Genomic DNA, 61,857 nt, shown 5'->3' with positions numbered 1-61,857 from the left:
TGATGGGATTGAAGCCATGAGACAGGTTCTCATTCAATCTGATTTATACACGGGACCTCCCATCGAGTTTCTTCTTGAATGCCTTGAGTTTACTTTAAGTAACAATTATTTTCGGTTCGAGAAATTTTTTTATGTGCAACAAACAGGAACGGCGATGGGATCGGCTATAGCCCCTAATTACGCCAACAGTTATATGTATTCTTATGAACAGAAACATATCCTTTCAAGATATCAGTCCAATCTCATTTTGTATCTCCGGTATGTGGATGATATCCTCATGCTATGGTCAGGTCCCCCCTCGTCCTTTGAGAGCATGATCCAAGAGCTTAATACTATTACCTCACCAGTACGCTTTAGCCACTGTTGCGACATCAAGACGATACAATTCTTGGACGTAGAAATTTTCTGCTTCCAGCAGTCCATTGGATACACTTTATTTAAAAAAAGTTCGGACCGCAACACGGTATTGCACGCAACAAGCTTCCACCCCAGGGCACTCAAGAGATCACTCCCGACGTCACAATTTCTCAGAGTTCTGAGGAACAACTCAGACATAGATAACACTAAGACACAGATTTCGTCGATGCAACAGGCGTTCTTGAAAAGAGGATACTCTCACTTCATATTAAAACAATCACTGGAGAGAGCCTGGGAGATCTATGACAAGCCCTGCATACAGCCCACGACGCTGTCCAACAAACCTAAGATTGTCACCCTTCCCTTGTTATACCACACGGCTAGTGACCAAATCGCCAAGGCTATCCGTAGACGTTGGGATATACTATCCTCGGATCCTACACTCCACTCAGCTTTTGCACAACCTCCTTGTATAGCTTTTAAACGGAACCGCAACCTTAGGGACATTCTGGTTCACAACGACTGCCCTGATCAATATGGGATACAAAAAACCCACAGCAAAACTGGTTGCTTTAAATGCACCAATTGTGTCACCTGTGGACATATGCTCACAGGTTCCTCGTTTGCTCATCCACACTCAGGGAAGCGCTATCCCATTAAACACCACATTACCTGTCTCACCACCCACGTAGTCTATCTAATATCCTGCCCTTGTGGACTATACTACGTGGGAAAAAACGATCTTACGCTTAGAGACAGAATGCGGGGACACCGGTCAGCCATTATGACTGCATTCAGGGACAATAAAACAGAGAAACCGGTGGCCAAACACTTCCTAGAGATGAACCACCGTCTACCCACTCTCAAATTTATAGCCATTGACCACATCCCCCCTCTGTCCAGGGGGGGTGACCGATCTAGGATCCTGCTCCAACGGGAGGCATACTGGACCAAGACGCTTGACACCGTACATCCGAGGGGACTTAATGAATACATCTCCCTCCATGCTTTCTTGGACACTCGTTGAGCCTCCTTACGTTTTTGAACTTTTTCAAGTTTTTGAATGAATTTTTTTTGCACATCTGGATATGTGTCTAAAAACTTGGACACTATCATGTCAGCTTGGCATTGATAAGTCTCCATCATGGCCGTTCATGGTATTTTTGTACACATTTGTACATTGATGTCTATCCTTATTTTATTTTATTCTATTCTTATTTTTATTTATTTTTTATTTGTCCATTTACTCATATATTGTCTGTATATTGATCACTTCCCTTTTTTTGTGATATTGATTACCCGTAATCCCAGCATCCCTTTATAACCAGATGCTAGATATCTCTCATTTTATATTTTTCATTTTCTTTATTTCGATGTCTATTGTTTACTCTCTATGTCCTGTTCATACATTTGCCTCTCTTCTACACAATATTGTCTATTAGTAGGTTGGGCATTGTCACACGCTCGTTCTGTAGCGCAGGATCCTGCTTGTTCCATCTATATACATCCCCATATATTCACTTGGATATTGCATTTAATTCAGCTCACTAGACGCCATATGGGATTTCCTGTCTTGTCACTTTTTCTCCTATTTAGCTCACTACTACTCCTTTAACTCCACACCCAGCACTTGGCTCCCAGCTCGCCACTACTAGCTGCATTACATCTCTCCACACGTCACTTCACCACCCTTCCAGTTCTTTACACACTCTTATTTACATCGCTAAACACTTTAGGACCTCTCTGTATAGATCCGTTCATGTATACATTGATTTGCTCACGTTTTGTGTCTATGTTTTTATGTTTTCATGTTTCACCACTTCTTGCCACATATCCCCTGCCCTTCCCATCCTTTGACACTCCCTGCATCCTGGGTCCTCTGTCTTCTTGCACTTGCCCCTTTTGACTAATACTCTCATCGATTCTCGTCTTGTACGTAACACACACACTCATTGCGCTGTTCAACACTGTATGAACCAATCTGCAGGATTAGTATGTCTATTTGTACATTACATGCCCAATCTAATATTTGTCTTTATTAATGAACATTCTCTTCCCATATATCTTTAACTGGCATAATTTTCGCACTTCACACACATCACGGAAGCTTTTGCCCACACTTGACTCCTTGGGCTACCTAGACGCACGCTCACGTCCCTTTTCCGCGCCGTCGCACTATTGGTGACGTCACTACACACCGACGGGATCGCCAATGCGGGTTTGGCAATCACAGCTCATCGAGCACACATGGCTTTCGGGTGCACAACACATTCAGGGTAAGTAATCACTCCTTAATCTTTTAGGGTATATAAAGACACGGTTGTACTTGATTTTGTATCTTGATAAAGACCTGCGGGTCGAAACGTTGATTTTCTTCACGATTTTCTTCACGGAATAAATTGCTTTAAACAAGTCCTCTGGAGTGCTCTCCTCTCTTTTTGGGATATATATATATATATATATATATATGGGTGGGCAGTGTATATATATATATATATATATATATATATGGGTGGGCAGTGTATATGTATATGGGTGGGCAGTGTATGTATATGGGTGGGCAGTATATATATATATATATATATATATATATATATATATATATATATGGGTGGGCAGTGTGTGTATATGGGTGGGCAGTGTATGTGTATGGGGGGCAGTGTATGTGTATGGGGGCAGTGTATGTGTATGGGGGGGCAGTGTATGTGTATGGGGGGCAGTGTATGTGTATGGGGGACAGTGTATGTGTATGGGGGGGCAGTGTGTGTATGGGGGGGCAGTGTGTGTATGGGGGGGCAGTGTGTGTATGGGGGGGCAGTGTGTGTATATGGGGGCAGTGTGAGTATGTGGGGGCAGTGTGAGTATGTGGGGGCAGTGTGTGTATGTGGGGGCAGTGTGTGTATGGGGGGAAGTGTGTGTATATATGGTTGGGCAGTATATGTATATGGGTGGGCAGTGTGTGTATGGGGGGGCAGTGTGTGTATGGGGGGCAGTGTGTGTATGGGGGGGCGTGTGTATGGGGGGCAGTGTGTGTATGGGGGGGCAGTGTGTGTATGGGGGGGCAGTGTGTGTATGGGGGGCAGTGTGTGTATGGGGGGGCAGTGTGTGTATGGGGGCAGTGTGTGTATGGGGGGGCAGTGTGTGTATGGGTGGCAGTGTGTGTATGGGGGGTGTGTGTGTATGGGGGGGCAGTGTGTGTGTGGGGGGGGGCAGTGTGTGTATGGGGGGCAGTGTGTGTATGGGGGGGCAGTGTGTGTATGGGTGGTCAGTGTGTGTATGGGGGGGCAGTGTGTGCATGGGGGGCAGTGTGTGTATGGGGGGGCAGTGTGTGTATGGGGGGCAGTGTGTGTATGGGGGGCAGTGTGTGTATGGGGGGCAGTGTGTGTATGGGGGGGCAGTGTGTGTATGGGTGGGGTCAGTGTGTGTATGGGGGGGTCATTGTGTGTATGGGGGGGCAGTGTGTGTATGGGGGGGCAGTGTGTGTATGGGGGGCAGTGTGTGTATGGGGGGGACAGTGTGGGCCAGCTTACATGTAAAATCTGATGTTTTCTCCCTCCATCTCCTGAAGCAGCACTTGTCAGGCCAGGCTCCTCTTCTCACCCTCTATCCATGCTGTGAGTGCTCCGTGTGAGAGGGAAGCAGCGGGTGATGTCACTTCCTGCCCCCCTCCCATCCTCACACGGAGCACTGAGCAGGGAGAGAGAGAGAGAGAGAGAGAGGAGACCTGGCAGAGTGGCAGTGAGAGGTATGCTGCCAGGTCTCTCACTGAATGATGGGGGGGAGGTATTAGCAGATTGATGGGTTGCAGGGGCCCTTCGACTCATTATGGGCCCCTGCAACCTTCTTACAGCACTTTCTTTAACTTCCTTCTGCTGTGGAGATCTTTGATCTGATCTCTGATCTCCACAGCAGAAGCATGGCTGTGCTGCCGGGCCCCTGACTGACTCGAGCCCTCGGTCAGTGACCGATCTGCCCGACCTGTCAGTCCGCCCCTGCAAGTGGCATGAATGAACAAAACAAAATACCAGAAAAATATTTCAATTAATTAATTAATACTACCATCAGTAGAATTATCGATCTTGACGTAGTCATCTTCTCTCTTGCACGCAATAGAATAAAAAGCAGATATCTAATAAAGGTCCTGGGAGACAGCTGACATCACCCGGATCATCCCTCTCATGTGCATTTAATCACCTGCATATGCAAACTATATTTATATGCTCTTCAATTGCGTATTACAAGAGAAAATGTTAGTATCAGTCATTGATGGCTGTCGTATTTGGGAGGCCTTATGAACTGGAAAGATTTGCAAAGTCTTAAGACAAAATGGTTACTAGATGAAACAAATAGTCCCTTAATTTGCATTTAGAACAACTACCAAATAAAAAAAAGAAATTACTACTAGATATTAGACACCTTAGAATTTAGAGTTGGAACAAAACTACTGTCCCGGTAACTACCAGTGTTAACAATATATAGTTACCTTTTCTTTAAGACTCACAATACAAATACAGAGCCTGAAAGAGATTTGCATCCATCAAGTTATGCCTCACATTTGTTTTTGGGATTAAAAAAAAGAAGACAAAAAAGATAGTTTGAAGTTGTAACGGATCACCTGGCACCCAGACTGGGTACCTCCGTTGAAGGATGCTCCTAGCGCTTCCTGAAGGCTCCAAGCACTCCAGCCGACACCATAACCACCGTGGACTCCTTCAGAGAGCAGGACAGGAACATACTCTTACAAGAGCTTGGTAGTGATTTAGCAAGGGAATATGCAGAGCATAGCAATCCCTTGTAGAAGATTCCCCCAATAAGAGACGGCACTCCAAATTGAAGGTGAAGTAGAACTGCCTGTACTGGCACATACAGCCTCTTTTATTCACATTCTACAAACATAGTACTGCCCACAGAGTTTTGAAATACAACCAATCACACAGACAATACACACAGACACTCCCACACAAAATCCTCCCCTCTGCCTGTGATATGATTACTGAACACAATGGTTAATATAATTATCACAGGCAGAGAAATACAGTATTATAAAACATATCACAGGGACCCCAAAACATGCAATAACCCGCCATCCATTGTTCTCACCATGTGCTTCATCCCTTGTTCTCACCATGTGCTCTGATACATGAAATGGTGGCCACCCAGTAACTCCACAGTATGTCCCCAGATGGTTCTTAAAGGGCCAGCAGCAGCATAATAAAATACAATATGCCCAAATCAGTTCCTAGAAGGGCAATACATCCCAGGGCCATAGTCGCAGGGCAGGAGGCTGGCAAACAGGCCCCTCCAAAAACCAGTGGCGAGGTCACTTTCGCCACAGAAGTGCTTTCCAATTTTGCAACAAAAATCCTTCTCGACTCCAGAAGGGCAGTCATTCTTGGATTAAGAAGCAATGAGCCAATACCTTAATGGCAATTGAACATCTTTTGGATGACCAGTTACATTACATGTCAAGCAGCTTCAGGCCAAGTCCAATTTGGTACTTGTTCTGATCACATTAAAGGCAATGGCTCAAGAAGACATGTATACAATCCCCAACATCAGTCAAATCAGTCAAATCAGGTGCATTTATTGTTGGATCTATTTACAAAGGTCCAAAAGAGGCAACACCATGCTTTGGCATATGGGTTCACTCTGACAGCAAAATCCAAACATTGTTCACACTATTTAACAGATGTCTGGGTTGTACACTAGTAGCTCCAATGAGCCATAGTTGTGTGATTAAAGGAACAGTCCTCACATAAAGAACCTCAATTAACTGAAAGGCTTATGCGTCATAAATTGGCACGCTTATAAATTGCAGTTAAAATGAGCATATCCTATTTGCAATCGGCACTTTTTTAAAAATAAATTGCAGCAATGATTGCCTGGCTGTCAAGACAACCTGGGAGAATATTTTTGCTTCGGTAAACTCCACAGAACAACATTGGTCTGCTAATATTTGGATTCCCTGACTTGCCCAGCAATCTCAATGAGAAGCTTTAATATTTGAGACCAGGGCCGGTGCAAGGAATTTTGCCGCCCTAGGCAAAATTAAAGTTTGCCCCCCCCCATGTGACATCACAATGCCCCACCCATATGATCTGCCATGTTAACTAACGCCAGTGCTCCAGTGCCGCCGTGTTTACATTAAAAGGCCTGCAGGGACAGGCTATAGACACCAGAACCACTACATTAAGCTGCAGTGGTTCTGGGGACTATAGTGTTTCTTTAATGTGAGGTAAATTAGAGATAAGTGCCACGAATAATATGCTAGATTGCCTACTTACAATCAGATGAGGATGGTGATGGGCTCTGGCTGCAGTCTGGCTCCACTGGTCTGGTGTAGAACAGGCTCTCTGGAGACTGTTTGTAACTGTGGTCACAAAAATCAATGTTCTGGGAGAACGGGAAGCAGCTCCATTTTTTGGGGGTCCTTTACACCGCTCAAGGTCTGTGTCCCAGGGTCCACCTTCATGTTCCACCAATGAGTTTGTTCACAGGGGGTGGAGTGTGTAGGGGATGTCCTGATATGTGTAAGGAATGCATTGTGTGAATCTGTGTTTGTATGTGTAAGGGCTGCAAGGTGTGTTTCTGTGTATGTACGGGATGCAGTGTGTGTGTCTGTAAGGGGTGCATTGAGTCTGTGTAAGGGGTGCATTGAGTGTGTGTAAGGAATGCATTGTGTGTTTCTGTGTGTGTAAGGGATGCATTGCTTGTGTGTTTGTGTGTCTGTGTGTGTAATGCATTGTGTGTTTTTCTGTGTGTAAGGGGTGCATTGTGTGTGTGTGTGATGGGTGTCAATCTCTCCCCCCTCCCTTGTCACTCTCTTCTCCCCCCTCTCCCTCTCTTGTCACTCTCTTCTCCCCCCTCCTTTGTCACTCTCTTCTCCCCCCTCCCTTGTCCCTCTCTTCTCCCCCCTCCCTTGTCACTCTCTTCTCCCCCGTTGTCACTCTCGTCTCCCCTCCCCACTCTTATTCTCCCTTCCTCCCCCCATCAATTCCCCTCCCTGTCAATTTATCCTCCCCCCTTTTAATTTCATCCCCCCTCTCTTTCAATTTATCCCCCCATCCCTTTCAATTTATCCCCCACCCTCACTGTCAATTTATTCCCCCCTCCCTTTCAATCCCCTCCCCCTTTCAATGTATCCCCCCTTCCTTTAAATTTATCCCCCCACCATCCCTGTCAATTTATTCCCCCCTCCCTTTCAATTCCCCCCCTCCCTTTCAATTCCCCCCTCCCTTTCAATGTATCCCCCTCCCTTTCAATTTATCCCCCCACCCTTTCAATTTATCCCCCCACCCTCCCTGTCACTTTATTTCCCCCCCTTTCAATTCCCCCCTCCCTGTCAATTAACCCCCCCCCCCTTCACAATACAGGGAGGGTACAGGGAGCTTTTGTTTCCTGTATCCGGACAGACTAAAAGGAAGTGAACACTGAGTGTTCACTTCCTTTTAGTCTGGCCGGGTACAGGAGACAGATGCTCCCTGTACCCGCGGACCATACAGGGCTCGGCCACGCTACAGTGAGAGAGTGACAGGAGGGAGCGCTGAGCGCTTCCCTCCTGTCAGTCCCTCTCCTCATGCTGCTCCCAGGCGCTGCACCGTCATGGACGCACCAGCCCTGGCAAGGCTGCAGCCGCCTGAGGCTCTCTGCAGAGCGCTCGGGTGGCTGCAGCATCAGGGGGGCCGGCGCTCCTGGCGGCGCCCCTTCCCAAGGGGCACCCTAGGCAGCTGCCTAGTCCGTCTAACAGGTAGCGCCGGCCCTGTTTGAGACCCATGCATGCTTAAAAATCAGAGGCTTCTCAATGAGAAGCCTCTAACTGGAAATGTTCCTGGTACAGACTGAATGCTTGTGCTGGTTAAAGGGGGAGGACTTGCAAAGGTTGCATACTAGTAATCCACAGCCCCTGCAAGCCATCTCCAGCTAAACCGCCAATGGTGGGATGCATGCTGTTCTCTGGGGATGGAGACCAAATATTTGTATTTATTTTTTTCTGTTGAAAGGATCATTTTCTATGTTCATATATATTTTTTTCTGATAGTTCAGATTTCAAAATTTCAACAGGGCTGACAACTGCTCTCCAGGCTAACCTGATCACAAATAGAAAATAGGTCCATGCCAATGGATACAAGTCACATATGAACCTCTTATAGAGGCACTAGGTGAGGATCTCCACCAATCCAGGTTCTGTAAATAGATGTTTCGTGCATATGATGGAACCATTAAAGTTACATCAGATCACATGGTTTATCCCCATGCTGATATCACATACATAAAGTGTGCACATGCATGCTGCAGTCTAGTCAATGGCAAGGTAAAGTATGATTACTGGTTACTGAGGGAGGGGAGCAGAAAATGTAACTGTGAATGAAAGCAGAGCAAAAGACATAGGAAGCGTGAAGGAAGTCAAGTGCAAGGGGCATGAATGTAGAAGGCAAGTGATTTTGAGATGTAGAGGGGTGTGTAAGTTACCTGTGGTTGGAAAGGAGTTTGCAAGTTACATATGAATTGGGAATAGTGTGCAAATAACATGGAGGAAGAAAGAAGTTTGCAAAATACATGGGGAATGAGTTGATTAAGTGCATCAGCAACCTGGAGAGGAGCGTTAAATTTCCATGGGGTTGGAGGAAAGTGGTGGTAGGATGGGTTAGACTGAGTGGGCAAGTGACACAAGAAGAAAAAGAAGGTGATAGGGGGATTGGAGAAGATAAGCAAGCAACATATAGAGGGAATATGGTTCAAATAATATTAAGAGGATTGAAGCAATTCATCTGAATTTGGGTCAATTGGACAATGGTCCAAATTCCATATTTCCCCGGCACCAAGAAATGACTTGCAATAGACAACATATTAATTTGATTCAGAGCTCTGCCCATGTCACTAAAAAAAAGATGGTTGATGGGAGAAAGCTGATTGAGTCACTAAATGTTGATTTTGTTAACAAATCAAGTGAGAAGTGACCAATAGAGAGAAAAAAGAAGCAGTAAAATAGATTTATAATTGTAGACTGAACAAAATTATAAACACAATACTTTTGTTTTTGCCCCCATTTTACATGAGCTGAACTCAAAGATCTAAGACTTTTTCTATGTACACAAAAGGCCTATTTCTCTCAAATATTGTTCACAAATCCTGTCTAAAGCTGTGTTAGTGAGCACTTCTCCTTTGCCGAGATAATCCATCCATCTCACAGGTGTTGCAAATCAAGATACTGATTAGACAGCATGATTATTGCACAGGTGTGCCCTAGGCTGGCCACAATAAAAGGCCACTCTAAAATGTACAGTTTTACTGTATTGGGGGAGTCCAGGGGGGGGTTGGGGGGGGGGGTCCGAAAACAAGTCAGTATCCATTTGCCTCACGCAGTGCAACACATCTCCTTCGCATAGAGTTGATTAGGTTGTTGATTGTGGCCTGTGGAGTGTTGGTCCACTCCTCTTCAATGGCTGTGCGAACTTGTTGGATATTGGCAGGACATTGAACACACTGTCATATACGCAGATCCAGAGCATTCCAAACATGCTCAATGGGTGACATGTCCAGTGAGTATGTGTATAGATCCTTGCAACATGGGCCATGCATTATCATGCTGCAACATGAGGTGATGGTCGTGGATAAACAACAAGATCTCGTCACAGTATCTCTGTGCATTCAAAATGCCATCAATAAAATTTACCTGTGTTCGTTGTCCATAACATATGCCTGCCCATACCATAACACCACCGCCACCATGAGCCACTCGATGCACACGTTGACATCAGCAAACCGTTCACCGACAAACACACTGTCTGCCATCTGCCCTGTACAGTGAAAACAGGATTCATCCATGTAGAGAACACATCTCTAAACACCATCGAATGTGAGCATTTGCCCACTCAAGTCGGTTACGATGACGAACTGCAGTCAGGTCGAGACCCTGATGAGGATGACAAGCATGCAGATGAGCTTCCCTGAGACGTTTTTTGATAGTTTGTGCAGACATTTTTTGGTTATGCAAACCGATTGTTGCAGCAGTTGTCCCGGTGGCTGGTCTCAGGTGATCTTGGAAGTGAAAATGCTGGATGTGGAGGTACTTGGCTGGACTCTTCACTTCCTCCCAGCCTACAGAGCAGCGCATGGGGGAGAGAGAGGAGGAGGCATGATTTGATCTTACAATAAATCCTCTAAGCAAACCTTTATAAATTTGGGGGGATCATCTCTGTTTCCACAGTTTATTGGTGTTTACTCTGATGTCTGTATTAATATTGAGGGATGTCTAAGTAGTAACATCAGTGTGTGTCAGCAGGGCCAGCCGTTGGGGTGGGCAAGCTGTGCGGTCACGCAGGGTGCCATGACAACAGAGGCACCCGGCGGCCAACACATCTCACAAGTTGGGTACACCAGCATATTTAATTTAAACGATTCGCTGGTGGTCCACTGATGCGCACCAGCAGTAGGTGCAGTCAGATCATATCCTCTCCCTCGTGGTTCCGGCGCTCAGTTAGTGAGTCAGAGCACAGGCTCAGAGATTCTCAGCCTGTGCTCTGAGAACATTGAAAGTCAGAGCCGTGAAGGAGCGGGTATGGCAAAGAGCTACTGATTAGCATAACATCAATATCCGTTATAAAACCAGGAAAAGGTGGGCATGGATGGTGAACTGATTTGGTGGTGCAATGGGCCACTTGACTGGTTTTGCCCCCCAGGCCTAAGGCTGCCAGCCCTCCCCTGGGTCTGCGGTTGTGAGGCCGGTTGAATGTACTGCCAAATTCTCTGAAACGCCTTTGGAGACGGCTTATGTTAGAGAAATGAACAGTCAATTCACAGGCAACGGCTTTGGTGGACATTTCTGAAGTCAGCTTGCCAATTGCACGCTCCCTCAAAACTTGTGACATCTGTGGCATTGTGCTGTGTGATAAAACTGCACATTTTAGAGTGGCCTTTTATTGTGGCCAGCCTAAGGCACACCTTTGCAATAATCATGCTGTCTAATCAGCATCTTGATATGCCACACCTGTGAGGTGGATGGATTATCTCGGCAAAGGAGAAGTGCTCACTAACCTAACCAAAGGAGAGATGCTATGAATGTGTAAAAAAGAATCTTTGCAAGTGGTCAAGTCTGCTAAAATATACTGTTATATATAAACAATCTATGTAATATATATATATATCATTGTATATAACATTGATCTAAAACAGCCTTTATGGTGTGTAATAACTCTTTAAATGACGATTGCAAATCTGCATTGGAAAAAAAAAATATCTATTCAAAAATAAGAGTCAAAGTCAGTTTTAAGAGGCAACTAGATGACCACAGCTATTAAAGCATTGCATGTGGTAAGCATTGCAAATTTGCCTTACTGTTTATTTTATTGTTGTATAAATGTGTGTGTGCAATGTGGATAATGTATTTCATTTTTTTCACCACCCTCCCTGAATGGATGCCACCCAATCACTGTACATGGCATTTAACCCCTCCTCTGTGTGTTTTACAGGCAATGCACTTCTAGTGAGACAGCCCGTTCTCCAGAATCCAAGCTGTACTATATAAAAGCTGTTATCACTTAGCAAACCCTGCAGCCAGAAGTTCTAAGCTCTCATAGTATTGCTTTCACTGAATATATGACTGGATATAACTTCCCCTTTACAAGGCTACACACGGCATAATATTGCTGTCTATTTTAACTATTTCAAGCATTATCACAACCCAGGTAAGGAAAATAAGGAAAATAATTAATGTATATTTTGTAAAGCAGTAATTTATAAAAAAATATATATTATTGAATTAAAGTGAAATTATATAAAACAGCAATTTAAAAATTAAAGCAATTGATGCATTAGTATGTATCAGCTAAACAGTATTTTATTTTTAAATTATGGCGTTTACATTTTTTTTTTTAAATAAATGATCATTGTTTTAAAAGTGGTATAACATATATAGCTGTGTTATATTCTTATCTGTATCATACTAGATTTGTAATAAGTTCTTTCATTCTGGAATTTAAACAAATAATTGAGAAACTTTTATGACAGTTTGAGACAGTATGTCTTGTTTAGCAATTCCTGGAAATGAAAATTACAGTTTACCATTTACTTGTGTTTTTCTTTTCTTTTTCTTTTTTTTTTTCTTTCCTTTTTTCTTTCCCCCAGATTCCAGGAAACCATTTGTTTTAAAGCAATCATTGTAAAAGTCTGTATACTGTTTCTCCAAACATGCTAGAAAACCTTTCTATCACCATTGCAGTTCTGTTTTCCCTTCTTTGTGAAACATGTGGTCTAGTATTACCGAATCCTACAGACTTAGCATCATCAGCCAGAAATTACACCACATCCAAGCCAGATGTAAGTGCTCAGTTGGACTCTGCAAATATCACGAAGTCCAGAAGGAAGCGCTTTATTTCTCAAAATGACATGATTGCTATCCTTGAGTACCACAACCAAGTCAGGAGTAAAGTCTTCCCACCTGCATCAAACATGGAGTACATGGTGAGTTATTGGACATAGGTAGAATGCTGCCCAGTAGGTTTTATTTAAATCAATCTTTAAAAAAAAATATATTGTTAGGAAAGATGTATCTGTAAATGTGTGTTTCTGTTTTATTTAAGTATAATAGGTTACATGGGGAACATGGGACAAAATGAATAGTATCATAATGCTCGAAAGCAAATACTGAGGTTATATTAGTGTTAATAATCTGTGTATATGTGGCACATTCACATAACTTGGAATGCTCATATTTCCACTCCCCAAGTCTCAGGGTAGAACCAATACATACTTTGTTTATGCCTGATGTAAACAGAAGATCAACTGTTTCAAACATCATGGAGTATAACATGTACCTTTATTTTGAAGCCTCTATCTCTTACCTCAATTTCCTAGCCTGAATGCCTCACAAACCCCGAACTTTAATCTCTTTTCTATTTGGTGATTAAAGTATAGCTTGACATAAAACTACCCTCACAGTTATATCAAAATGCCACCAATAAAAAAAGCTGCCAAATTGCCCATTTCTTCTTGATGTATGTTCTTTTTATGAAGTCCCCATTTAAAGGAACACTATAGGGTCAGGAACACAAACCTGTATTCTTGACCCTATAGTGTTTGAAACATTATCTAGCCACCCTGCCTCCCCCCTCTTCCCCCCATAAATATAGTAAAATCTTACCTTTACTTAAGTCTGATGGTGCTGGCTCTGCCCCTGATCTGCCTCCTTGGCTGACATCATCAGGAGTGATTGGCTGAGATGGTCAATTATGATGATCTCAGTCAAAGAGGTGGACATGGGGTGGATCCAGACACCACCTGGCCAATCAGCATTTCCTTTATAGAAATGCATTGAATCAATGCATCTCTATGATGAAAGTTCAGTGTCTGCATGCAGAGGATGGAGACACTGAACGTCAATGCTGCACACAATGCAGCACTGCCCCAGGAAGCATCTTTAGTAACCATCTGAAGAGTGGACACTGGAGGTGGACAATGTTTACAACAAAAAGCCTGCAGGGCATCATTATACTCACCAGAACAACTACATTAAGCTGTAGTTGTTCTGGTGACTATAGTGTCCATTTAACTGTTTTAGTGTTTTACTATGCACCTTAGCACAAATGTACCAAATGTATTCTTGAATTAAACAAGTTCAGGAATGTCATAATTAACACATGAACAAGTAAAGAGATGCATGCATTTCAAAGCGATGTGCTATGGGCCTACCTAACAAATAATGTGTGCGACCAGGAAGACTGAAATTCATCAGTAATTATTCTAAATATGTAACTGTCACCCTGTGGGTCGGGGCATATTAAGTTTGCACATGCATCCTGCCAAATTGCCTGCCACCTCCAATGCCCCAATCTCACCAGAATTCTAGGCTTAGTGAATGAACCTGCAAAAAAATGATTAGCCCTGCCTCTCTAGCTGTGTAGTTCTTATAAATTAGTAACAGCCATTCAGGCATCCAGGATGGAGGGACTGGGAAGTTAGGGGCTGTAGTAGTGGGGGGGGGGGGGGAGTTTAGGGGATCAAAGGATGCACTAATGTGAGATTACGAAACCTCCAAACTGAAGATTATTTTTTTTACTCAAAAAGAACATTGTCACTTAATTATCATTTTTCGATTATTGTCGGTCATATATATTTGAAGACAAGGCTATTGTGCTTTATACAGAAAATAGTTAACGGTGCAAACCATGGGTTAATATTTCGAATGTAGTTCAGGGTCAGCTAAGGTAGTCACTCCTCTTTACATACTACTAATAAAATGTAGGCTGAAGAGTTGCATTGGCTCAGATTCTACAATATTTCCTTTTTTTTTTTTTTATCAGCCTCTTGGATTCAAAACAAAGTCTAGCCAACCTAGCATATTCTAGGCCACATTGTAAGTAATAATACATGGGGAATGCAATCAATTTATACTATGAATCATAATATTGAATGTGCTTAGCCACAATTCTTAGAAAACCAAGCGGTTTTCCAAGACACATATATAAACAGTTTCCTAAGATGATTGTATGTGTGTGTGTGTATGTATATATGTAACTTTGCAAACATTGCATTAGTGCATTAATATATAATACAAAATTGAGAGAGCTTGATGTTGTGAGATACTTGCAGTTGCCCATCATACTTCAATTTGTATGGAAGATTTTTATTCTGCCTACCACAAAACCAATCCCAACATATCACAGCAAACAAGCCAAATGACTCGGAGCTCTTGTAACATTCATCTAATGTTGGATTTTCTTCTATAGTGCTTGTTTTAGCCCCTGAATTGAACTTGAAAATTTCAAGGAGAGTTAAATAATAAAGTGTAAACATAATAGTAAATATAATAGTCATGATAGTGACGTACTCTCTTTCCCTTCACAGCAATTGATTTCTATATTTAAAGGTCTATCCATTCAAGTCCAGGTTGGCCTTATTACACTTGTGATTTAATCTCTTATTATGGTCACTATGGCAATGCTCCGGATCTCGCAAGTGCGAACTCTAGCTGAGCTGCAGGCTAGAGTTAATTCTCATGACTGGTACCACCAGGGCTTCTCTACTGGACCACACACACAGTGCCCCTTCACACACAACTCAACCCTCATACACACAAACACTGCCACTCTCAAACACACACACTGCAACCCTCACACACACACTGCACCCCACACACACACTGTCCACTCACACACATGTCTCCCTCACACACACTGCAACCCTCACTCACACACTACATCTACACAAACACACTGCACCCCTAACACATACACACACTCACAAAGCATGCTTCACACACACACACTGCCCACTCACACTGCAATCGTCACACAGACACTGAACCACTCACACATACACATACTGCCCCAATACAAACACACACTGCCTCCACGCATACCCTTACACACACAAAGTGCCTCCCCAAACACACACACTGCACCCATATACACACACTGCACCCCTCACACAGACACTACACCCCACACACAGACACTGCAACGCTCACACACAGTACACTCCTCACACACACTTCACTGCTCACACACATTGCATCTCTCACACACACTTCACCCCTCACACCCATTGCACTCCTCACACACACACATTACTGCCCCAATCCCCTACTACAGGCCCTTTCCCACACTACAGCCCCTATACCGGCAGAATGCAGGTTGTCAAACTGTTCTTGAACGGTTTGACTACTTACTCTGGGAAGGCGCTATGGCACTTCTGGAATCATAACCACTACAGATAGCTGTAGTGGTTATTGTACCTGCATTGCCTCTGGTTCAGAGAGGGCATGTGTTTTGTTATGACCAATGGTATGCCATCGAAATAGGCATGTTAGTTCAGTACTCCTCATGGGCTGACCATGTGGAGAGTCCTACTGAAGTGTTCTCGCATAAAGAAAATACTTATATTTAATGACATGCTTGCTCTGTGTTCCTGGTGTCTCCATAAATGTGACAGTAGAGGACACAAGTGGGACAGGGTTAGAACAGGGTTTTGCTTGTGTGTGGCCTGCTTGTGTTTTATTATGTGTAATAATGATGCATGTGGGTGTTGCATGTGTGTGTAAGCCAGGGCCGCCATCAGAAATTGTGGGGCCCCTAACACAGCTCAAGGTCTGGGACCTCGGGTGCCTGCCTCCAAGCCCCGCCTCCAAATCCTGCCCACAGGGATACACACACACAGACACAAAATGACACAGACACAGAAAGATACACACATACTAACAGACACAAATACTGAAACAGACATACACACATATAGACACATACACATGCATAAGGAGATACAGATACACACACATACTGACATACAGACACACACACTGACATACATACATGCTCACATACTGACACACACACATACATACATAAAGACAGACATACAAACTGACATACAGACATACAAACAGACATACATATATACATACATACACATAAATTCATACTGACATACATACGTACACACACATACATACTGATATACATACATACAGGCATACACACACACAGATAAATATATACATACACATATACATACAGACATACTGACATACATACACACAGACATACATGCATACTGACATACATACTGATAAATAGATATATACTTATATACACACACACACATACTGACATACACACACACACATACATACAGACATATATACATACTGACATACACACACACACACACATACAGATAGACACATTCACGCATACATACAGACATACTGACATACATACATACACACATACATACTGATAGATATATACATACATACACACATACATACTGACACACACACACAGACATACACACATACATATATACATACTGACATACACACATACATACTGACATACATGCATACTGACATGCATACACACACACAGGCATACATACATGCAGACACAGACATACATATACACACACACACACCTCATTTATCAGCCACCCTCCTCTTACCTTTAAGTTGCAGGAGGGTGGCTGGGGATGATGGGAGCGATGCCTCTCCTGTTCTGTCCTGTCCTCTCCTGTGCCCTGCTCTGCGCTCCCTCTCCCCCCGCGCAGAGTAAGCTGGGAGGAAGTGACCAGCCGCCACTTCCTCCCAGCAGCACTTGTGGTGTAGCCGCAATTTTTTTTTAAAGGGGCCCGGTCGCGCAATTACACGGCCGCAGCGCTGACCGGGCCCCTGAAGACATAGGGCTCATCGGGTGGACCTAAATGCTTGGGCCACCTGATGGGCCCTGGTGCAGATGCACCTGCGGCAGTTTCGCCACTCCACGTGGGGCCCGGGCAACCAGGCCCCCCAGGGCCGCCAGGCACGTGACAACCTTCATGGTTGTCACCCCCTGATGGCGGCCCTGGTGCACCCTAGGTACATTATAGTATTTCAGTTTTATGTGCAAACTTAGACATAGTTAATACATTACTAAACTTTGATGCATACAAAAACCAAACTCAGATTAGGCCCTCTCCTTGTTTATGATAATAGCAAATAATATAATGACCGGAAATTCACTCTATAACTTTCATTAAGAAAATGGAGAATAGCATTACAATATTTCGTCCGCACCTCTCCCAACATTTTGTTAATGGAGAAGCACTGAATTAAAAAGATTGTCTAGTGCAAATAGCAGCTATTGACTCAGATCTGAATTGTCAGCACTTCCAGATATATATGTTCTTGCGTTACCCTGAGATTAAAATCCTCTGTGAAATCATACATTATTAAGAATAATGAATCAGTTTCCACTATGGCAAAATGTGAATACTGGGAAGATCAAGTTATAGAAAAGACATATTAGTATAGTGTATATTAGAGGAACACTCGAAGCACTATAACCACTACAGTGTGCTGTAGTGCCCTGGTACCTCACATTTCAATGTATAAAGGCAAATCATTTTAGAAAAGCTTTAACCCCTTAAGGACCAAATCTCTGGAATAAAAGGGAATCATGACATGTCACACATGTCATGTGTCCTTAAGGGGTTAAATACCGCTGTTTTCTGACAGAAAAACGGATTTCTCTAAATTAAGCTTGTCAATGCAGGGCTTAGCTCATTGGCTCAGAGTCAATAGCTGACACTCTCAGGCAGTGAGCTAGCCCCTGCAGGTCTTAGCTCAGGAAAGCTAACTGAAGTACCTAAAATGGAGATTCCGGCCATGTAGAGGAGAGGAGCAGAATCCTGTGGAACCCAGGTAAGAAGTCACACCATTCTATAACATTTGGAGTCGGTGGTAGGCTGTCTCTCCATATTTTTTTTAAACATATTTTTAACAGCAGTTTTTCTCTCCAGGAAGAAAAAACACACAACTCTATTGTGTAACTCCAAAAACTAAATGTGGCATCACATGCTCCTTTTTAAAATGTCTGATGCATGTCATTCTCAGACATATCTCTTATTAAATAAAATCAACATTAAGGGACTCTCCACTAGCCATCAATAATCTTTTTTTCCCATCGATAATCTTTTTTTTTGTGTGCCATGGGCAAAATTCTGAATCACGAATCACAAATCAAACCTAACATGCTAGGCAATTGTGTGTTTTGATTGTTCAGTGTTTCAGCTACATTTCAAATTAGAGTTCATGAATTCAAATAACTCTCTAAACAGCCCAAATCCAGATGAATTGCAATTCCAAACAAATCAAATCTCCAGGTGTATTGGGTATGGTATATTTTTCTAATACTTGCAATCCATAATATTATTTGTTCAGTAAGGGTGACTACATAAACCCGTAGAGGCCATGTTTTTTTTTTTTTTTTTTTTTAAATATATACTTTCTGACTTGTTACCTAGAGAAAATAAATTATCTTGAGAAAACAACTTGTTTTCTCAAAATAACAACTTGTCAGACAAAATATTAAAGACACATGACCTCTCTGAGCTACTGTATGTGACAGCATTGATTAAACCTACTAAGAATTTTAGTCTATTTTATTTTGTTATGGTTACAATACTTATTTGAACATCACTTTATCTAAAAGAGTCATACATCTAGAAATCAACTATATTAGGTAATATGTACAGCAATGTATATCAATTGAAAGTTTAGTCAATAAATCTCTAAATTATTCTGAATAAATTGATAATCTATTACTAAAAGTAAATTACAAAAACGGCACTGCTAGCTCTCAGGACCTAATCAGTTTAACTGTATTTTAGTTTTCCATTCTTGATTTAGTTTTGCATAATATCACACCAAACAACTGTATTTCAATATATATTATAATAATATCACTTAACATAATCTCTTTTGCTTACATCTATTGACCTTCCAACAATGTAAATAACACGGATAACAAAAAACAATGTATTTTTTTTACCCGTGAAATAATCTGTATAATTTACTTAAACAAGCTATAACATAGAATAAAAAATAAAAAACAAGATAAAATATAGCTTGAGTTTATACTGGGCATCCAAAGTTGTTTATGAACAATTTGGGACTGGCTGTTTTGTCACACTTTAAATTTAGATCCTTACATAAACCTATTAGTATTTGGCTTCTTCCACCCAACTCACTTTATCAATTTGTCGAAAGTCTAATTCACGATGTAAGAGGACATTTGTACACCAATTACTCGGCCAGTCTTGCCCTCTGTTGTTTGCTATGATACACTGTTTTTCTTGGCAACCAAAATTCATGTTTTCCAAACTGGTTTCTGTTTCATGGACTTGTACGACGGTTTGTGTTCAGTTGTATAAAAAAAAATCCCAGTTTAAAATACAGCTTGAGATGAGTCGCCACATTCTTACCTGTCTAGAATGTTTTAAAGCTTCCTTTTGACATCTTTACAATGCATTAAATAACAGTGTCAACTCCAGTGACAACAGCTGGTGAGCAGGTTATAGAAATACCAGACCCCCAACAGATCAAGTACAATACAGATGGCTAGTGCCTCTAATTGATGATTAACCTTGTAGATATTCCATCTTCATTCTCTCTACATTAGTCTGCTGTACAGTTGAAAATGTTTGTGTTACAGAGGTCAGACACTCATTCATATTCATGTTTTTGTTTCATTCTTTAAACTGAACTATATCCTTGTTATTTGGATACTAATGACTATATAATGTCTAAGTGTACAAAAGCTGTATCAACATCTGTGCAACTGGTGCTTCTGAATCTATGTTGATTGACAGTCAGATATTTTCAAGAGGTGGTTAAATAGTTAGTATTTGGAAACAAGATGGATTGCGTTAATGAAGTTGATTTTCAAAAATATGTTAGTGGGAAGACTTGTATATCTGATATACATATAGATACATTTTGTTTTAATATCAGATCTTGTAATAAAAATGTGTCAAAATATGACAACTAAATAAATGTATTTTTTTCTATTTTGACACCATTTATTTAAAAAAATACCTAATGATCTGTCTCACAGCTCTGTGAGAAAAATTGTTAGGATGAGACCAAACTATGTTATCCCATAGGGTAGGAAACGTTTAGAGTAACAGATGTACTAAAAACGAACATATTTACAGTTGAAAAAAAAAAATTCTCTGTCCAGTTCTAGGGCTGACTGTAGAGTGGCCACAACAATGTTAAGTAGACATCTGTGTCTCACCTGGCATTCTATATCATCTGTCCTAAGAACCAGAACCTCCCTGTGGCTACACCATAATCCTAAAACGGAACACGAGAATTTTTTATTTTTTTTTACAGTATACACTTTATGGCCAAAAGTATGTGAACAACTCTGCATTATATCTATATTAACGTGTTGGACTTCTCATTTCAAAGTAATGAAAATTGCTATGGAGTTTACCTCATTTGCAGGTCTAACAGCTACCACTCTTTTGGGAAGGCTTTTCACATGATCTTGGATTGTGTCTTTGGGAATTTGTGTCCACACAGCCAAAAGAGCATTTGTAAGGTCAGGCACTGATGTTGTGTGAGAAGAGGTTTGGGTCACAATTTGCATTCCAAATGTGTTTTGTGTGGCTGACGTCAGACCTCTGTGGAGACTACTGGAGTTCCTTCATAGCAGACTTGTTAAACCATATCTTCTTGGACCTAGCTTTGTGCACAGGGTCATTGTAATGCTGGAACAGAAAAGGTCCTACCTCAAATTGGACTTGGAAACACCCAGATGTCTCAAATGTCTTTGTAACCTGTAGCATTAATATGGCAATTTGCTGGAAGTAAGGAATCTTGCCCAAACCATGAAAAACAGCCCCAGATCATTATCTATCCTGTTCCAGACTTTACTGTTATCAGGAATAATAGGGATCCTATACATAGTGTGTAGTAGAATACTAATGTGTACCGGACCTTAGAATGGCCGGGCTTACGTCATAAGAACAGAGAGTAATCAGGAACAAACTGAGGTCAGGGGAGCCAGAAATCAAGAACAGCGAGTGTACAAAAGTCAAAGGGTTACAGAAGGTAGAGCAGTCAATCAAGATAAAGTCAGAACCAAGAGAATAATACAATATATAACATGCTATTGGGACTGTAAGAACCACAACAGGGCAATGAGACATGTCCTGAACTCCACTTGTACACTGTGTTCCTTTAATTTGTAGCTACGCCCCCAAAATGGTCAAATTCAAAAGTTTTAGCGGGCCGTGAAGTCATTAGCGTTATGATGTCGGCTCATACGCGCTGCATCATAAAAATGGGTGGGCTACCGCAAGCTGCGCGAGAACCGCTGGAAAGAAGAGAGGGACTTCTGGAAAGGTTCCCTTCTACCTGCATGATGTATCCAGAGTGTGGCACAGCCTGAGCCAACACATAAGGTACCTTGACAACTGTATGCTTTCTGGCAGGTGGCATTCTCCTGGCAACCAATGCGCCCAGATTTTTCCATCAGACTGCCGGATTGTGAAGAACGATTCATTACTTTAGAGAACATATTTCCACTGCCCCAGTGTCCAGTCCAGTGGCAATGTGCTTTACACCACTCTTTGAGATGCCTGACATGGTGCATGTTGATGGGTGGCTTGTGTACAGCTGCTAAACCCATTTCATGAAGCTCTTGATGCACAGTATTTGGCTGATGCATCCAGATGTAGTTTGACACTCTGTAGTGGGTGATGCAACAAACAATAAGTATGTTTTTTAACTCTTGGCACTTCTTAGCACTTCCTCTTCTGGCATACAGCTGACTGTGTGTAACTCCAGTCGATTGTTTAGAGGCAGCCCATTTATTACAGAATTTCCATCTTTAATTACAGTTAGGCCAATTATCCCCACTCTATTTCTCCTGTTTTTTGGATTAATCATCCTAATTTTTGTTTAACAATATTAGCGCTTACGCTTACAGTTTCCTGGGCCAGATCTAGTGGAGAAAAAATGTCACGAATTGGCATGTGGGAAAGGTGGGATCCTATGACAGTGCCAGTGAGCTTTTCAGTTAGAGATTTCATGGATTTGTGCTGGGTGAGGCTGAAACACCTGAACGCAACACTTATTTAGGGGTGTCCACATAATTATGGAGTATGGGGAATTCTACTCCATAGATTTTCTAATATTTCAGCTAGCACAATGTATAGGTAGAATTTTTTTCAGCCTAAAACACGTCTCATGCCATGCATGACAGAGTCTTTTTAAATGATGGATAAATTATGGTAGCCTAAACTGTGTTCCACATAGCCATTCTTACATACATGCATACATTGGGCTGTAATACTGACACATTTTTTGCTCAGTAACAAATCCAACAAGTTAAAGTTCACTAGATCACACCTGACCTATTTAAAATGAGCAGGTTTACCTAATGCTTAATTGTCTGTCTGTCTAACCACCTGTTTGTCTCTCGCTCTGTCTGAGTATTTGTATTGTGCATAAACATGGCAAGTCATTACCCCAAGATTTTCTAATATTTCAGCTAGCACAATGTATAGGTAGAATTTTTTTCAGCCTAAAACACGTCTCATGCCATGCATGACAGAGTCTTTTTAAATGATGGATAAATTATGGTAGCCTAAACTGTGTTCCACATAGCCATTCTTACATACATGCATACATTGGGCTGTAATACTGACACATTTTTTTGCTCAGTAACAAATCCAACAAGTTAAAGTTCACTAGATCACACCTGACCTATTTAAAATGAGCAGGTTTACCTAATGCTTAATTGTCTGTCTGTCTAACCACCTGTTTGTCTCTCGCTCTGTCTGAGTATTTGTATTGTGCATAAACATGGCAAGTCATTACCCCAAGAAAGAATTTTAACTTATTTTTAGAAAATTAAACTATGTAGAAGAATAACAGTTAATATATTATTAATCATAATAGTATGTTGATGTTGGTCAAAATCCAAATGCAATTTGGATGCAGGATGGATTGTTTTGCCATTTTAGAACAAAATGAAATCAGTGCAATGTTTTCTTTTTTGTTTTTTTTGTAATAACAAAAGCAAACGTGACTCCTGAAATGTGGTACTTTATGGTGTATTTTCAACATTAATTATGTTTTTTATATGTTGTGCTAATTAGCTCTTTTATACCTTTACAGTTTATTGCAGTGGTTATAATGCTATAATGCTAGCAACTTGCCCCTACAATTTTAACTTTTAAAAATCCCTTGCATTTTCTGTATTTTCTTTGAAATATCTGGCATCTAGACTCCAACCACCCTTTCTAATGACTTAATTTGAGGCAGACAAGAAACACTGCACCATGTGATTGTGTACGTAGCTCAACTCCTACAGGTGCAGAAGGCTGACGTCATATCCCACCCCACATCACGGTAACACAGTACTGTTACATAAGAGCCCAAAACAATGATGCCAGGATACACTGATTAGTACAGACACATGAGAGGGAAAAAGGAAAATCTATGGAATTAGAATGGCATGGGTCCAGACTCAATATTTACAAAGTTATTGGAAAAGAGTTGTAGTAAATCATGTACAAACATACAAAGAGATGAGCATGGGGGGATCCACAGGACTAGGATGGCAATGGAAGAGACACAAGGCATAGGGGATAGCGTGGGGGAAGGGTATGAAAAGAGAGACAGTGGTAGATGGTATGTAGAGGGAGGCAGTGGTAGAGTTACGAAGTGAGAGACACAGTGGTTATGGGGTCATGGGGAAAATTACATTGGTAGGGAATCATGGGGCAGAGTAAAAAAAAGCCTTTGGGAACATGGCTTGGGGGGAGATGATTTTAGGGAGACAGGACTGAGACGAAAAGGAACTGGAGTTGAACTGGGGGAATTCTATTGCGAAATACATTGAGAAAATATGTCTTTTTTGATGCATTGCTAGCATGTGCAATGGGAGGAACATTGTGTGATCTGTACTGGAGACAGGAGGGATTGTATTTTACATATTAAATGGGGCTATGAAAAGAGTGATAACAATGAGAAGGAGCATGGGATGTATATTACGGGACACATAGGATTTCGGAATGAAAAGAGGTCAGTGAAAGGAAATGTAAACTCCATGGGGTAGCTGACGAATCACAATATTAATAGAACAGCAGTAATGGATATGTTAAGTAACTGTGAGGGAATATCTGCAAAACTGTCTTTTACTGGTCATAGTGAGGGCAATATGTTGCCCTTTGACCCAGATACCACATTGTCATAGGGCACCTATGAACACAATGATTTCAAAATTGTTCAAATGGTTATGGCCTTTGGAGATTCTCCCAGGAAACCCGTGTTCAAGCAAGGTAAAGACTCCAATTGGTAGATACATGTTCAGTATAAAACAAGAATCATATAAATTACATTGTGGACAGCTGGACTTTTCATGGTGTGCTTTCTTCTTTTGCTTAGAGAAAAAATCCTGGCAGGAGCACAGGTACTCCCAGAGTTTAAGCAAAACTGTTGCAACGTAGAGTCATAACTTGGGAGTTCCCAAGTGCATACAGTATTCTTTGATTTAGGCCGAGTACCAATTTGTTTGGAAAACCAGATAAAATGAATATGATGTTGAGCAGACCGTAGCAAAACATAACTGTTTACAGCCTTGTAATGTAAATACTGTGCCTAATGAATAGTCACTATTGTGTGTAGAAGATGAAAGTATATTTATTTTTAGGGTCCAGCATCTTAGCTATGTTTATTTTTATATACTGTAAAACATAGAGCCCTAGGACGGAAAAATAAAATGTGAACTTTATAATGTCCCTGAATTTTTAACATAAGTGACATATTGTTTACTGCAAAGTTCTGTTTATAGCAGCACCTACCATAATTCATCACCAACGGTTTTAGTATATTTTGCAACTTAGAATGCAGATCAGCCTCATCTTTTGTACATTGTAGTGGCTCGTGTGTCATACAACTATGTACCTATTCAAACACAATGAATCATCAAGCCTCAATTATATATATTATCAGATTTTTGAAATAGTGGAAGTTAGAGAGGTAAATTATAGACTATGTCAGGGGCAGGTAACCTTTGGCACACCAGATGCTGTGGACTACATCTCCCATAATGCCCTGACAGTCATAATGTTGGCAAAGTATCCGGGTAGATGCAGCCCACAACAGCTGGAGTGTTTTCTATTTATACTTTTTTTTTTTTTTTTTTTTAGGATTTTTTTTTTGCACCTGACAAATGCAAGCCAGTCTTTTGCAACTTTCAAAAAGATAGAAGCCCTAGAAGATTGGGCTAGGGTCAAGCACTCTTAAGTTAAAATGCTTAATATACCTATGTTAAATGCACAATTGAATCCAAAACAGAAATCCACAATAAGTGCAGGTAAGCAGTTTCTTATACTTACTTTGGCACAATATATGTCTGGGATACAGTCACAGGCTATTTGGAACTGTAACTATTTGGAATAATGTTAAATACATTGTTTCAATTATGCTAATGTATAACAAGTTCAGCTCCCCCCTGTGAGTTTTGGCTAAAACAATGCCAAGAGTGCTTTGAGGTTACAATATTTTACATTTCAGTTGAAGTTTGGAATGCCAAGTTTATTTTAGAAAGTACACTTGTCTTCATTTTACGGAAAGGCTATGAATTTAACCCACTCATGTATTCCTTATAAATCGAACTGATATATCGTTTAGAGAACTACATATTATACTGAACGATTGTGCAAATTCTTTATGATGTTTCTGTTAATTGCATATCCTGGGTTTTCTTTTCATAAGGGACGCTGTGGATGTGTTCAAAATCTGTGCGGAGAATCCAACAAGAGGTCACAAAACATGAAACATGGTAGAAATCTGTATGTGTGTTTCTGCTTGAAACGCTGCATATCCAGAGATATTTGCACTTGTGGGCTGGGGGGCTAGTTACACTCCTGGCACACGTGACGTAGGCAGTCCTAATATGAATTCTGAGCTATGTAATACATCTGTCATCAGCAAGTTGGTGACAGACATACAGAGCTTCTACCCTTTCAGGCAGTGGCTACCAAGGCAAGTATTCATCTCCTCTCCCTAATTGAATGCGTCCCTAACTCCCTATCCCTTTTTTTTTTTACCCCTATCCCCTTATATGCTTCTCTGTGAGAAGCATTTGGTTGGATCACACAAGGAAGCTGTCATGTCAGAAGAGGTGTGGAAACCAGTGCGGGAGCTTTGCCCAGTGCTGGATTCCAGAAAGGTGTAAAGCTTTTTATGAGTTTTAGTTTTAATCCTGAAGGAACAGGTGCAAGTCAGCATTGCCGAATAGGGCATTACTGATTAAAATATATGCTCACTAAAAATAAGGTTGGGTTAACCCTTCAAGAAGCAATTTATTTACGAAGAGCAATATTTCTAAAACATTACTTCCAAAACACTTCTAGATCCACTGTCTGAATTGGCAGCCTCTGACTTATCTACAAAGCCAGTGAATTAAATAAAGAACTATATCTGTAGCCCCAAACAAGTATTTCTCCATTTATTGTGCTATGCCTCAGAATATAAATAGTTTGTTCCTGGGTTCTTGGACATAAGACATTGATTCTTTGAAAACAGCATATGTGAGAAAATGGTCAAACTAACTTTTTATGTATTCTCCTTTCAGGTCCTATCAAGGTTATAGCTCACTAGTGCTATAACAGAGAATCTACACCATTTGTACACCAATTAATTATATATACAGGCTCTGGCACTTAACCCAAAAAATATATAGAAGTAAAACTATACCCGGTTGCTTCCCAGCAGAGCATACAAACAAAGACAGGAGCACTCTCTCGGTTTTCCAAGTGTATTCAAAAATAGAATACACTTATATTTGTATAGATTGTGATGATTTTTGAATACACAAGGAAAACCGAAGAGTGCTCTACTTTGTATGGTTGGATGGATGGATGGATGGAGTTAATACAATGTTAAACAAAAAAAAATTGCACACCAGTCAAGGCATAAGACTTGCTTTTCCCACAGAAATCACAAATTTGCAGTGATGTTACTACCGCAAAGGAATCTGGGTGGGCATATGCAAATTAGTTCAACAAAGAATCACATTTTTGCCTCATTCCATTTAAAACATGGATTCCTTTTAGTCTGTGTTTGCTGTATACAACAGCTTTGAAACACAACTTAGCAAACGATGCAAAGCCAGTGAACCACTCATGGAATCTGTTTCATTGTTAATGAAAATCATCAGCATGAAGTTGGTAACTGGCTAGCTTTGAGGCTTGGAGGTACTTGCGAAGCAATAACCAAAACCTCAAAGCTTCAAAGCTAGCCAGTAACCAACCTCATGCTGATGATTTGCATTAACAATGAAACAGCAGTCCATGAGTGGTTTACTGGCTTTGCATCTTTTCCTAAGTTGTGTTTCAAAGCTGATGTATACAGCAAACACAGAATCAAAGGAATGCATGTTTAAAATGGAATGAGGAAAAAATGCACATACTGTCAAATACAGCCACATGCACACAGTCTCACACACATAGTTGCTCACACACAGACACACACAGTTACAGACAGACGGTCACACACACAGCTACAGGCAATCACATGCACAATTACAGGCAGACTGTAACAGTTAAAAACAGAATCACACAGTCACAGGCAGATAGTCACACACACTCAGTGACATACAGACAGTCACACACAGTCACAGGCAGACAGTCACAGGCAGTCACACCCACAGTTCAGGCAGACAGTCACACACAATGTCACAGGCAGACAGTCACAAGTAGGCAGTCACACACACACACACAGTCACAGGCAGACAGTCCCACACACACACACAGTCACAGGCAGACAGTCTTACACACACACACAGTTACAGGCAGACAGTTGTACACGCAGTCACAGACAGACAGCTACAGACAGACAGTCACACACACACAGTCACAGACAGTCACTCAAAGTCACAGGCAGACAGACACAATCACAGTTACACACACAGCACACACTCTCTCTCACTTACTGACCGTATGGGCTGGAGGAGGAGTTCTCCTATGCATTTATATGTGTCCAGGAAACATGGTAAATCTGGAAGCCCTACAATTCCAATATATTACATTATTTTACTCATGGTCAGAATCTGGCATGGTGGTTTGGGTCATTAGCTTCAATTGATGTATGGCTCAAAACACATGTAAACTGAGATCATCCCGGACACAAGAGAAATACAGTCTATTAAAAAGACCTAATCCCTTTCTTTTATCATAATGTCTACAATATAAATGTATTTAGAATTCTAGCTGTGCATGAAAGAAGCATGGAACGTTGCTACATAAACAATGGGTATCCTGGCAGACTGGCAGTTTCTTTTGGACCCTTCTTAAAATATTTTTGAAAACCACTATATCTAGCTTCAAAAACAGGAAAATAAAGAGTTGGGTATAAGCCTGCATCTTCCGAATTCTTGATAAACGGGATACCTTTCAAATCACTCTATGGGTGTTTGTGCTTTATTTTGAGGCTATTTATTTATCCAGTCTCATTTTGTTATACTAACCACTGTTTAACTTCAAATTCACAGTAGTAGCAATTTTTGTAAAAGAATAGGAATGTTCGCTGGAAAAAACAGTGGTTTTAAATTTATAGATTCATTATTTATTCATTACTACATCCTCCATTTCTACAGCACTTGTGATGCTTGGTTTCAATACATTAATGTTATTTCATATCCATGATATAACACAACGGACCTCCTGAGACAACTGTTCGGTGAGCGTGTAATTTTAAAAAATTCCCAGATTAATTGACCACCACATTCACCCAACCTTTCAGCTCTCGATTACTTCCTGTGGGGATATCCGAAAGAATGGGTGTACGTGAATAACCCGCATACACTTGAGCAGTTCGAGGAGAATATCCGTGCAGAAATCCAAGCGCTAGAGCCTCAAACATTAACTAATGTTATGAACAATGCAATCGAAAGAGCCCAACTTTGCGAGGCGCAAGTGGAGCTTATTTAAAAGATGACATCTTCCGTACCCAGTCAAACAAATCTCCATACGTTAAGCATTCATTGTACGTAATTGAAAATGGTTAATTAATAAAAAATAAAAAAAAGCCTACTAAATTTTGGCCAACCATGTATTAAGGATGTTTTTACTTTTTCTGACTGTCAGCAGCCAGGTTGTGAATTTAAAACCGTTTATTCAGTGCTGTTGAGGCTGAGCTGTGTGCATACATTTGCATACAGGAAGTCTTTCTGGCATGAGGAGGCGTGGCTAAGGAGGCACATTTATGGTGCAGCATTCTACAAAACGTTATTTTTGTGTGCAAAAACTATAATGCATTTGAAGTTTTAGCTTCATTAATGTTTTGTGTTTTTTGTATGCTCAAATCTAAAAAGTTGCTTTGGTGCCCAGAGTGTCCCTTTAAGTTTACTTTTGCCATTTTTCGGCAAGACACATACAAATTACAAGTTTATGGAGAATGAAGAAATGACCTTAACCAATATACATATTCCATCCATGCAATGGTGGTATACATATTTCCACTGTTCTTTTGACCCTTGCCTAGAAATGTTCATAGTTTGCATCCTACATAGGTGAGAGGTTTTTCAAGATAACGGGTGCTTCACTACATGAGAAAAGCTGATGGTATTGACCAAAAAAGAGGCCCCACCTATAAATAGACAACATTTGAAAATGTAAAATTTAAAAAATGTTACCAAAAACAAAAATGTGCTTTATGTTAAAACCAAAATACATATAAAATCAGGTAGTTATGGTTTATCTTTGAAATATTTATTTTATTTATTTATTTTTTTAAATCTAATTTGTGCACGGTAATGGGTATAAATGTGTAATAATCAAATAATAAAAACACCTAACAGTAATTGATTTAGTTTCGGAATTTTCGTTTTTTTAATTCAAAGTGCATTTTTTGCTCACTATTATGGAATGTAAAAATAAGAGACAAGTATAATGTTTGACTAAAAATATAATATTTTGCAAACAACTTTCATAAAGAAAGCAAAAAAACCTTATTTAATTGAATATGACTGTATTATGAAAAATATTATTATGTACTTTAAATGTATTTAATGTGTTGATATAAATATTATAAGTTTTATTCGGATTGCTTCAAGAACACTGAAATTGAGAAGCCATACCTTGGCCTATAGAGTATTACAGACTTTCATTGTATAGGAATGGAGACCACATCTGGTTCACTTTAAGAGTGATGTTGAAGGGCTTGTTTATAGTAACCTTTGACCTAGCCTTGAAAGCCTGAATTCCTTTGAAGACTCACATTTCTACAGGCAATTATTCATTACATCATGTATATAGAAGTTCTTTGTCCCACATATCTTGCCGCCAAATATAACGTATGAATTTAATCATAGATTTCAAATGATGCTAAGTAACTCCCCTTTTTCTAAGATAGCCACTTATTTTAAAGTAAGGCAATCTTATGTATACTCCCCTCTGTAACTGAATTTTAAACCCATAAAACTAATTGTAGTTTAGAATTCGTGGCCAATACCTTTAACATCAAAAATGGATAACATCTAGAAAATTGCTCTCTGTATTGGACAAAGAATGTTAAAGACATTTGTTATTACCAGATGGATTGTTATGTTTGAATAAACATAAGTTAACTGCAAGATATTTGATTCGATTGTTATGAAAACTGATATGTGACAAACAAAGATTTCACGGAATGCCAATTTCCTACATTTAATGGTGGAGAATGCGGGCACCAACAACAGCAAACTTTTGAATTAAGCCTGAATTATGACTGCTACAAGCTACAAGAAGATTACAATAAGAAGACAAGAAACTCACTGAAGAAAAGTTGAAATTGTTCCCTGAAGAAAAAAGCTTTAGTACCCGGCTTGAAACAGGAGAAACACAATTGACTGATACAGCAGGATGGCATCCCAAAAATCCTTTATTTAAACATTCAGTTTTACTATGCGAAAATAGAGTTGCGCAGGGGAAATCGTTCGAACGTGGAAATGCTCAGTACTGACGGAAGAATATGACGATAATATATTGATAATATATTATAATTTTGACGATAATAATTGAGATGACAATCTGGATCCTTTTATCCATACTTTATTTATGAAGAAATAAATGTTATGACGAATTGCAGATCGAAGATGGCATTTCGGAGGATTCTCAAGAAATAACTACATATTCCAAAAAGTATTCTTCCATCAGATGATGCGCACACCTGTGGAAATCAAATACTTCAAGGGTATGTGTCTTTAACATGTCTGTAGAAGTTGCTCATATGTATATTGAAACAAATTGTATTAACTGTTTAGTTAATTATGGATTGGCAGCAAAAGACTGCTGTCAAATGTAACAGGATCTGTCTGTAAAAGAGTTAATCCTGAAAACGCTATTGTGTATTGAAATGGTTAGACAGATTAACTGGTAATGAGCAAAGCAATGTGGTTAAAAGGGAAAGAAAAAGTGGCATTACTGGCAAAAGGCTTTCTGGAAACTAATGATTCTATAAAGGAATGGTGTCAACTTAAAAAGACCAGTAATTGTTATGTTTGTAATACATCGAAACAAAAAAAAAGAAATGTGTTGTTAAAAACAATTGAAAAATATATGTGTTGTTGCAAGGTCTAGTAATTTACCTAGCCCCTAGTTAAACTGTAAATCTCTTTAAAAGTGTTAAACGAAGGAAATCGCCCCCCATGGCTCTCTTTTGAGAGTGCATTGGATGCAACATTAGTTGAAACAAAAACTCAGACTCTCGGCAGTTGTTGAAAGGATTAAGTAATGTCAAGGAAATTAAGATTTTAATATAATGAAAGAAATGCTTAAGAATCAGACTGATCTGTTAGACAGAACCCTTAAACAATTTCTTACATGTCCAAGATTAGACTTTGTTACTAATTTTGACAATTTGCAAAAATTGTTAGTCTGGGGAATGTTACAGATATTTTGTGGAAAAATCTGAAAGATTTGGATTAAAGTAGAAGTTGTGTGAAAAGGGCAGAAGAGAAGAAAAGATATAGAAAAATTGGGAAATTGTGCAAGGAAAAGGGTCAGATGGATACTCTCAGATTAGCCAGATTGATTAAAAATGTGTCTAAATATGATGAGCAGAGAGGACCTTTTTACAATATGAGGGTTTTTGAAGGTGAAATGAATAAACAAAAATTTAGTGATGTGGTAGCCACCAGATGTCGTTTGATCTGGCTGCCAGCCTCATTAAGTGAATGGGTTAAAAATTAACTCATTGATGTGTTGGAGGATAAAGAATGTGAAAAGCCCAGAGTTTAGTTGCAGGAATTGTTTCCAAATATATTGCTAATGGTTGTACAGTGTGCAACTGGTTTGAATAGTTTAGTATTTTCTATTTTTGATTAATTTAAATGGAGAAAATTATGATATACATGTTTGTGCTAATTTAAGGAATAAGGCATGGAATTGATTAATGATAAAAAAGAAAAAATAGTTTACTATGTCTAAAGAGTAACACAGGCAGAGTGTTAGTGAATATGTCTCTAGAATATCAGGGTAACCAAATGAGCTAGATTAAGAGATTTTGCTGCTATGGAAATTATGAAATCCTTGCAATTGTTAAAAAGGAAAAACACAGGAATAACTACAATGTTGCACAGACACACTTTTGTCTAGGGATACTTCAGCAGGACTGGCCCCTATTAAAAATGTGTCTAGTGAAGAAGGTAGAAGGAGAAATGAGGTTATTAATTGAATATGGTAATTTTAGAGTGAGGTTTAAGGAAAGACCACAAAATTAACAAAATTACCAGGGTACTAAAAACTATTCGGCCACACCCCAAGATAGATATTATAGGGTTTTATTAGAGTAATTCTATGGTATGCTATAATTGCAACCAATAAGGTCATGTTAGGAGATATTGTCCTAAATATGAAGAAAAAAAAACTTACCCAGTGAAAGGGAAAGAAAATTGAATTTCCCAGACCATAAGAATCTACAGAGAGTGGCAGCTGCAAAAACAGAGCATACATCTTCAACCAACCCCCCCTCACATATCAAATTCATGTGAAGAGTGTATACTGATGTTAAGTGCCATTGAAAGAAAGGTGTCACAAATCGACAAGTAAAATCTGCCTAAACTCACCAATAAATAGGGATGTGAAACCCCTAGCTATTATCAGATCTATCTTGCTGATAACGAAGTGAAGATGGGCGACCATATATTTATGGAAGACTAGAGGGAAAAATAACAGAGTTTTATTAGAAACAGGAGCAGGAATGACTCTAATAAAACACGCTTGCCTTTAAAAATTTAAGCATATCAACAAATCCCTTCTAAGTTTAATGGAACACATGCAATTCTATCCAATGATAATGAAGTGGAGATTGAAGGAGGAAAAATCTTTTGGTGATTTATAGTTGCACCTCTCCTCCCACTGTACTATTATTATGGGAATGGATGTTATCAATGAAAAAAAAGTTGTATGTGGATTTATTAAATTTGGTTTTATGGCAAGCTTTAGGTGAGAGCAAAACAGGTTGAGTGGTTAAACCTAATAATTTAAGATAGTTTAGTCATGATATAACTGTAAAACAGAGTGAAGTGTCACCTTCTATACAACAAGATGATGAGGTTATACCATATCTTAAAACTAAATACCCCACAGTGTGCTCTAAGTCTAAACAAGAGTGTGGGATAGTGAATTTGCAAGTTGTAATTGTAGTTCTAGACCCCCTGCAGTTAAACAATATAAGATCCCAAAGAATAAGAAGAAGGTGTGAATCAGGTGATAAAAGCATTGGTATCTCAAGGAGTGTTGAGAGTGGGTAATTCCAAATGTAAGTCACCATTTGGCTAATAATCAAGCCAATGGCACTTATGGTTTAATTGTAGACACGTATGTGGTGAATAAGTAAATCTCATCAGATATCATGGCGCAAATAGATGCTAATGTTAAGTACTTTCTGTATTGGATATAGTCAATGTGTTCTTTTCTATACCATTCAATCCAGATAGCTAGTATTGCTATGCTTTTACCTTTAAAAATCATCAATATCTGTTCCAGGTGTTGCTACAGGGCTTCCACGCCTCACCAGCTTACTTTCATAAAGCAATGGCTCAAGTATTGGAACCCCTGGGGTATGGGAATAAGATTTTGCAATATATTGATGATCTGTTAAGTTCAAACAGTAACAAGGGAAGAGCGTGAGCAGATACTGTGTGATAATTGTCAAACACTGGCACATAATGGGTTAAAACTGAACACATTCAAAGTGCAGATCTTGAAGGAAAGATTTACTTTCCTAGGAGTTAATATAGATCCAGAATGTAAAACGCCATGTACAGCAAGGGTTAAAGCATTGCAGCAATTGCCAAGGCCAATGACAGTGTATCATCTACAGAAATGTTTAAGCTTGATAAATGTTAGCAGAGAATTTATATATGATATGACAGGGATAGCAAAACCCTTATGCAATATGCTAAAATATAAAAGATAAGATCATCTGGACAGGGGAATTTGAAAAGAGTTAAATCTGTTAAAAGATGCTCTCACACAAGCGCCTGTGCTAGCTGCTCCCATTGAAACAGTACCATATATTGTTCAATGTTACGCAGGTGTCTCTTCATTAATAGCAGTTTAATGCAAAGGTAGCATGAATCTTTACGAATACTGGGATATTTTGCTAAAATTATGTATCCAGTGGAAAGATTAATGTTTTCCTGTGTAAAACAGCTCATGGCTGTATGATGGGCTTTAGAAGCAACACAACAAATGGCAGGATTTGGACAGATAAATTTACAAACCCCCCAAATATCTAAAACTGTTACAAAATTGTTCTGAGTTAGGAGTGTATAGCCAGTTACAAAATAAACCACCCAGGGTAGAAACCAGTAAAAGCTATGTTATTCCTGATTTGATGTCAGAAGGAAATGGAAATATAATCCAGATCTCCTTTTGAGAAGCAAATAATACAAGGGATTTCTAGTTTGTATGTGGAGTGACGAGATTTTATGTTGATGGATCACATCACACAGGTTATGCCATATATGACGATTAAACAAAAAATTGCAAAGATAGACTGCCAGGCCATATGTCTGCTCAGAAAGCGGAGTTAGAGTCTGTAAAGAAAGTTCTAGAAATAACAATATATGACCCAGTGAATGTAATCAGTGACAGCAGTTATGTAGTTAAAGCTTTAACACTTCACCTCCCAATATGGAGAAAAGAGGAATGGTAGATTCTCAGGATAAAGCTTTAAAACATGCAGGTATTCTGGCAGAACTGTTTAATTAAGCAGAAAATAAAGGTTTAACTTGTTGTTGTGAAACAGACTTGTAGATCAGGAATCAAAGGAAACTTTGTCTGAGGAGTTGTAATACTTGGAAAATCTAATGAGTGCAACTGTTAGTAAAAAGACAAATAACAAATACCCTATAAGATCAGATAGAGAATGGAAGGATGTAGCTTTCAGTATAGAAAGAATGGATCTAGATACTGAAACTGGCATGTACAGGGTTAAACACAATGAAACACAAACATTTGTACCTAGTGGCTTATTACAAGAGCTGATTGTATTCAATCATCGTACACAGGGCATTTGGGTACAGGACAACTATTTAAGGTCCTGCAAAATAAATTGTATCATCCTAATTTAAAACAAAAAGTGTATAAATATATTGCAGAAGTGTCTCATATGTGTTCAATTAATCCAAGACCTAAATACAAGAAACCAAAATTGCAGAGAGTTCCTTTGGCAAAAAGCACATGGTACTCTATATAAATTAATTTCTAAATTAAAATGAATAAAATAAAATAGAAATAAAAATGCTTTAAGATAAGAGTAATTGGTTAACATATTTACCAGGAGTATTAATGTCTATTCCTGCAAATCCAAACTCCAGTGTCACCTCATGAGTTAGTGACATGTAGAACTATGTAATCACTTTCCCTAATAAACCTTTTGTTCCAAGTTACAGCAGAACATGCTGAATAGTTAAAAGTATTACAGGAACATCTATTGTTAGAATTGAAGTTTGCTACTTCAAATGTCGTCCCTTATGGTAAACTATGTGTTAAAGTTGTACAGCGCTACGGCATCTGATGGCGCTATATATGTAAAAATAAATTAAATACATATAAAGAAGTAACACAGGGGAATAATGCAGATATGTTTAAGCAAGGTTACAAGGCAAAGGTAAAAATCATTTAAAACACCAGGTCTATGAAAAACAAGTTGGGAAGGTCCTTATGGTCCTTATGTTAGTCTAAGAATAAAAATTAGAACAAACTGTGTTACAGGTTTAAAAAGCAAACATTGGTACAAAGTGTAATAAATCAATTCTTGTGTCTAGTGATCAATGTAAAAGAAATGTACTAAGGTATAAGAAATTTACTAATGTATAAGAAATTTACTAATGTATAAGAATAGTAAACTGCCATCTGTTTTTCATTACAGAACCAATACTGTTTTACATGGACAAAAACCTGTATGATTTTAAATAAAAGGACAAATTGTTTGGACTTTCAAAGGACATTATGGACTTTCAAAGAGACTGTGCTTGTGGATTCGATTGGAGAGGACAATATTTCATGGACTAAATCAAACCGATTGTGTTTTCTGGTTAATATAAACTGTATACAATTACACAGCATAATAACTATGATACCGTTATTATTAATGTTAGGTAAAATCAATGCCCAAGGTAAATTAATGAATTAGTGAAAAATGTAAAAGTAATTGTAACAAGAAGGTTGTTCTTAGGAGTTCAGAAATGAAAGGGTTAAAATGGCTTGCTTCTCCCTCTTGGAGTGTAAAAAGCAATACAGACAACTGGAAATGGCTGTGTTAAAAGGCCTTTCCTTGTAAACTGATACTTAGATCAATATCAGAAAACAAAATTAAAATCCCATAAATAATTGGTATAAGTTATTATGATGCATTATATTTACATAAAGCATCAAAGAGGGGCTTGAAAAATATTATTATGTACTTTAAATGTATTTAATGTGTTGATATAAATATTATAAGTTTTATTCGGATTGCTTCAAGAACACTGAAATTGAGAAGCCATACCTTGGCCTATAGAGTATTACAGACTTTCATTGTATAGGAATGGAGACCACATCTGGTTCACTTTAAGAGTGATGTTGAAGGGCTTGTTTATAGTAACCTTTGACCTAGCCTTGAAAGCCTGAATTCCTTTGAAGACTCACATTTCTACAGGCAATTATTCATTACATCATGTATATAGAAGTTCTTTGTCCCACATATCTTGCCGCCAAATATAACGTATGAATTTAATCATAGATTTCAAATGATGCTAAGTAACTCCCCTTTTTCTAAGATAGCCACTTATTTTAAAGTAAGGCAATCTTATGTATACTCCCCTCTGTAACTGAATTTTAAACCCATAAAACTAATTGTAGTTTAGAATTCGTGGCCAATACCTTTAACATCAAAAATGGATAACATCTAGAAAATTGCTCTCTGTATTGGACAAAGAATGTTAAAGACATTTGTTATTACCAGATGGATTGTTATGTTTGAATAAACATAAGTTAACTGCAAGATATTTGATTCGATTGTTATGAAAACTGATATGTGACAAACAAAGATTTCACGGAATGCCAATTTCCTACATATTACTGCACCTTTTTTCATATGTTGAAAAGAAGAGGTATTTATCTATCTACCAATCTCACCTCTCTGTGTTCTCACCTTCATTGCAGGTCTGGGATGACAATTTGGCAAAGTCTGCTGAAGCCTGGGCCGCTGCCTGTATTTGGGATCATGGTCCATCCTACTTATTAAGGTTCCTTGGTCAAAACCTCTCTGTCAGAACTGGAAGGTATAACATTAAAATTGATTTTACTATTCATCAGTTCAATTACACCTACCTTAAATCTATTAATATATCACTGGCTCAAACATTAAGGACAGAATGTACATCAAACTGCCAATAGATTTACTAATAATCATATTATTATAAACACTATGTATTTTTTGTGAGCGCAATGTGTTGAATGATGAGGGAGACTGCTGTTATTCTATACATAATCATTTCCAGGAAGAAACAAATAATAATATAACAAACTGCATTCTACAGCTTTTGTATATTGTGTTGTCTTTTAAATCTTTTCCTACAAACATATATATTATGCATCATCTATTCAATATTAATAAAAAAAAGTGTTCTTATTGTTTCAGGGGTTTTAATAATGCATATCAAACTGCATGCTGGTGGAAAGTCTCTTTTGTAAAACAAATGTTGCTTTTGGGTCTTATGCTACTAAGAAAGAAAATTAGGAAAGAAACAAATAAATAAAATACACATAAAAGATAAAACAAATTGGAAGAAGTAAAGAGGCCTCTTACATTTTTCTCTTTACAGATATCAATCAATACTTCAGCTGGTGAAACCATGGTATGACGAAGTAAAAGACTATGCTTTCCCGTACCCTCAAGACTGCAATCCAAGATGCCCACTGAGATGCTACGGACCCATGTGCACACATTATACACAGGTTATTTGTCTATTTTCTGTTTTAATTATACTTTGCGAACATTCATATCAATTTCCATTTTCTATTAGATTTTCTTTCTGCAGCTTCCTTAAAGGAACGCTCCAGGTACCATAACAACTTAATCAAAATGTAGTTGGCTTAGTGCCAGGAGGTCCAGAGTGCTTCCTTACCATTAAGTGTTAACCCGTTCATGAAGTTAGTGCTACAGTGCTGGATAGCTCTACCCTTGTCCTTTCACTTACCGAAATTCTTCAGATTTGAAGGCCTTTTTTATGAATGGGGAATTACTGACTGGGTTACAACATCAGCTGACTGCTGTAAGCCTATCAGTGGTGCCCATGCCAAATCAGTCTAATGTGTCCTTCAGAAGAATTTCTAAAAATGCATAAGTGAATGTGGACAGGAGAGAGAGAAAACTGAGATTAAACTGTTCATGAATGGTTCAACCACTAAATGAAGGACCTCCTGGCACCATAACAACTTGATTTCAATGATGTTGTTATGTTGTCCATAGCGTTTCTTTAAAGTCAAACATCAGGTGTAAAAAATGTCTTCTGTTTATGCTGTAAATAAAGTTATTTTCCCAATATGTTTTTGTGTGTGTAATGTTGCCAAACTTTCCATCTTTGTATCATTTATCACCCCTGCATAGTACCAAAGACCACAATTACCCCTTTCATTTCACCATAATATTATTCTTTTTACACCTTTTATCAGTAGGTCTGTTAGCCAAACAAATTTACAAGTTATATTATTTTCCTGCAAGTCTGGTCCAGCAGTGCACACTTGAAAAAACTAAAATATATGAGACACCCCACACTCCAGCTGAGATAAAACAGCCACATCGATTCTTATCAGAGCATCTGATTTTCTTACCTCAATGTAATGTGACATTTGCTTGTTTTATTGCTGGAATGAGACAGTTGATTTTATATAAGTAAATTGCATAGCTTATGGGAAAAAAAGCAATCTAAAGTGTATGACTTTTATTTTTAGATGGTTTGGGCCACAACTAACAGAATAGGATGTGCAATTCACACATGCCATAACATGAATGTCTGGGGAGCAGTTTGGAGAAGAGCTGTATATTTAGTGTGCAATTACGCACCAAAGTAAGTTATTTCTTTTTCTTTTTGTATAAAGTCTTATTTATTATCAGTCAGGTAGTTGTCGTTAAAAATTATTTGAATAATTCTTAAAAGGACAGTCAAAGCCCCTATGGCAGCTGGTAATGTTTAAAGTTGGAAGGGCACTAAACTCTACTCATTGCAATTAACTTTGCTTACTGACTTATTGGGCAATGCTAGTTTAATCTCACGTACTCAACCTATGACACAATTAGAGGTTATTAAAACATCCATTATAAAGTGTTTCACCTCCAACCCCTGATATGGTTATGTAATGAGATCCTCAGAATACATGGCAATACTCAGGCCTGTCTTTTTTGGGTGTCCATAATCTGATGTCCCAATGCAAAGCAAATGGGTGATGTCATAAATCCTGTTAGAGTAGAATAAGCAAGCTTGAGGGATCCATATCCAGTGAATGAGATGTGTTTACACAACTAAATTACAAAATCCTGACATACATAGTTGTTCCACCTTTCAACAGTATCAATAACAGGGAAAGAGGAAATTGCAGAATTACTTATGACGGACACAACAATTATCATTAGTCCTTGTCATGAAAATAGATTTACATTTTTTATTGTAAGAAAAACTAGGGCGCCACCACCACACTTCTCCCTATGGACCAGCCACTACATCAAGTACGCTCCCTGATGTATGTTATTGTACATTATGGTACTTTTAATTGCTAGATTTAAATCCAGGAACAAAAAATAACCTTCTATATCTTATGTTTTAGGGGAAACTGGATCGGAGAGGCGCCATATAAAGTCGGTGTACCATGCTCTGCATGTCCACCAAGCTATGGAGGCTCTTGTACAGACAACCAGTGTTTTCCAGGAGTAACATCTAATTATTTATATTGGTTTAAATGAATGGATCTGGACCAGTGATAGCCAACCTTGGCAATTAAGTTGTTTGTCTAAAAGAGTATCATAAGAAATATATTTCATGAACATTTAGGCTGTCAAGGTTAGGCACTGATGATCTAGGCATACAACTGTTGCTGTGTAAAGACCAAAATCTTCTTTAATATAGTCAGGCAATGTAATATATATTGCACAAGTATCAGAGGTATATTATTCCAAGCTTCCTGCCTGTAACAGTGAAACAGGTTTGGTGGAAGCCAACAACCAGCTATTCTACTGAATGATATAGTTAGTTATTATATAAAATACATACTTTTATTGTTTCCTCCACATTGTTCTACAGGATATCACACACATCATAAAATGTCCACCTGATTACATTTTATATGCAACATATACATTTTCATCTGTTTTCCAGTTTTTTTTATTGAAAATGAAAAAGCACGTGCACATATGCATTAAAAGACTCACTAACATAGTCTTAACAAAGCAAGGCAAGGGATTTGCATATTTTGGGCCAAAATTAAGGAAATGGAAAAACAAAATTCCAACTCAGCTATTTTTCTAATTTGTTTATGTGGATCATGTATATTATCTGTGAGTTTGAAAAGTCACTTGATTTTAAATTAAACTTTGGGCCCCTAAGAACTTCTATAAATCCATTTGAAATGTGTTCAGTTAAATTTCCTGAGACATAGGTCTGCCTTTGTAGTCTTTATAACGTTTTGTTCCTTGGCAAAAAAATAATATAATGAATTACAGAAATGCATTAGTTAGTGTGAAAGCTGGGGTAAGTCACAGAACAAAGTATTTTTCATTATTTTAGCATTTATATACTGCCAACATATTCTGCAGCAGTTTGCAATTATAGAAAGGGGATATGTAGAGGTGAAGAAGACCCTGCTCAAATAAGCTTACAATCTATGAATATTTGTGGTAGGTGGATATATATTGTTAGGCGATACCCGTCAAAATCCAACCCACATAGCTATTCCCCAACACGTTTTGTGGGGTGACTGTACTTATGGATCATGTATTTTTGGAATATGCTGTAGGTTTCCCCAAACCTATGTAAATACCAAAAGAGCTGATGTATTGAATGCAGAGGGATATAGAAAATTGGGAAATCAAGCCTGGTGGGCCTACAACCAAACAGAAAGGTGTTGGTGATTACTTTTTTCTCCACCTATATGCAGTATGGTTTAGTGTAAAGAAATGGTGTGAAGGTCATTCCATCCTCATCCTGTGAGCATTGAGTTAGGAAATGTCTACAAACCCATTGGCTTTGTAACCAGTGAGACCCTTTGGTCCTATTATGGTGTATATTGCAATGTCTTAATTAGGGCCAAATAGTGCCTTGTTCCCTGATGTACTAAGTGATTATTTTTAAAACCTGCTGGTTTATAATCTCCAGGTTATTTGCACATCTTATTTTATTTTGATATGCACGTCTGTATCAAATACATTTGACATTGACAATTCACATTTTTTTCTTCCTTTGAATCACCTTCCAACCATGCAATGCTGCTCATCCTGTGTGCTTGTTGCATTCGGGGCCTGAGTAAGAGCCCATTTGGCCTGGTGCTGACACTTATGATGGGCATAATTACGGAATCTTATTGATAGAAAACACTAAAATAATTATATCTCCCAAGCGTCATGTGTCTAGTGCAGGTTGTGCTGGAGGGAAACTCACAGGATATAGCTATCAGAAAACACATACCCTATGCTAATCTCTCGATTTCATCTTTCAAGTAAATCCATACTCCCTAACAGCAGTGTTCGGTGAAACAAGTTTTTCGGTGGGCGTGATAAAAGGGTGGGCCACTGATGTGAATCAGACATACCCAAAAAGGGGGAGTGCCTGCATGAATAATTCGATTTTTAAATCAATGGGCTACAACTCCATCAGCCCCTATGTTAATCCGGCCCTGGTTGCAGTACTCATGGAAACATTTTTGCCACACAACTTTTACTTCATATCTCCAAAACAGAGTTAGTAAATAGCAAATAGTGTTTCTGTTCAATACCTGCTGGTATATAGTAAAAGAAGCAATGTCATCAGTTTTATTTATATTTTTTGGCATTTCCAGACAGTAAATCAACGTTATCATGTGTAAAACATATGTATATGTGTTTTGTTAAGATATTTCATATAATGCTTAACACACAATATATTAGTTTTCTTCTTGGTTTTGCAAATCATATTAATCGATATTGTGATGTCTAGCATTGTCTTTTTTATTACAATGTTGGTGCTGCACTATAAACATTTAAAATACAGGATAAAATTATGTTCATTTTGGTGCTGGACAGATTTTTGTGGTGCTATACACATAAATGTGTTTAGAAAAGGCATTTTATAGTATCGTAATTCATGCACTGTAAAAACGTAAATATAGGTTTTGAACAGACCCGTACATTTTCATATAAAGTCAATAGAGTGACTTTTTTATGACAGTTCTGCTAATCAGAATTGGCTGTATTAAACTAAGCGATATGAGGTAGGCAACTGCTGTCCAAAGTGCTGCTACGTCGTCACCCTGTCTACATTAACAAAAAAACAGGCAAAAGAAGTCCATATTTTTTATGGTTTTCATACTGAGCATAAGTGAAAAAATACCATATATGTTACTGGCATAACATGCCACATATGTATTTTTCCTTAAAATGTCCAATGACTAGCATTAAGTAAATACCATAATCAGAATTCCCCCCCCCCCCCCCAAAAAAAAAAAAATGCCAGGACTTCTTTCTTTCTGATGTAATATCAGTGGTATTGCAATAACCAATTAGCGGTGTGAGAATGAAATGCTTTGCAAAGTAACGCACTTCTAATTACACTCTAAAAGTTGGAGATACAAGTATCGAAAAGCCACTGATTTTGCAGCCTGGAATGCTGAATGACCCTAAAGGAAATATGTGTATAAACCCAACATACAACTGATCAGTTTTCAGTACACTCATGTAAACATTAAAAAAAAAAAAAAAAAAAAGGTAACAAAATCGGAATTCTATTTATGTTAGTTTGATGTAAGTTGTTTTATGTTATATTTTCTGTCAATTAAACAACCAAAACATGTACAGTACATATGGATTTTGATATACAATGGTGTTACAAAGCAAAAGAGGATTATAAACGTCATATATTCTTTTTGGTGGGTATTATTTGGACTTGTCAGCAAAATGTGTTCTAAAAGAAAAATAATAATAAAATGTATAATGTACCTGTATACAGGACTAAATACCTACAATACATATAAAATCTAAAATTAGCTCTAGATTGTGAAAATGAATGTATAAGTATGAAAAATGTAAATAGAATTAAATGCTGTAAATAATGCCTCTTTTTGAATGTATAACCTACCACTCTGATTTAATATACAAACCGCAAATGTAAAGTATTTATTAGGATTAGACATAAGTGTGTTTTGTACAATATCTGTTCAAAAACAATAAAAAAAACATATGATTAAATGTACAGTATATTTGCTTGATCAATATTTTTATAGGATATGGAGTCAGTAAGCAATGTATCTATCTATATTCTCTTTAGCTATGTACATAACATAGAGAATGCTAAGTCATATCAACTTTGCACTGCAAGATAAAAGTTGTTTGTAGGTTAGAATACAAACTATATTTTTTTATTTATGATATATTTAAACCAGCATTTATTTATTCTATAGAGGTACTAAGATATTTTAATCACTTATAAAGAAGCATGCATATGTCCTGTACTTGTCAATTTGTTCATAGAAAATAAATAACATCATTTATTTAAAAAACATTGTGAGACAAATAAAACATGTTCACTTTCTTTATGTTTGCCGTAATTTTTTATTTTTTTTTATTTTAGAGAGGAAATTTAAGTAAAAGTATACATAAGTATACAAACAAACCTCTGGTGAACAGTTCATTAACAGAACTTTACAAAGGACAATAGGTAATACACTATGATTTTAGGAGACTTCTGGTTATGATTAAATAAGATATATAATTCCAGGCAATAAAAAATAAACTATTTAGATGAAAAAAAGTAACTCTGCTACTTTGTGTGGTATAAATCATCTTTGTGCCAGGACATGGAGTGTAGCATCTCACGACTTATAGGATGCTTTAAACACAACATGGACAACATGGACAATTGTTGCCACATCTATTGCTGTAGCTGGCATGGACACAAATAACCAGCCATTTAGTAAATGGCATGGATATTTTTTGACCAAGGCAAGTTCTCTAACACAATAATACTGAACAGAGATTATGTAATATTAACATGCTGACCCAGAGTGAGATCAAATACTCATGGTATAGTCAACAATTAATTTTCATTTTTGAAGAATTATTGAAATTTACTTCACGTAGCAGGGAAAGAGAGCTTTTTGATCTCCAAATGGATATATGAATGGTTATTGAGTCTTGTTCTCAATATAATATTTTCAACCAAAATACTGGCCAGGTAGGGTTTTGTACCTAGTTTTAGACTAGGATTTGATACCATCATCCATCCCTTAAAAATGAACTCAATTATTTCATTTGTGTCGCAACACAGATCTGAAAGTGACCTCCATCTGTACACCTGGCTCAATGTTTACTTTGTTTAATGGATCTCAGTATACTAGTACAGGATCCTTGAATTTATTTCTAAACACAGGTTCACTATAAATCCCATACATACCTGCCACAGGGTACAGAAGGGTATCCCTTGGCCAAGATTTACCTCTGATAATTGTCAGATACAAGCAGGGCCGTCTTTAATAGTGATTGGACCCTGGGCAAGCATTTGCTTGGGCCCCCTGGACCCTGCTGCCCTCCCACTCCCTGGCATGCAATCATGCCTTACACTCCAACCCAGTGGAGGAACTAATGCAGAGAAGCCCTGGTACAAGAAATTTGTTTGGGCCTCCCCCTCTAGCACAAGAGTGGCGAAAAGATACATCCCCATCTGTCATACAACTCCCACAATGCTATGCCAGCTGGGGATCTATACTTTGCCCATCCTTGTAGGGTTGTATTTGTGTGCAGTGTTTGTGCATTTGAGTGTAAGCCTGTTATTGTATAGAGTGTATGTGTGCATGTAGAGGTGTATTTGTATGTACTATTACAATTGGAATGCAGAGGTGTACTTGTGTGTAGTGTTTGCGTTTGAATGCAGTGGTGCGTGTTTGTATGTATTGTTGACTTTTAAATGCAGGTGTGCAACTGTGAGTTGGTGTATGTGGGGGGCATAGAGAAAAGAAGAAGTGAGTGGGGGAAGGCAGGGCAGGGGCAGAGAGTGGGGGCACAGAGAAGAGAAGAGGTAAGTGGGGAAGGCAGGGCAGGGCCAGAGAGTGGGGGGCATAGAGAAGAGAAGAAGTGAGTGGGGGAAGGCAGGGCAGGGGCAAAGAGAAGAGAAGAGGTAAGTGGGGAAGGCAGGGCAGGGCCAGAGAGTGGGGGCATAGAGAAGATAAGCAGTAAGTGGGGGCACAGAGAAGATAAGATAAGCAGTAAGTGGGGGAAAGCAGGGCAGGGCCCGAGAGTGGGGGCATAGAGAAGATAAGCAGTAAGTGGGGGCACAGAGAAGATAAGCAGTAAGTGGGGGAAAGCAGGGCAGGGGCATTGAGTGGGGTGGTTTTTCTAAAACTATCCTAGCTGCAGCCATTCACCCAGAAGGAGAGGATCAGGGACTGGATACACTTACCTTCAACTCAGCTTAGAGCTGGCTGAGGCTGATGGGAGTGGGAATGAGCAGCAGCCCATTCCTGCCTCTTCTCACCATGCTTCTATCTCCTTCCTCCAGCGGTGCTCTTTTCTGAAGCTGGGAGGACGTGATTGGCTGTCACTTCCTTCCATCCAGCTAATACTACAGGGGCCGGTCGGCTCTTAAAGGGCCATGGCACCCCACTGGGTCCCTGTTCAGAGATACCCATCGGGTGGCCCTAAATGCATGGGCCACCTGATAGGCCCCTCCAAATTGTTGTGGGCCCACAGGGCAGTTGCTTTGGGCCCCCCAGGAGTAACTGGGCCCGGGGCAGCTGCCCCTTTTGCCCTGTGTTAAAGACGGCCCTGGATACAAGCAACACTAACTCAGTAATTTAGCCATTGGTCATGCAGTTCCAGGACTACTTAGAATATTAGATGTTTGAAACTACAAAAGGCCATTTTTGTATACCCCCATGCCGAGAGATAAGTCAGTAAAAGGATTATACCTACGTTTTTGAAAAGTAGTCTTGCAAGAACTCAGTCTTTAAAGGTTAGGTTATGCAGATATCTACTCAGACTGACTGACATTGGCCCATAATGACAGTTTGGATACCAGGTTGGACTTTGGACTTGCATGTAAAAAGACTGCAGTATTGAGGCTCCACTGAGTCGGGTTTTTTTTTTTTTTTTTTACATGTAAAGTAACAATTATTGTAAAAGTATTAACGCTGTAGAAAGAAATGAATTTGGTGCGGGAGATGACTTTTACCTATCCTTCCTTTTTAAAGAAAATAGTATTGTGGTATCACTCCAGGTTCTTGTATCACAATTAGATGTACAGACTTGTTTTATAATGAACTTTAATTCATCCAAATGTGGGCCATATGGGTTATTGTCCAAATTCCCACTTTCTGAACCCCTATATAGACTAGTCACAAAACAAATAACTGATATAAAAATTAACATGTTTGTTTATTTAATGATACAGAGTTCTGCCTCTGAGATTATTGATGGGAAAAACAATGAGTGATAGCTAGGGTACAGCCACTAAATGTTGATTATATTCACAGATCTAGTGGGAAGTGACTAATAAAGGGGACAAAATGAGAAGCTATAAAAAATTCCATTATTATATATTATATATTTAATAAATATAGGTTTTGTCTCACTTGATCAATCTCACTTGATCTGTGACCCGAATGGCTGAAAAAAGTGCTTATCAGTATTCTTACTTTTCGATTAATTTTCTCGTATCTCTTTGGGTGGATGAAACTCTGACAAGTTGAACCGCCACATACACAAAATCGCGCTGTCCCCCCAAAATGTATTTTCTGATGGAGTTGTTCAACTAAAAGGATTTTTCCACTTTGCACAAGTCTTATCGCAAAACCCCACAAATGATTTGCATCCTGCAGCTACTTGAAAAATACTGATGCTACCATGATTGAGTTTTTGCACTGGTCTGTCTTATTAGCATAGGGAAAAGGAATGTGTCTTTGTGTTTTCTTTTTGTAATATAATTTTTAACTATAACGTTTATATTTTATAAATATATACTTTTTAGATATACTGACGTTCAACCAAACATAATGAATCAGAAAAAGAAAGTCAGATAAAAAAACGTTGGGATAAAGTTCCACACCTTGGCCTCCTCTCACTGACGCACTCACTTAGTTGCATGATATGTTGAATACCTGGAATGTAATCTACAAAATGCCAAACCCAAATAAAAATGGAAATATAATGCAGAATATGATGCTCTAGAATACAGTGCAAAGCCACCATCCTTAATTTTTCAGGCTAATCTGTATAAAACATAATGTGTAGAAATGTGTCTAGGAGACAATAACAGAACATTTTTTACAGTAAAAGGTTCATTTTGTGAAGTGAGAACAACATTGATCACAGTGATATGTTTGCAAAACATGGATTAACTTGTTTTTGTAATATGAATTAGTAATTCCCAAGATTTACTAGCCATTGACGTGTGAAGCCCATTTCCCCTTGCAATGTAATTCTCGAGTTATGTTAGAGCGTACAGTTCTGTGAAGCTGTAAAGAGGTATTTTGGACCTTTTATGTAATGAGGCCAGTGGGTCTGGGGGCAACTCCACCAAGAAGAATGTGTGTTATGTCAGTACTTTTGTACTTGAAATTATACAAACTCATAATATGCAATAATAGGAGGTAAATAAAATAGTCTGAATTTAGTACTAATGAACAAACATATTCAACTAAAAGTATGATATAATACTCATGGGAGACAACAATTCGGAGATAATACAACAGTTTTTAATATTTGAAATTATACCTAAATAAAAAAACTTCTAATCTTTATTATCATTTAACATAAATTGTATGTATTACAGTCTCTCTATGTATACATTTATGTATTCATTTTAATTAAGAGTGTTGCTCCGCTCCTTATGTTATTAGGCTACTTTATATACACATGTAGCTTGGGTGGGCTTAGGTTTGATAAAGGTATTCTGGGGTCACAGTATCATCTGTCAGTTTGTCACTTTGAATAAAAGGACTGTGGACTGTTAATAAAAGGCTGCTGGACTGCATGTTCCTTTGGTTCTAAAAGGAACACCTTTGTGTAAATACTAGTTTAGCCTTCTCCAATGGGACAGCCACCTTGAGAACCTATTAGGTAAGTAAGAGGTAGTGTGCTTTCACAAACCTGACATCATAAGCAAGTGCTGGACATTGTAGAGCTTTAGCTGCTTAAATTGTGAGTGGACTACCTAGGACTTCTTACTAAAGAGGACTTTAATATGGCCACCTCAATGGAGTAGGTCTAAGGGACATTCCAAGCACCAAAATTACTTTTATCTGTTTGAGCAGGAATAGGTAATACAGCAGGCGTGGAGTTCATAAATATAGGTTTATATAATAATTTGAATTAATTATAAGATTTGGGGTCACAATGTCATTTATAGAACATGTTAGTGTTTAAGGTTGCACTTAGAGCATGGCCTAGGTTTAGAAGGTGCTTCAGTCAGTTAGATATGGGAGGGGCCATTTACTCTTGGGCTGAAGCCCCTGATCTTTTTTATCACCTTGAAACACCCCTGATCTAAATGTAAGGACTAATAATACAGTATAGAAAGAAACCCATGCAGCTTGAGCAACTAGACAAATAATTCACTTGAGCTACAAAAGCTAATTTAAGATAATAACCTGCATAAATAAGTAGGCAAGGAAAAGCCTATACTCTTATTTTATTTTCTTAGATTTCAATGAGAAAATATTCTAAAGAGTTGACCCTTAAACGTTCTAAAAATTAGGAGTAGTAGTTATATAATACTATTGTATTATTTGTTACTTGTTGGCTACCCATCAAATTAAAATACATTGCTATAATGAAAAATAATCATTCCAAATTATAAATGCAGGTCAGATATTAACTAGAAGAAATCAAAGTTAAACATAAAGGCAGATATAACTGGACCTTAAAGTGCAAATGCTCAATAGAAAATATATCATAAAGATAAAAAAACAAAAAACAAAGGGTTGATAAACAAAACTAGATAAGGCCAGTATTGGAAAAAAATACTATAGCAAAGTATAAGCCAAGATCAAGGATAATGGAAGCTAAATAAACTAGCCAGGCCAATATCACAGGTACAACTAGAGGGCTAACAATAACCACAAAATGGCAAAGATTAATGAATAGTTTGAGAGTGTCAGAATATTACACTAATTCAACTGCACTGGAGAATTTTTGGCTGCATGTAAATCAATATGGCTAAAAAACACAGGCTTTATGACCAGGTGATTGGTGTAGGAAGCAGGGGAATGGTTGTGGGACAACAAATCCCCCAGGCTGTCTTGCCCATTCCCTGCTTGGTGGACTTGTGGGAAACCCGTCTCTGCACAGAAAGCATATTACACTAGAAAATGCTACAATAGACTGTCTAATGGGTAGTTCATAAACTGATTACATAAGTATTTATACCAGAATATTACCTATCATACGATTTTACTTCATCAACATAATACGAGTATCTAATGTCTTCAAGGATGGCTCTTGTTATTGCTGGCCACACACAAATTTGTAATTATTACAATCTACCCAATTTAAGGAGAATGTTGATATATTCTAGAGCTATTTGTGGCTTTCAATTTATATGATTCAGGATCCAGATTACAAATATTTAAACTGGCAACTCTGGCTGGCTATTATTATAACCATTGTGTCATTATACAACAGTATAGCAGTATCTTTAAATGTGTTCTTGTAAAACACTGTGTTCTACTTTTGAAGGATTGAAGCATAACCAACACCAATGAAAATCAGCTTGACTCGATGATTACATAAAGGCCTTTTCTTTAGACTATAACACAGCACTTAGTTCACTGGTTTAATGGTTGAATCTATCACAATTTCTTCAGTCACGCAGGTTCAAACTATTCTCATTTTTCCCCCAGCAGAATAACTAATTTGGCCCAGCAGGAAGATGTTATCTAGATTAGAGTCATTATTAATCACAAGCACATGCAACGTCTTCTAACGAAAAGTATTTATTTTCTATGCTTAAAGCAAAATTTAAATAAATAGATCATGTTCACTTTTAATTTGAATTTCAAGTAATAACATGTAATAGATAATCTATCACATGTTGATAGAAATTGTATACAACAATGTACAGTCCATTTCAGATATGCAGAGCTAAGATATTTGACAGAATTTAAAATGTATAGATTGTAATCTAATAGTGAGTGAAAAGACATTTTAATGAAAAAAAAATTAATTTTACATTATTTCGTCCACTCCCTGTGAGGTCATCAGACTGGCCTGTGCTGCGAGAGGGTCATTGAGACTCTTTCTGAAAACCGCACCAGGTCAGAGTGACATTAGCTAAGAGCATTTTACTCTTCTCTGCTAAAGTAATAAAAACAAAAAGAATATGCAGTCTGTTCACTTAACAGTGAGTTCTAGCAACAAGCAGAGATTATTTTATTATTTGTGGGATTCAGGGCAAGGTGAGCACTTTACACATCTTTGGGAACATAGATTAATATACATTCATGGATTCTCAGTTCATCGAAACCTTATGGAAATGAGAAGATTAATGCTGTATCAGTGATGTTTTAGAAGGTTTAAAAAAATAAAAAAATTGTACAATTTACCTGTGGTCTATCACAAACACAAATGCACATTTGAGATTTTGGTACCTATATAATATCCATCAACATGCTGACACCTGCCAACCTCAGGGGAAACCTCACAAGTCTATGGAAAGGGGCATGTTTGCCATGTGACTACTCTGAGTCTATGAATTCTCTAAGAAGTTTATGTGCAGTACCACATTTGGATGGACATAATTTGCTCACTAGACTTGTGCATGGCTGAAAAATGAGGTCAACCGATTTTCAGCGCTGCAGTGTTTCTGCTCATCCATAAATCATTCATGAAAACGATTTGTGTAAATCTATTTGGATGAACAAAAAGGACATGAAAATATCACTGTATAGTAAAATATTTATATATATATATATATATATATATATATATATATATATATATATATATATATAAAGCCAAAAAATAATCAGCACTCCCAGGATTTGCAAATAAGCAAAAAAATACTTTACTCCATAGTCAACGTTTCAGCACCTCTTGTGTGCTTTCATCAGGACAGCATATATATATATATATATATATATATATATATATATATATATATATGCATATATTTTGCACTACAGTGATTAGCTAATTTTTGCACCATGTTAATGAAGCTAATTCCGCGGTAGGCCTTTGGACGTCTGAATTTCTGACAGAATAGAAAGGTATTTTGCCATTCACATTTGGTCAATATTTCTGTTGCTTTTGAGTGCTTGGTTGCGTATTTTAAGATTTCAGTTCAGAAAATCAGAGAATACATAGATAATGTTATAAGTGCATAAAAAAATTGACATTCACTTTTTTTTTACTTATAACAAGAAAACATAACATAGCAAGAAGTCATTCTGAGTCTGGATAATGGTATTGGTAGTTAGAGGGACATCCCCCATTCCACCAGCAGTAATAATAGTAATATTGGAGTCCATTCTTATAGAATAATGTATTGTCTGGCTTGGTAAAAAAAAAAAAAAAAAATGGATATGAAAATAAAGATTTAGGTCATGATTTAATATTTTTTAATAAGTGTTTCGAATGAGTTGATAATTTTGTATATATTTTTAAAATGATTTAAACATTTATAAATATTTCAACATTGTAATTCATTTTTTTTGCATTATTTTCTTATTGCTTTTTTATATCAATACATTGCAGTACACATGAAGTCAAAGAAAGTCATAAACATAGCATGTAGTAGTAAAGTTGACATTAGGTGTTAGGGTTAGGGTAGACCAAGTATCAACATTTTACGCCACAAATTAGCTACTGAGGGAAATAAACAACCTGAATATCAAAATAAACTATACGTGTAAACTGATATAAGAAAAGAGTAATCTGCTACCTACTGGGATTGTCTCTAAAACAAGTCGTTGAGGAGCCAACTCGTAAAGAGGCCATACTAGATTTAGTGTTAACAAATGGAGATTTGGTATCAGATATTACTGTAGGTGAAAGTTTAGGATCCAGTGATCATCAGTCTGTGTGGTTTAATATAAGAACAGTGACTGAATCACACCACACAAAAACAAAAGTTTTAGACTTTAGAAAAACAGACTTTTCAAAAATTAGAATATATGTAAAGGAGTCATTATCAGACTGGAGGAATTTAAATGGAGTCCAAAAGAAATGGGATTATTTAAAAGTTGCACTACTGAAGGCAACAGAAAATTGCATTAGGCTTGTCAGTAAAAGCAAAAAATTCAAGAAACCACTGTGGTACTCCACAGATGTAGCCAAAATAGTAAAAAAAAAAAAGTTAGCATTTAGTAATTATAAAAAAACCCAGAGTGAGGAAGACAGAATGAACTATAAGATTAGGCAGAAAGAGGCTAAGCAAGTTATAAGAGCTTCCAAATCACACACAGAAGAGAAAATAGCACAGTCAGTAAAAAAGGGGGACAAAACCTTTTTTAGATACATAAATGAGAAAAGAAAAGTAAAACAAGGATTAGTTAGATTAAAAACAAAAGAAGGAAGGTGTGTAGATGAGGATAAAGGTCTAGCTGACTGCCTCAATGAATATTTTTGTTCGGTATTTACAGATGAAAATGAAGGAAAGGGACCTCAGTTAAGAAAAAGGAAAAATAGTCATTTATTACACGTGAGTTTACAGAGGAAGAGGTTCTATTTCAACTGTCAAAAGTAAAGACAAATAAGTCAATGGGACCTGATGGAATACACCCAAAGCTATTAAAAGAGCTTAGTGGTGTACTAGCAAAACCATTAACAGATTTATTTAACCAATCATTGATAACAGGAGTAGTCCCAGAAGATTGGAAGTTAGCGAATGTTGTGCCCATTCACAAGAAAGGTAATAGGGAGGAGTCGGGCAACTATAGGCCAGTAAGCCTAACTTCAGTAGTGGGGAAAGTGATGGAAACCATGTTAAAGGATAGGATTGTTGAACATCTAAAAACACATGGATTTCAAGATCAGAGACAACATGGTTTTACTTCAGGGAGATCATGCCAAACTAATCTTATTGATTTTTTTGATTGGGTAACTAAAATTATAGATCAGGGTGGTGCAGTAGACATTGCTTACCTCGATTTCAGTAAGGCTTTTGACACTGTTGCACATAGAAGGCTTATCAACAAACTACAATCTTTGAGTTTGAATTCCAATATTGTTGAATGGGTAAGGCAGTGGCTGAGTGACAGGCAACAGAGGGTTGTAGTCAATGGAGTATATTCGAAGCTTGGGCTTGTCACCAGTGGGGTACCTCAGGGATCTGTACTTGGACCCATTCTCTTTAATATTTTTATTAGTGATATTGCAGAAGGTCTTGATGGTAAGGTGTGTCTTTTTGCGGATGATACTAAGATATGTAACAGGGTTGATGTTCCAGGAGGGATAAGCCAAATGGAAAATGATTTAGGTAAACTAGAAAAATGGTCAGAGTTGTGGCAACTGACATTTAATGTGGATAAGTGCAAGATAATGCATCTTGGATGTAAAAACCCAAGGGCAGAGTACAGAATATTTGATAGAGTCCTAACCTCAACATCTGAGGAAAGGGATTTAGGGGTGATTATTTCTGATGACTTAAAGGTAGGCAGACAATGTAATAGAGCAACAGGAAATGCTAGCAGAATGCTTGGTTGTATAGGGAGAGGTATTAGCAGTAGAAAGAGGGAAGTGCTCATGCCATTGTACAGAACACTGGTGAGACCTCACTTGGAGTACTGTACACAGTACTGGAGACCCTATCTTCAGAAGGATATTGATACCTTAGAGAGAGTTCAAAGAAGGGCTACTAAACTGGTTCATGGATTGCAGGATAAAACTTACCAGGAAAGGTTAAAGGATCTTAACATGTATAGCATGGAGGAAAGACGAGACAGGGGGGATATGATAGAAACATTTAAATACATAAAGGGAATCAACACAGTAAAGGAGGAGACTATATTTAAAAGAAGAAAAACTACCACAACAAGAGGACATAGTCTTAAATTAGAGGGACAAAGGTTTAAAAATAATATCAGGAAGTATTACTTTACTGAGAGGGTAGTGGATGCATGGAATAGCCTTCCAGCTGAAGTGGTAGAGGTTAACACAGTAAAGGAGTTTAAGCATGCGTGGGATAGGCATAAGGCTATCCTAACTATAAGATAAGGCCAGGGACTAATGAAAGTATTTAGAAACTGGGCAGACTAGATGGTCCGAATGGTTCTTATCTGCCCTCACATTCTATGTTTCTATGTTTCTATGTTTCTATGTTAAAAACAAGCTATGGATGATCAGACTGTCTGCTAGATATACCCCTAATCAAGGGTGTCACAGGGGGAGAGGGGAGAGGGTTTGGTAGAAGCAGAGCTAAACACCTACAAATTAGTACAGAGTTAAGCTCCTGGCATCAAATTGAGGGAGCATGGACTTCCAGGCCCTGCACTACCTCTAGAGAGTTGAAATAGGTAACAGTGTGTACGAAAAACAGAACAAAATGAAGAATCACAAAATAAACCATTTAACTCGCAGTGATTTACTAGAGCTCTCATCAGAGTCAACTCCCAGATTGTGGGGTTAGGTGACTTGAGGGCACAAAAGGTAGATGGATCCCACTTGGTTGTAGCCAGTTGCTGATCTGGCAGGCTTGTTGGTTATTATAAAGTTCATCCAAAGTTGTATAGTGGAGGGTCAAGGGATATTGTAAAGCATGCAAAGCATGTACCAAGTCCATTAAAGTGGACAGGTTTAAGGTCAGTAAAGTCCCACTCTGTGGTTTGTACCCTGTCAGTAACTGCCTGTATGTCAGCTTTGACTATTGCCACATCGGACCCCAACAGAACTTTGATCTCCACCATTAGGTTGTGAAAGTCATGCTTAATAACAGGGGTCTGTCCATCCAGAGCTTGATGTGAAGGGTGATCCACGCTCAGCAGGGCAGGGCTCGTGAGTAAGTCGGCCTGCACGGGGCTTAGCTGAGCTTCCGAGGGTTCATGGCCTAGTGGCACTGCCATTTTATTTGGGGGCTGCCGCTGAATTAAAGTTCCAATATCCTTTGATCCTTAGGGTGGGTCGGATTATGGCTCCTCCTATCCAAAGAAGAGAGCGTTTCGAGAGTAATGGTCGGGATGGCTCTCACCTCCGTTACGTAGTGTGGAAGATTACCACTCAGCAAACCGGCCAGGTTCAAGTTGGAGGGCAGATGATAGGCCTTAGTGCGACGCTTCTGCCATTTTGTCCTGGTGGCTTGAGAGATTGACATAGATCTCTGTGATGGGAAGCACAGGAACAGGATCTTGTGATAGGTCGAGGGTAAGTTTGGTAAGAAGGTTTTAGGGAGAGTTGATGCTGAGCTGTGTACAATGGTGTCTGCGCAGTCTCGTACTCAGGCTCTGACCCCTATTGTATTATATATATATATATATATATATATATATTTGATATTTATATTTTGAAAAAAAAATAATTTTAACCGTTTATCCAAAAATATTAACTTATTTGAAAAGCCTATTCATAAATATTAAATCAAGGCCTTAGTTGGATGGGCCTGTGACGGAATACCCCATCACTTGTGATAATCTACTTGTTCGTTTCTCGAACAGAGATTTGAATCCCCCTTTTATACTCCCGAGACCTAGACCACCCCCTGGCTCATTAACCTCAAAAAATGTGTTTAACTCAAGTGCTCTCCCGGGGAGCCCGCCATTCGCATAACCAAACACATGCTCTTGGGAATGGCGGCCATCTTGTCTGCTGAACACAGGCAGTGGTACTTTGTCATCAATGGCATGGAGCTAAATTCGGACACCCTGTAACCTGCTTCTCCTACAGATAAGCCAGGAGAGCGCACTTCAGGGAAAAGACTCTGTGAACTGCAAGGGACATTCGCTCCCCAAGAGCCAGGGGAAACATTCAGTTGTATTCATGCAGGAACCCCTGAAAGTTGACTGGCTGCTGTCTTATATCCTCTGGAACTGTTTTGGGCTGCAACTTTTGGCAGGCTGGTCAAAATTTTCCCTCTGTGGGAATTTCACGACACCAAATGGGTCTGAGTGCTATTTGGAAAACTTGAGCACTTAGATAGCAAGTTGGATAAACTGATTGGTTTAAAAAGCTTTGCTCTTCCCATGAAGAGAGAGGGCAACATGGACCACTGGCCCAGATCTCGAATTATAGCTTCCATGATTGGGGTAATTTTTATAATCTATGGGGTTATTAGGATGAAAATTGTTAGTGGTTGCTGTCAGTGGTAAGATGGTAGATCTAATAGTAAAACCTGAAATGTAATTAAATAGTTTTAAATACATGTGGTAAGGAGGTGATTGGCTTATTAATAAAAATTAGAAAATTATCTGCAAATGCTAAAGCCTTAAGAATTGACTTTCCAATCAGGATACTTTCAAAACCATGTAGAGCCTCCAAAGCACACAGCATGGGGGCCAACAGCAAGATGAAAATGTTACAGAGATAAGGGATATCCCTATTGCACTTCTCAGCACAAGTCAAAGTATGGCAAGTCAAAGCCATTTGTGGTGACACACGTCTGTGGCCTTGCTTGCATATTTTTCACAAAAGCAACAGACCTATTCCCAAGGTACCATAATTTTAACGTTCTGATTATATGTGGCCAAGTAACACAATCAAATACCTTTTCAGCATATAGGCTTTGAAGGAATGGGTTTGACAAGTGTTTGAAGTTTGGAGTTTCTTTGCTAAACTCTTCATGAGAAGTTTAATATATATATTTAAGAGGGAGATTGACCATACAATGAGAGAAGGATTTGGATTCTATCTGACTTGGGAAAAATAATAGTGTGTGCTATGTTAAAGGACCACTACAGGCACCCAGACCACTTCAGCTTAATGAAGTGGTCTGGGTGCCAGGTCCCTCTAGGATTAACCCTGCCTGCTGTAGACATAGCAGTTTCAGATAAACTGCTATGTTTACTTTAGGGTTAATTCAGCCTCTAGTGGCTGTCTCATTGACAGCCGCTAGAGGCGCTTCCGTGCTTTTCAACGTGATTTTCACAGTGAGAAGAAGCTGCCGATCATAGGAAAGCATTGAGAATGCTTTCCTATGAGACTGGCTGAATGTGTGGCTCTTGCCGCGCATGCACATTCAGCTGATGACGGCAGAAGAAGGAGGAGATTCCCCAGCACCGAGGGAGCCCGGCGCTGGAAAAAGGTAAGATTTTAACCCCTTCCTCATCCTAGAGCCCAGCGGGAGGGGGGCCCTGAGGGTGGGGACACCCTCCGGGCACTATAGTGCCAGGAAAACAAGTATGTTTTCCTGGCACTATAGTGGTCCTTTAAGAGAGTCAACATAGATTTTATTAAATGTGTGATGTGAGCAATAAACATAAGTTAAGTTTTAATATCTTATAGTAGTCGACAGTAAATTGTCTTGGTCATGAGTTTTTCTAGTTTCTAGGCCCAAAATTGGTAAAGAAAACTCTTCCTCTTTAACTATTCAATAAATCATGAAAATCATCCTCTATGTGTGGAATATGTATGTCTTTTAAAAGCTGAAACTGAAGACCTTGACTTCCATCCTGATGTGGGCAGGGACTGGATTCCCTGTGGACTCAGCTATCCGACCCAGCTCTATACAATATGGGCAATGCAAGGACCAATGCTGTATTAGACTCTGGTGGATGAGAGGGAGAAGATGGACACAGATAAAGCTGGGGTGCTCAGAGCAGCTATACATTGTAGTCAAATCAGGTTGTGGTGGAACCAGAAGATCTCTTTCTTTCCTTTTCTGATTTAGTGACTACCCTAACAATCAGTTGTCTCTTTTTTTGCAAGTTGCAGTGGTTGGTGTTTTCTACATATTCTGTTCCCGAAAAAAGACAGCCTTTTAATTGTATTATCCATGTTGCCCTCTGAATTTGGTATCTTAGTGGTTATGGTGTCAGGATACCCTGGTACCTCCCCATTTTAAGTAGTCAAATTCCTCCACTAACCATGAAAGATCATATATTTAGATTAGATTGTATTAACCCAATTCCTTTTCTACACAGTATAATATGTTTAGTACCATTTATTTTTGTTGTAATAATATATTATTATATTTTCATATCCTAAATTAAAATACTGAAGTATATATATTTTAAACCAGATTGAAAATATAATCAAGCCTTCCAGCCCATGTGGCTTCTAGCATTTATTCTGACCAAAATATGCCTCGAGTAGTTGAAGCGGTGACTGAGTTATACAAGTAATTGCAGCAGTTCTTAATTGTGATAAAAAAATAATTCAAGCTTTAAAGCCCCCAAATTAACTTTTTTGTTAGAAAAAGTAATTTGTGTATGAATACTTTGTGCTGCAGCCTGTATACAGAAGCTTTAAAATGTTTCCAGATGCAATTCACTTTATCCATTTCTTTACACAAAATACAAGATTTATAGGATATTATCGACTTGATTATATTAATATTAAAGCAATCTACCAGTTAGCCTTAATCTTTTATCAGATTGCAATTTAATATAGCTGTGTATGTATTATATATCTGACAATATATCAATGGAAATAGATTAGCTTGAAAACAATATATTTAGGATGCAGCTTTAAAACACTTATCCTTTGCTGCCATCTGTTGGATAAATTTAGTCTTTGTTGTTTTCTACGCATGTGTTTTCTCTGCCGTACAATTCATTGATAACAAATTGTACATGGTGATGGCTTTTTGAGCTTACATTAACAAAACTAAAGCAACACCGTCATTTTGATTTTTTTTCATAGAGATACGGTAATCTTTATGAGTATCCCATAATATTTAATTGCAATACCAGCACAATTAAAAGTTATAAAACTAGCAACTACTTTGTGTTATGTAAGTTACTTTTTTGTTTAAAATATATTTGAAAAAATGGCGGATTTAGAAGCAACCTCTTGCCATTAGTCATCTTCTCATACAATATACAATAAATGCCTAGAGCATTTTACCGAGCAATACGGATAATCAAGTTCTCACAGAATCTCCCATTTTGAACTTTTACATATCTGATAGTAAACTTACCACATGGCTCTTGACAGAAAGAGCAAACAAAAGCTAAGCATTGGGCCAAAGAAACTTACGGCAGAAGCAAAGATAAATTGTCTCAGGTAAATATATCTACGACCCCTCTCCTTTCAGTAATCATGTAACTGGATATGTCACATTGAGAGAGTTTTGGCAAAATGCAAAGATCTCACAAGTAACAAATCCAATATAAAAATGTTTAGTATTTAATACACTGAACAAAATTATAAATGCAACACTTTTGTTTTTGCCCCCATTTACCATGAGCTGAACTCAAAGATCTAAGACTTTTTCTATGTACACAAAAGGCATATTTCTCTCAAATATTGTTCATAAATCTGTATATATCTGTATTAGTGAGAACTTCTCCTTTGCTGAGAAAATCCATCCACCTCACAGGTGTGGCATATCAAGATGCTGATTAGACAGCATGATTATTGCAAAGGTGTGCCTTAGGCTGGCACAATAAAAGGCCACTCTAAAATGTGCAGTTTTATCAAACAGCACAATGCCATAGATGTTGCAAGTTTTGAGGGAGTGTGCAATTGGCAAATGTTGACTGCAGGAATGTCCACCAGGGCTGTTGCCCGTGAATTGAATGTTCATTTCTCTACCATAACCCGTGTTCAAAGGCGTTTCATAGAATTTGACAGCACATCCAACCAGCCTACCCACCACAGACCACGTGTAACCACAACAGCCCAGGACTTCCACAACCAGCATCTTAACCTCCAAGATCGTCTGACACCAGCCACCCGGACAGCTGCTGCAACAACCTCTTTGCATAACCAAAGAATTTCTGCACAAATTGTCAGAAACTGTCTATGGGAAGCTAATCTGCATGCTCGTCGTCCTCATCGGGATCTCAACCTGACTGCAGTTCGTTGTTGTAACCTACTTGAGTGGGCAAATGCTCACATTCGATGGCGTCTGGCACTTTGGAGAGGTGTTCTCTTCACGGACGAATCGCAGTTTTCACTGTACAGGGCAGATGGCAGACAGCATTTATGGCATTGTGTGGGTGAGCGGTTTGCTGATGTCATTGTTGTGGATCGAGTGGCCCATGGTGGTGGTGGGGTTATGGTATGGCAGGCGTATGTTATGGACAACGAAAACAGGTGCATATGGTGTAACGGAGCTCCAGTACTCCGACCGAGCACCTCCTCCAAGTCTGCTTTCTTGTAGCTATTAGGGACCCTGAAATACTTCAGACCCAGACGCCGAGGCTTGACTGGAATCACTTAGGGCCTTTTCCACCCTGGACCAAACACCAGACGACACATGGTGAAGGTTAAACAGCAACTCTTTAATGAATACAAGACACATAGTTTAAGTCCCCAACAGCCTCACTGGTCTGGCAGTGTCCCTGGGACAACGCCCTGCTGGGGAAACAATAGGACAGGAAAAAGGGGGGAGATGCACAGACCAGCAATATATTCAACATACCCTGCAC

The 61,857-nt window shown here is 38.5% G+C and overlaps 1 protein-coding gene across 1 annotated transcript; it reads left to right on the top strand.

The window, feature by feature from the left end:
- The first annotated feature begins 11,830 nt into the window (after positions 1-11,830).
- On the top strand, positions 11,831-41,204 carry PI15 (peptidase inhibitor 15). Its single transcript, XM_063450374.1, has 6 exons — positions 11,831-12,041; positions 12,481-12,816; positions 38,326-38,444; positions 38,988-39,120; positions 40,117-40,232; positions 40,987-41,204. Exons 2-6 carry the CDS (start codon positions 12,544-12,546, stop codon positions 41,120-41,122), a joined length of 777 nt encoding a protein of 258 aa, XP_063306444.1. The 5' UTR covers positions 11,831-12,041; positions 12,481-12,543; the 3' UTR covers positions 41,123-41,204.
- The last annotated feature ends 20,653 nt before the right edge of the window (positions 41,205-61,857 follow it).

This window comes from Pelobates fuscus, chromosome 4 (assembly GCF_036172605.1).
Source record: "Pelobates fuscus isolate aPelFus1 chromosome 4, aPelFus1.pri, whole genome shotgun sequence".
NCBI lineage: Eukaryota > Metazoa > Chordata > Amphibia > Anura > Pelobatidae > Pelobates > Pelobates fuscus.
This window is presented reverse-complemented; position numbering and strand designations above follow the sequence as displayed.

Coding starts and splice junctions, on each gene's coding strand:
- PI15 (XM_063450374.1), top strand. CDS start 12,544: ATGCTAGAAAACCTTTCTATCACCATTGCAGTTCTGTTTTCCCTTCTT. Junction 38,445..38,987: donor CTCTCTGTCAGAACTGGAAG/GTATAACATTAA, acceptor TTCTCTTTACAG/ATATCAATCAATACTTCAGC. Junction 40,233..40,986: donor GTGTGCAATTACGCACCAAA/GTAAGTTATTTC, acceptor CTTATGTTTTAG/GGGAAACTGGATCGGAGAGG.